The sequence below is a fragment of the Rana temporaria genome, chromosome 3 (assembly GCF_905171775.1).
Source record: "Rana temporaria chromosome 3, aRanTem1.1, whole genome shotgun sequence".
NCBI classification, from domain to species: Eukaryota; Metazoa; Chordata; class Amphibia; order Anura; family Ranidae; genus Rana; species Rana temporaria.
Window position 1 is genome coordinate 87,253,112 of NC_053491.1, and position 72,089 is coordinate 87,325,200.

At 43.9% G+C, this 72,089-nt stretch overlaps 1 protein-coding gene across 1 annotated transcript; it reads left to right on the forward strand.

The window, feature by feature from the left end:
* The first annotated feature begins 10,600 nt into the window (after window positions 1–10,600).
* Window positions 10,601–40,480, forward strand: LOC120931434 (ervatamin-C-like). The gene is made up of 8 exons (XM_040342862.1): window positions 10,601–10,693; window positions 14,339–14,442; window positions 20,369–20,511; window positions 23,089–23,280; window positions 25,117–25,299; window positions 30,640–30,799; window positions 35,635–35,752; window positions 40,167–40,480. Exons 1-8 carry the CDS (start codon window positions 10,659–10,661, stop codon window positions 40,264–40,266), a joined length of 1,035 nt encoding a protein of 344 aa, XP_040198796.1. The 5' UTR covers window positions 10,601–10,658; the 3' UTR covers window positions 40,267–40,480.
* Window positions 40,481–72,089: the final 31,609 nt, after the last annotated feature.

The window sequence follows — 72,089 nt, forward strand, 5'->3', positions numbered from 1 at the left end:
AAAGTGTATTTTTTGTGCGTGTACTCAAGAGAGGAGCCGGACTGCAGGAGTTGGGAGTAGGCAGGCCTCCCCCAGAGGCAATCTGCCACCTTTCTCCATGCCCCGGGTGGCAATGGCGGGTGTGTGAGGGGGTCCTCCCACACAGCCTGCCCTACCTGCTCAACGGGGCAGAGGGACTCCCTATATAAGGGAGTGAGAGGATTTGCCCGCTCAACCAGCCCCGTTAGTCCTTCGCCTCTCTTTTTTAGAGACCGCGTGGTCAAAGTGCGTGCATGTTAACCCAATTTCGAGTGCGTGTAAGTGTGGTGGTTTTTGTGGGAGGGGGGTGGGCGTACTAAGCGCAGGCTTACCTCGCATAGCACACCCACCGGGAGCCGGGCTGAGACCACCAAACTCAATTCACATGTAGCCGAGACCGGGATCCAAACCCCTAGCTGCAGAGGTGAATGGCTTGTCAGCGCAGTGCCAATCGCGTTGAGCCACCGCAGCTCCCCTTTTGAAGCTTTTAAAGTACCATTCAGCTCCAGTTTGTAAATGTTGAACACAGATCCTTCTGGGAGTATCGATCGCCATTTTAAGCAAGCTTCAGCAGGCTTTCAACAAGCGTCAAGAAGAAGTGCTGAAGCTTGTTAGCAGCTTGTTTAAAGTGGCAATCACCACTCCTATTAGGATATGTGTTCAACATTGACAAACTGGAGTTGAATGGTACTTTAAGGCCGGATTCACACCTATGCGAATTGAGTGCGGCTTAAACCGCATCCAATACGCAGAACATTTCTAAATACATTGTTTTCAATGAGGCTGGTTCACATATGTGCGATGCATTCGCACTGCGCATTGCAGAAAAAACGTGTGCGTATTTTAGGCATTGCGGTGCGGCTCAGGTGCAAATTCAGGCCCATTATCTTCTATGGGTATGCAGCTGATTCGCAGATGTGTTCATTTCTCTTCAGAATTTGTCTCATTCAGCTCAATACACTTCCCCCCTCCCCTCCCCCTCCCCTCTCCCAGGTCTCCAAATTCACAGCTAATCTGCAGCTAAAACACAATGGATCTGCTGAACAGTTCTCTTATCTCTCTGCAGAGATAAGAGAGCTGAAATTTGCACCACACTAGTGTTATTCCGGCCTGAAGGCTTTAACCAAGTCAGCTGAAAGCTCTGCAAATACTTTATTGTGTTCTTATACGAGCGGAAACCAATGTGAAACAGGCCTGTCAGTATACATCATGTATATACAGGACCTACCCTATCGCCCTGAAGGCTGGTTGTGAACAAGCACGAGTTATCCATGTAAAAATCAGTCTATCAATGTTCCCGTAACGTCCCGTCTACGTCCTGCGGCACTTTGACAATAAAGTAACCATTCTACAGAAGTTCTTCCTTCCATGGTGTGCGACCAATCTTCTTTTTCCTCAATTACTATTGACGGTGGTGAGATGGGGGACAGCACCCATGAGGAAATCTTTATCCACAGTCTGAGCAGTGTTACACTCTTCCTGTCATCAAGGCCCTGAGAAATACCTGGTACTTGGGAATGTGGAAAAGGTACATAAAGGATGCTTATTGGGATTGCTACAAAACAATGGTACAAATGATACAAAAATCATAATAATAAGGCCTCATTTGCACAGGCGTACTATAGCGTAAGTCTGTGCTAGGGCTGTGTTTTCCCGCATGGGGATTTGGGCTGCCAATCAAATTGGAAGCAGTGACTGTGTCTGGGCAACCACTGCATCCCAATTAACATGAGTAGAGCTGCCTGCACAGCAATGCATGGAACACGTGATCCTACGGGCAACGCGGCCCTTGCACGGGTGTACACTATAGTATGCCTGTGTGAACGAGTCCTAACTGTCCATCACCAGTACATCCCTTGTTCATCTAACAAGTATTACAAATATTATCCTCACACTTAAAGCTGAACTGTAGTACAGTATATCTCCCTGCTATCAGATGCAGGTGGAATAGCATTTTTTTCCCGATGCATATCATTACCGTGTACAATTTTAACCTTTTAACAGTTTCTGTTCAATAATTGTCTCCTGCTAGGCTGTCTAGTGGTGGATAGGAAATGGCTGTGTTTGTTGGCTACACTATTCTATCTCATAAGAGTTTTTGTACATATGGGCCACAGACATTCCCTTTGACCACCACATTCCTTCCTAATCACAGACTTTCCTTCCTAATCACAGACTTTCCTTCCTAATCACAGACTTACCTCCTGGTGACAGACTTACCTCCTGGTCACAGACATTCCACACTGCTCTGCATGGACTGTCAGGCCTCGTACACACAACCGTATTCCTCGACAGAATCCATCAAGAAACTTGGTGGCAGAGCTTTTTTGCCGAGGAAAACGGTCATGTGTATGTTTTTCATCGAGAAAACTGTAGAGGAACTCGACAGGAAAAAACAAAACAAGTTCTCTCTTTCCTCTTTTTCCTCGTCGGGAGTCTCAATTTCCTCGTCGTGTTCCTCGTCGGGCTGGTTTTCAACGAGAAACATGTTTGTGTGTATGCTTAGAAACCCACGCATGCTTAGAATAAAGTATGAGACGGGAGCGCACCTTTGGTAAAAGTAGCGTTTGTAATGGAGATAGAACATTTGTCACGCTGTAACAGACTGAAAAGTGCAAATAGTCTCCTACCAAACTTTTACCTAACACGCAGCAGTAACATGAGATTAGCAAAAGCAGCCCCAAGGGTTGTGCCAGTGGAATCGAACTTCCCCTGCCGTCGTATGTGTTGTACGTCACTGCGTTTGAGAACGTGGAGATTTGGTCTTGACAGTGTGTACGCAAAGAAAGCTTGTCAAGTTTCTCCACAAGCCTAACAAGGAACTCGTTGAGGAAAATGATGTTTCATTTACGACGAGTTCCTCGGTCGTGTGTACGAGGCCTCAGTATTAAAAAATTTGAATTTATTTCAGATAGAAAGCTTTGGAATTTGCAGGTGTAGTTACATACAGTCTGGTTAAATAAAGAAACAAGTCTATCCAGTTCAACCAATACAGTAAATACATTTACAACATAACTGGACATCAGAAATATAAATATAATCTATAGGTGTGGCTACAAATCAGATCTTAAGAGCATGTCAAGCCCAAACTTTCTTCTAGTTTCCAGTGGGGAGAAATTAGAACTCCTGTTGTGTTTTTTTTACCAGACAAAAAGTGAAACAAACATCTGAAATGGATTCTATGCTCTACTAAAGAAAATTAATTGTATACCTGTCTGTGTTGCTGCTACAGAACAGAAAAGGACATGAGAGTAAATGTTTCTGATGGAACACTAGAGATAGTAGTAAAAACCTGACCCGTCTACACAAACCTAGCAGAAAAAGTTTTGACTTGATATGCATGTCAATTTGTTTAGTCCACTCAATGGAAAATGTCTAAAATGAGGCGTAACAAAATACAAATCGCAACTCTTTCCCTAAAAAGAAAAAAACGACATCCCATTTGGTTAATTTGTATCAGCTAAATGGCTAATCAGAATCTATGTATGAGATATAAAGAGGACCAGGTTCTGGACAATATGGCCAATCTCTATCTTTTTGAAAACGTCATGATCAGTGGCAGAATAAGGGCATATATTTATAAAAAAAGAAAAAATTACAAATGTCCAAAGAAACCAAATTTGTTATAAGAGAAGTATGAGTTATATATTTTTTTTTTATATTCATACTTACCTCGGGGGATGCAACTGTCCCCCAGCATCTCTGCATTGAGAACCGAGCCACCGAAAACCGCCGATGGCTCAGTTCTCACTCCTCCCCGAGCAGAGCAATGCTGACTGTTAGTCAGCAAAGCTTCTACTCTACTTCTCAGCGCTCATTGGATGGCTGAGCAGTGGAGGGGCAGGGAGTAGCCATCTCAGCAGCTCGCTGAGACTACAAAAAATTTGATAGCCCTTCCTAAAATTAAGCACTCATAGAAGTGGGATCAGGTGAAAATAAATGTACAGAGGGTGGGGCTACAATACACCTCCCTCCTACAACTGGTGCTAATGACACCTAGAGCTGCTACCTTCTCCTATCAACAGACAGGTAAAACATATTTAACCACAAAATATATCATAAATATAATATACTAAATATACTAGGCAGCGCTCCACAAAATATATTGGTATACTGCAAAGTGCAAAGTACTATATAACATATAAAAGTCCAAAAAAAGTCTTTATGAAGAGAATCCAGAAAATAGTCTGTGATCAGAGCAAAGAGGAAAATCTCAGCAAATTACAGCGATTCCTATCCCTCTGCCACCAACACCTCCACTTGTGTAGTAAACAGGGGGGTATAGAGCCACCCCTGTTGGAATAACTCTTACCAGATGGAGCCTTGAATGATCACAAACACTGGTTCTTGTCTCTCAAGCACTAAGGAAAACATCTCTTCAAGCAGGTACTCACATGCAGGAGAAAAGGAATAATGGCCAATAGCGTAATTCCGTATGTATGACTATTTATTGTTAAAACACCAAAAATCTATTGGCATTGCCCTTACAATATTGCACAAATAGAAAGATATACCGTATTTATCGGCGTATATCGCGCACTTTTTTCCCCTTAAAATAAGGGGAAAATCGTGGGTGCGCGATATACGCCGATAGCCGCTTCCCGCGCTCAGTTTGAATTCCTGCGTCGACATATACCGAGTGCAGTACACTCGGGTACATTCGGCTAGGCTCGGCTTCGCTCGTGCTCACGCATAAATGTCACAGAGCGTGAGCGCGAGCGAAGCCAAGCCTTGCCGAATGTACCCGAGTGTACTGCACTCGGTATATGTCGGCGGAGGCGTTTGAACTGAGCGCGGGAAGCGGGGACTCAACTTGAGGCGCGCGCGCTGGAGAAGCTGGGAGGACACCACCGAGGCCGCAGACGGACGCCGGACCGGACGATGGACGCTGGGAAGACACCAAAATTGTAAGTAATAAAATCATATAACATTTTTTTTACAGGAATTTCGGGGGCAACTTTAGGGGTGCGCGATATACGCGGGAGCGCGATATACTGCGATAAATACGGTACATCACATATGTTGATTTATCACGTCCGGTGATCCTAGGTTATCCACTCGCCTGCGTTTGCTTGTAAGTCCCGGCTCACTAGCGCATTCTAGTGACGATCAACGTGATAACATCACTTGATCGGCAGTCATTCTATCCAACCCAGACGTGTTTCGTCATTCATTCGACATCATCTGTGGGTGTGGATTAACGATTGTCCATGCTGTGTTCATGTACAGCTCCGCTTACAGCTGATTTGCCAAATACGAGACAGGATCACTAGACATCCACACTGGTAACTTCTCATTTATTAACATATAGCCAAATCATTGTTTAAATACTCGTTCTTAGCCCCCTATCGGAGCTTACAAGAACTACATTCTGCACGTAAAAAAAAGAAAACTAATAATGTTTAAAATGTTTAAAGGTCTCACCTTTATAATATACTCACATTAAGCAATATCATTCAAGAGTCTAAGCATGGCTAAATAAAAATGGTAATATACCAAAAAAATGAAATAGCTAAAATATTCTAACAAACACATATTAAAAACAAATGACCCCTTACAGGTGGTCACATGAAAACTAACCTCATATGCTACATATCAACCAATGGATGAATCAAATAATTAATTAAACCAGCTAAAAATAAATCTATATAAAATAGATAAAAGTCATAACGGCTATACCATCAATATAAGCACATCATCATTAATAGGGAGAATTACTATTAGGCACGACCGAGTTTCTCGGCAGAATTCAGCCAGAAACTCGGTTCAGAGCTGAATTCTGCCGAGAAACCCGGCCGTGTGTACACTTTCGGCCGAGGAAGCCGACGAGGACCTCGGCGAGGAAATAGAGAACATGTTCTCTATTTCCTCGTTGTTCAATGGCAAAAGTCGGCCCGCCGAGTTCCTCGGCGGCTTCCACACTGAACTCGACGAGGAATTTGATGTGTTTGGCACTTCGAGTTCCTCGGTCGTGTGTACGGGGCCTTAGATTATTAATAATCACTAATAAAGCAATTCACGTCTAACTCGACCTTCATAGCCCTAGGTGTGAGTGTATCCATATACAATATCCACTGTGTTTCTCTCTTTGATATTTCACGTACCAAGTTAGATCCCCTCGCTGAGACTACCATCAATCAGGGCAGCTGGCGGATCCCGACTTGGAAGTCGCGATGACGTGCTGCCCCGACTGATGGTAGTGACGTCAGCGTAGAGTGGACTTCAGACCGCTCTCTGCTGAAAGCATTTCACAGGAGTGCAAAATGAATTGCACTCCTGTGACCCATAGGAGAAGCCCAGCCTATAAAGTTCAGGCTGGACTTCACCTTTAAGGACTTTCCTCCAGAATTTCATCACTGGAATTGGAAGGATAGTCTGAGCCTCTATGTGGAGGAATATGGTGAGAATGACCACAAGAACATAGAGCAAAATCCTATTTTTGTATGAGGAAAGTTCAAGTCAAACTTTTGAGTTTATATAATAAAAGGGGTCCAAACAGGTGGAAATCACTCGAAGCGAGGTACGGGCTGTAAGGGCGCAAACACATGATCGGTTAAACCGATGAGAGCGGTCAGATGTACCATTTTCATCGGTCCAAACTGATCGTGTGTGGTCTCCATCGGTTATTTATCCATTGGTTAAAAAAAAGCCAACTTGTTTTAAATTGAACCGATGGATTCCTAACCGATAGAAAAAAAAGATTTTTAGTAGGCACAACCATCGGTTAAAAATCCATGCATGCTCAGAATCAAGTCGACGCATTCTTGGAAGCATTGAACTTCGTTTTTTTCAGCACGTCGTTGTGTTTTACATCACCACGTTCTGACACAATAGTTTTTTTAACCGATGGTGTGTAGGCATGACTGACCATCAGTCAGCGTCATCGGTTAACCGATGAAAACGGTCCATCAGACCGTTCTCATCGGATGGACCGATCGTGTGTACAGGGCTTAAGGGGGATGTGGCAATACCTCCCAGCCGAGTTGCTGTAATGTGCGTTTTTTTTTTTATCCCTTCGTTCACAAGAAACTTCTTCACCACACGCTGTTCTAAGCCTTCTTCTACAATCCCCTCGAGTTCTTTTTTAAATTTGAGAGTGGGGTTTCCCTTTAAGGGTACATAAGTTCTTTTATCTGGCAGAAGTCTTAACATTTCTGCATTATATGCCTCTTTATCCAAGATAACAATCCCCCCCCCCTTTGTCCGCAGGGCGAATTATAATATCATCCCTATCTTTGAGTTTCTCAAGTCCCTTCTTGTTTATATACATTCTTCCTAGCTTTTTATTTAGCCCCAGAGACAGAGGTTATGTTTACTTCCGCCGTTTGGAACATATACTTTGTTCTAGTTCTTGCCCTGATGGGATGATGTGTTTCTCTGTGTAATGATGATAATTTCCGCCTGTTGGAACGCATCCCACTTCCGGGTTTGAGTTCACTTACGGTTTTGAGTTCACTTCCGGTTTTCAGTTTACTTCCGGTTTTCAGTTCACTTTTGCTTCCTATATAAACAGCAATGCTATGCGTCTTAGCCATGCCCCCGATGACACACGTTGGTGGAGAAACGTCGGGCCAGTGGAGGAAGGCCAACGCTATTTTGCTATTGGAGGGCGCCATCTTACTGGTAGGAAGCGCAGGTTGCTTTCATAACTACATGCCTGCTTTTTATATTTTACATGTGAGTGCATCCTTACACCATTTAAAATAAACCTTTGTTTAATGGGATGTCTGCGCAATGAGGTGTGTTTTTGTTTTCATTTCCTACACATGTGTTCATGCTATTGGAGCCTATTTGGGTTATATGCCTTGCTGATCTCCAAGCTCACTTTGAAATTACAAGTCTATAGAAGGAGGAGTGGTGGATGTTTTTTCTTTGAATGATTTATTATTCTGTGAATCAAGAGTTCCATCTGTTCCTGGGGTTGGAATATCCTACATGTGCATTTTATATGTACTGACGGTAAGGGTCAGTGTGTTTGGGTGTTGGTGGAGGCTCGGCTATTATCCTTGCACTTGATTCCTCCTCTCTTCTGGATTTCTTTTGGATTGGATCCATTTTCCTCCCTACCATTAAAAAATCCATCATGACATGTATTTGGATATAAAAAAGACAGCACTCCAACTGAACTTCCAGGATGACTGTTTACTGTACATCCCTGTAATTTTGAAAAAGAGGGTTAGCGTACCCTCGACCCTTATGCCGAGTACACACGGTCGGAATTTCAACTAACAAATGTTCGATGTGAGTTTGTTGTCGGAAAATCCGACCGTGTGTAAACTCCATCGGACATTTGCTGTCAGAATTTCCGACAACAAAAACTTGAGAGCTGGTTCTCAATTTTTCCAACAACAAAAGATTCTGTCGGGAATTCCGACCGTGTGTACACAATTCAATGCACAAAAATCCTACGCATGCACGGAATCAAATCGATGCAAGCTCGGAATCATTGAACTTCATTCTTTTCAGCTCGTTGTAGTGTTGTATGTCACCGCATTCTTGACATTGGGAATTTCCAACAACATTTGTGTGACCGTGTGTATGCAAGACAAATTTGAGTGAACATCCGTCAAAAAAAAAATAGACAGTTTTGTTGTCGGAATGTCCGTTAGTGTGTACGCGGCATTACAGTCATCTTAGAAGCTCAGTTGAAGTGCTGTCTTTTTTTCTATATTTTCTATATTGTATTTGAATGGTGTCACAGTTTAGCCAACCACCTCTAAAGGGGGGTTATATAAGGTTTTTATGGTATGGTTTATTATTTCACAAGTTCGTTTGGATTTGGGGCTGGAGGAGAGGTGAAGAAATTCAGTTACTGCCTATAATTTATTAAGAAGCCCTTAAAAGAGAAGTATGGACTTTCCACCCTCCCCAATCATACTTACCTAGGTCGATGCTGCATCTTTCCTCCGCCAGCTCTAACACTGAAAACTGAGCGATCAAACACCGCTGATCGCTCAGTTCTCACAGCTCCCTGAGCAGAGAACTGGCGACTGTCAGTTAGCAGCTCTCTGCCCTGCCCCCCACGCTCACTGGAGTGCTGGGCTGTGGAGGGGGGGAGAGCAGCTGGCTCAGGCTCTCAGTGGCTTTCTTAGAGGCTGAGCCAGGTGCCAGTCCAGACACGTGGGTGAATCCCGACTCCATTGTCGAGATCTTGCCTGAGCCTGGACTGGCTCTGTGATGTCAGCAGACAGCAGACTTCAGCCTGCTGCCTGCTGAAAACGGGTCACAGGAGTGCAAAACAAACTGTACTCCTGTGATCCACAGGAGAAGTACAGCCAAACGATCTTAGGCTGTACTTCTCCTTTAAGAGGGTATAAGGCATTTAAAATACACACAGATTTGTTGAGTTGAAGAACTGATGATTGTAAAACAGAATTAGCTATATGAGATGGTAAATGCTGGCCCATTACTTGAGTAGAATGAGAGCAAGTCTGTTCCAAAAAAGAAAGCATTTTGTCAAAATCTTTATTAAATACCTTCATCAATAGGTTCATCTGCCACCACAAATGTCATGAATATGGTCTTTTCTGCAGGACAAATGGTGGAAATGATCTATTCTGTGAGACCTCTCATTAACCTTTGTTTTTTTCAGTGGTCTTGGTTTGTTATCACTGGCACTACACTTGTTGAGAGTAGGTGGTACACAGCTGCATTCAGAATTGACATGCAGGATAGTCTTCTGGACAAATATGCCCAGTCTAATATGAGTTGTTCATTAGGCCAACATACTGCATTCTATTAGCGTCCATTTTTATGCCATGATGATTCTAAATAACTATTGTTAGGTGGTAGGATCTTCAAATGGCCATGTACCATCTTTGGGTACCTGCAGACAAATCTAAGGCCGCGTACACATGCGTGGTCCGTTTTCATCGGTCCAAACCGATCGTGTGTGGGCCCCATCGGTCAGTTAACCTTCGGTCAAAAAAATTAGAACTTGCTTTAAAATTTAACCGATGGACGCCTAACCGATAGGTCAAAACCGATCGTTAGTATGCAAAAGCATTGGTTAAAAACCCGCGCATGCTCAGAATCAAGTCGACGCATTCTTGGAAGCATTGAACTTCGTTTTTTTCAGCACGTCGTTGTGTTTTACGTCACCGCGTTCTGACACGATCGGTTATTTAACCTATGGTGTGTAGGCACATCAGACCATCAGTCAGCTTCATCGGTTAACCGATGACAACGGTCCTTCAGGCCGTTCTCATCGGATGGACTGATCATGTGTACGCGGCCTTTCAGTTACAAATCAGATATTTTTTTCATCTCTTCTGTATTTTCCAAAACTTTTCACCTACTCAGCACTTCCTAATAAAGTCTTACTTGATATACTGGGAGTCTTAACGTTAACCCTTTCTACAATGTAGAAAGCCTATTTAAGTTACCTATTTCTAAATACCATTTTGACATCTCATTTTATTTATAGTAATGATTATCTTAACACACATTATTTTGTGTTGTGGCAGTTTTTTCTCTTTCCTGCTATGTGCTAAAATATCTTATGAAGATTATCTATCCAACTGTTTCCACTTATCAGATTCTTCCGTGGACCGTTGCAAGATTGGTTGAGTGATAATGATGATAACACTACAATGGAGAATCTAAAGTATATATATATAGATATGGGTTATCCATAGCACATGTCACAGCTCATCGCTTCACACAAGTCATTTAGGTAAGCAGCATATTCAAATGAAATTTTATTTAAAATGTGTAACTAATGCATATACTGTATATAATGCATACAGCCAGAGCAAAAAGATAACTTTTTGTATAATTATCAAGAAGCTTATCTAGATTAGTATTTACTATGCTAGTAAATAAAGGGTAATACCATTATGGAGAATATTCACTACTTATCGTTTAGTGTATAATATCTCTCTCTCTCTCTCTCTCTCTCTCTCTCTCTCTCTCTCTCTCTCTCTCTCTCTCTCTCTCTCTCTCTCTCTCTCTCTCTCTCTCTCTCTCTCTCTCTCTCTCTCTCTCTCTCTCTCTCTCTCTCTCTCTCTCTCTCTCTCTCTCTCCAGAGAGAGAGAGAGATGATCGATGAGAGAAAGAGAGAGAGAGAGAGAGATGATAGATGTGAGTTTAATCCGGGTATTCCGGTTTTCTCCCACACTCCAATGACATGCTGGTAGGTTAATTGGATCCTGTCCAAATTGGCCCAGTATATATGTATATATGTGTGTCCCAAGCGTGTCGAGATCCTACGGGGTAAATGACCGAACCAGCCAGGAAGACACCGGCTGCAAAAAGCGCATAGAAGCAATTCATGTGTAGCCCTATACAAGTCATTCATTCATTCATTCTTTACAGGGCTAGATAGATTGGTTTTAGAATGTGGCTGCGAGTAAATTTAGAGTTAGTTATGTTTTGGGTGAACTTCCACTTTAACTGACTAAGTTAATTATAAGTAATGGACTTTTTAATTTATTTTTGTCTAAATGAGTTAACTACAAAAGGCATGTGATACGTGAAAGTTTACAGCTACTGTGCGCCAAACAAAAGAGCCTTAAATGGAACATTTGTATTGTATAGAAACAGCTGTGTATTTTCTAAAATGTAGGATATTATGTTGTATTGCCATTGTAGAAACAATTATCAAGTATTGGAGCAAAAGTGTTTTTGCCAAAACCTTTTTTTGTTTTTTCTTTTGGATAAAGTATGAAGTGGTTAGGATCCATGTCATTTTTCTAACTTGCTTGCTATATCCCTTGGTAGCTCCATTAAAGTGGTAATAAACTCAAAAATAAAATATAATATTGCAGTGTACCAAACCTTATGGGCCGTACACACGACCGAACATGTCTGCTGAAACTGGTCCGCGGACCAGTTTCAGCAGACATGTTCGGTCGTGTGTAGGCCCGAGCGGACAGGATTCCAGCAAACATTTGCCCGCCGGGCCTTTTTCCAGCGGGCAAATATTTCTGGACTTGTTTTAAAACAGCCCGCTGAAATCCTGCCCGCTCGGACATGTTCGGTCGTCTGTACAGACCTACCGTACATGTCCGAGCACCCGCCATTCCTCGCATGCGTCGAATGACTTTGACGCATGCGTGGAAGCATTGAACTGGCAGGGCCGCCCACGTGCCGCGTCATCGTTGTGGCGACGGCACGGACACGCCCCGCGTATTGTTTACGCGCGGATTTCTGTATGATGGTGAGTACAGCCACCATACAGAAATCCCCGGGCAGACATGTACGGTGAAAACGGTCCGGCGGATGTGATAGATGCATTGGTTTTCTTTTTTTTAGGCTTTTTTCCTTCATTTCACCTGGTGATCCTGCCAGTAACACACTTCCGGCCTTAAGCCTCGTATACACGACCGAGGAACTCGACGGGCGAAACACATCGTTTTCTTCGTCGAGTTCCTTGTTAGGCTGTCAAGGAACTCGACAAGCCAATTTTCTCTATTCTTGTCAAGGAAATAGAGAACATGCTCTCTTTTTGGCTCGTCAAGTTTCTCGATAGTTTCCTCGACAAAAATGTACACACGACCGGTTTCCTCGGCAAAAAAATATCTCCCAGCAAGTTTCTTGCTGTTTTTTGCCGAGAAACTCGGTCGTGTGTACGAGGCCTTATGCCCCGTACACACCATCACTTTATGTGATGAAAAAAAAAGAAGTTTTTAAAAACGTCACTTTAAATGACCGTGTGTGGGGGAAAACGTCGTTTTATGTCTTGTAAAAAACGACCCAAAAAAATTGAAGCATGCTTCAATTTTATGTGTCGTTTTTCAAAACGTTGTTTTTTACTTCACAGAAATTGACCATGTGTAGCAAAAAACGTTGTTTAAAAAGACGTTTTTACACCCGCGCATGCCCAGAAGCTAGTTATGAAGCGAGCTTCAATGGAAAAACATGGTGAACGTAACCTCGCTTTGCTAGAGCATTGTGAAAAAACGATGGTGTGTAGGCAACTTCGTCTTTGAAAATTGAAGTTTCAAAAATGTCCTTTTTTACTTCACAGAAAATTTTGTTTTTTTTCATCACATAAAGTGATGGTGTGTATGCGGCATTAGGGTGTCTGAATTTCAGATACGGTTGTAAAGCGTCTAGACACCTTTGGACAGCAGCATTGTTTGTCTGGAGAGAGTGTAGTGTCAGCAGATTTAGATGGGTTTGAAAAACAAATTATAGTGATAATTATTATTATTATTATTATTATACCGGATTTATAAACCCAAAAGCAAACATGTATTATATTACAGCATGCCAATTCTTCGATGTGATGGCTGCGTTAGTTTTCTTCTTTTTTTTTTAAGCTTTCTTTCTTCTATTTTCATCTGGTAATCCTGCCAGTAAATCTGTTGTTTTTCAACAGAGGCAGGTATCCTGCAGATGTAGCAGTTAAGGGGGTTGAGACAAACCATTTACCACTGACAGGGGTGCTTACATTAATTAGATACCAAGATACCAAAGTCAGATACAGCCAGGCAACTAGCATTTTCAGAAGGAGACCTGCAATGGCAGCACCGATGCTGCTTTACTGTAATGAAAAAGTCACTTTACATTAAATTTGATCAATCAAGTTAGCTGTAGGTGGGGGAACTTTCTGAATAGTTTGTTTCTTTCTAAGTACACCTATAGTTTGTTAGGAATGACTACATGCCTCTATATTTGACCCCATACATAGGGGATTTTGGCCAAAGATTAGTGAATGGGGTGAAATGTCACTTTGGATCAATACCCAATCACGTGAACGTGATTGGATGATGGAAGTCAGCAGAACTTTGCGTAATTTACTAATCCAAGGGACATTTCCTTTGAAAAGTGAACAGTCTATCTGTCTTTAGTAAATCAACCCAGTTCAACTGATCTCCACACTAGCTAGTATGAGGACCTACCTGACAAAACTGAATGGTTTTTTTGGAAGGCCGCACACTACATAGCTTTAGTAAATCTAAAGGAGATTCTACAGAGATTGTATATTCAGACTGCAATGTGTGTGAATAAAGCGGTAGTTAACCGCTGCAATATAATAAAAAAACTTTAACCTGCAAAATAATACCATAATGCGCTAGTATCCATCGCTACTACTAGCACATTATGAAATACCTACCTTAAAACAAAGCCCTCTAGCAGCACGCTGTCACCGCTGAGAGTGCGTTCAACGCAACCGTTTGAAGCTGCTGTTCTATTGTGTTCTGACAGGGGTATGTCCCCGCCCCCGCCAGAACACTCCTGACAGTGCTCTTTGCCTGCTAAATGCCTGCTCTTTTTTTTTTTCATGTTCAAATACTGGTAAATACATTAAACTGAACAAGAAAACACCATATATGAGGAATGTTGATTCTAATTTTTAACATTTTACATTTAGGATGAATTTGGATAAGTACCTCTTGGTTTTGTCCGCTGTCGTAATTAGCGTCTCTTGTTCACAATTCCTGGACCAAGAGTGGGAAGCCTGGAAAACCAAACACGGTAAAAAATCTAAAATATAAGCAGCATTATTATTTTGGATATACATGTATTATAATAAGAGCTGTAGCGTTAGTTGGAAAATCCTAAGTATTTTGAATCAACATAATGAATAGTGTGAGCAGAATTATTTACTAAGTGATGATAACTCAAAGTTTTATTTTTATTTTGGATCAGTAACGAAATTTCCCTTCACTCCCTGTCCCGGATTTGCAACTGGAAGTTAATGGAAATCTCTCAAAGCCCTGGTTCACACTGGGCTGCGGGAGTGAAGCCGTGCGAGTTCAGCTGAACTCGCACGATTTCACTCCCGCTGGCAGTCCCGATTTCGGCCGCGATTTAAGAGGCATCTGTGCAGGTTTCTGCACAGATGTCTATGTAAATTGCGGTCCTAAATCGCAAAAAGTAGTACTTGAAATCGGTGCAGCGCCGCAGATGCGGCGTCGCACCGATTAGGACAGTGTCATTGCCGACAATTGCCGGCAAATCCTGCCGATTTGAGATGCGATTTCACAAGTGAAATCGCATCTCAAATCGAAGCAAATCGTACCCAGTGTGAACCTGGGCAAAGGGAAATTCCCCAGAACAGTACCCATTCAGGAGATTTTCCCTCACTCTTTGTTGTAGTGACTTTAAAATGTTGGATTTCTCCTCACCAGCAGCAATAAAAAAAATCCACAGAAATTCTAACCCTTCCCCATTCTATCAAAAAGTAAAAAAAAATTGCATAGAGATACACTTAAAAAAAAAACATTTTTGTTCTTAGTTTTGGGTAAATTAGGAAACGTCTAAAGTTAGATTAGCTTGGTAACCCTCTACGTTTTCTTCTTTTTTTTTTTTTTTTGTCCTGTTGTGCATATTTCTCCTTAACCTGCCATACACCAGTAGAATTTTATTTTATCTTTGTAAGTTCATCCAATAGTACCATTATGGAATTTTTTATGAAAACACAGAAATATTGTTTTTGATTGCCTTGATTTGAATTCTACATTTGCTCTTGGGATGTACATTACAATGCATATACGATTTTTCATGAATGAAAACCATATTCTCATTTAGAATTGTGTTTGTTCCAGAAAAAAATTCCATCCTTCTCCTTCCATTTTTCTGGTCACTACAATCCTAGTCCTGATTTCCTGGACAAAAACATTTGCTGAATTGACCCCGTCGTTTTTATAAAAATGGATCTAAAGTTCCAAAATCAACATTTTCTGAACCAAATTCTACCAGGGATCATATTGTTCCCAACTCTTTCTAGATAAAAAATGTTTTGGCCTGAGATACATATTTTTTTTTTTCTTTAGGGTATTATTTGGAAAGGGTATGGAGGTAAAACAGAAAAAAAGATAACTCACATTGAATTAATGAGTTGTTCAGGAAGTAATGCACTGTACACAGTTAGAGGGAAATATTAAGGATAGTATAAAAAGACATTGTAAGGCCTCGTACACACGATAGGTTAAACAGAGGACAACGGTCTGAAGGACCGTTTTCATCGGTCAAAACCGATCGTGTGTGGGCCCCATAGGTTATTTAACCATCGGTTAAAAAAAAGCCAACTTGCTTTAAATTTAACCAATGGATTCCTAACCGATAGGTCAAAAACGATCGTTAGTACGCACAACCATCGGTTAAAAATCCACGCATGCTCAGAATCAAGTCGACACATGCTTGGAAGCATTGAACTTCGTTTTTTTCAGCACCTCGTTGTGTTTTGCGTCACCGCGTTCTGACACAATCGTTTTTTTAACCAATGGTGTATAGGCGCGACGGATTATTAGTCAGCTTCATCGGTTAACCGATGAAAACGGTCCATCGGTCCGTTCTCATCAGATTGATTGATCGTGTGTATGAGGCATAAGACTGCGATCAGGCCCGGATTTACTCCCTTTGCTGCCCCAAGGCCGGGTACTTCAATGCCGCCCCCCCCCCCCCACACACACACACACACACACAAACACACCATCACATAGGGGGCCTGGCCTTGGTGGCCTTGTCTGGAATCTGTCTCTGCTAATACACAGTGTAACACATGCCTGCTGGTGCTACTACTTCCAACGTCATTTCTCCTATAAATAAATGAGGAGTCTGCTGGGAGTACAATAGGATTCGGATGAAAAGTCCAGCATGATGCAATCACCTGTAAACCTAATCCCCCCCTCCTTCCACATATACAGAGAGTCCAGGCCAGCAGAAATGAGGGATGTGTTTTGTAGTTCACCATAAACACAGTACCTGTACCTCAATGACTGAACTCTCTGCACTACAGTCATGTTGGACACTTTCTCCAGTAACCTTCCTCCTGTCACATTCTGCTTCTTCTTCACCTGGTCCTTATTGGCTAGGGCTCTGTAGGTACAGTAACAAAGCCCAGCACCCACAGCCAGCCCTAGGAGGCCCCTGGTCACACTCCCAGCCACTAACACTCTGCGTTCCATCTCTCCTCTACAACTTCCGGAATACGGGGTACAGCATGCGACCGGGGTGGGTGTGCCCATAAAGCACAGACTGGGTGTGGGAGGGGCTGCTGAAGAGGAGGTGGAGACATCTGATGTGCATACATCTAGAAGTGGGTGTGTCAGTGCTGGGACAGAAATCGTGTGGGAGGGGCTGCTGAAGAGGAGGCGGAGACTTGTGGTGGGCATGTTTCTAGAGGTGGGCGTAGTCGTACGAGCACAGACTGGGTATGGGAGGAGCTGCTGAGGAGGAGGTGGAGACATTTGGTCGGCAGACCGGCCGGGACGACAGGATTTTTTCACTCCCCTGTTCCCACGTCGCTGCCCCTGCACCCAGTGCCGCCCCAAGGTTTGGCCTCGGTGGCCTTGTCTAGAATCCGGCCCTGACTGTGATGAATTGTAATGTGAATTCTATGAAAAATAAAGAATTTATGAAAAAAAATGTACAGATACATCTTGATGCCCAATTGTAGTTTTATACAAAACTGTTTACACAAACATAGGGTGCAAAAAAAAATGCAACTTTTTGTCTTTTCATTTTTTTCAGCTCTAGTACCAGGACAAAATCCAGCTTATCAGCAGCAGATAATGATCACTAAGCTCTGTGTATAGGAGCAATCTATTTGCAGTAGTCCAGCGATCCCCTGCTAAGACAAATCTAAAGCATGCCATAGATGATGAGATTTGCAAATCGCTCAATTTAACCAATTAATCTCAATAGTTAATGATCCCTCTTGCATCGCTGTTGTGCACTGGCCGCCGGCAGTAATCAAATGCAAAAAATCCAACAGGCTGGTTGTACTGAAGTCAGTTGATGGATCAACTTCAGTACAACCAGCCTACCCATAGGATTGAATCTTGGCTGGTTTCGGAAAAAAATAACTAATAATAACTATTACTAACTATTAAATTATAGGTACAGTAAAACCTTGGATTACGAGCATAATTCGTCCCAGAAACATACTTGTAATCCAAAGCACTTGTATATCAAAGCAAATTTCCCCATAAGAAATAATGGAAACTCCAATGATTTGTTCCACAACCATTGATGGTTAGTTCATATAAAAGATTATAGCAATGTGACCAGGTAGCGTAACCATAAAATGTCCATCCACAAATGGAAGCCTCCACAAGGGGATTAGAAGCAAAATCGAGCAGGAGCTACAGAGTATAAAAGAGAAGAGAGGCGCCTCTAAGGCCCCGTACACACGACCGGATCGATCCGCTGAAACTGGTCCGCCGAACCAGTTCCAGCGGACAGATCCGGTCGTGTGTAGGCCCGAGCGGACAATTGTCCCGCGTATCGGTCAGTTTCCAGCGGATAAAAATTTCTTAGCATGCTAAGAAATCTGTCCTCTGGAAACCTGTCCGTTGGACGTATTCGGTCATCTGTACAGACTCACCGTACACGTCCGACCGCCCGCCATCCCTCGCATGCGTCGTACTGATTCGACGCATGCGTGGAAGCTTTGAACTTCCAGGGCCGCCCACATTGCCGCGTCATCGTCGCGGCGACGGCGCGGCCACGCCCCGCGTATTGTTTACGCGCGGATTTCTGTCTGATGGTGTGTACAACCATCAGACAGAAATCCAGCAGCGGTCGCAGCGGATCTATCCACTGAAAACGGTCCGGCACATCTAAGTATGCAGGCATCCGGGGTAAAGCTGTCCACATAGGCCGTCCCCGCACCGCCGGCTCTTACCGCTGTCATCAGTCTGCATTCGTGACCAGGACGACTACCCTGCAGAAGAGCGATCTAAAAGCGAGGCTTGAACCGCCCGTGGAGTGTAGTGTGGAAGGGATGACATCGATGTCGGTGAGGAGAATGGTCTATGTGGACAGCTTTACCCCGGATGCCTGCATACTTAGATGTGCCTGTTTTACTTATCAACCATGTGAGTTGATAAATGTTGTACCTTCATTAAATGTAACCATATTGCTACACTTAGGCCCCGTACACACGACCGAACATGTCTGCTGAAACTGGTCCGCGGACTAGTTTCAGCAGACATGTTCGGTCGTCTGTATACCCGAGCGGACAGGATTCCAGCGTACATTTGCCCGCCGGGCCTTTTTTCCAGCGGGCAAATATTTCCAAACTTGTTTAGAAACAGCCTGCTGGAATCCTGTCCGTCGGACATGTTTGGTCGTCTGTACAGACCTACCGTACATGTCCGAGCGGCCGCCATCCCTCGCATGCGACTTTGACGCATGCGTGGAAGCATTGACCTTCCTGCGTCAAGCACGTCGCCGCGTCATCGTCGCGGCGACGGCACAGGCACGTCACCGCGCTGTCTGTCCACGCGGATTGTCTCTCATTTCTGTCTGATGGTGTGTACAACCATCAGACAGAAATCTCCGACCGGACATGTCCGATGAAAACGGTCCGGCGGACCGTTTTCAGCGGACTGTCCGGTCGTGTGTACAAGGCTTCTCTTTTATACTCAGTTGTGACATGACACTACTCTTATATCAAAACATCGCTTGTATATCAAGACAAAATTAATTAAAAAATGTTGCTTGTCTTGCAAAACGCTCTCAAACCAAGTTACATCTAAACAAAGGTTTTTCTGTATTGGACTTTCCTTTCAAATTTGTCAGTTAGTGAACGTAACGAATACAAATTAATCCGAAGTTACGAATTATCCAAAATAACAAATGCCCCATCTAAGCGAATGGAATGTAACCAATTATTAATAATAATAATAACGGGGGTGCCTGGAGGAGTAAGATGGTGCTTCGGGTCATGCAAATGCCATTCGAATCTATGTCATTGCTTATGTAGACAATTATATTATCTAAGACCTTTGGTGTCAACACGTGATGTTTGTGTTAACTCATATACTGTAATGTTCACCTTTTTTCTGTATTGACAAAACTGAATAAAAATTATTGATAAGAATAATAATAATAATGAAAAAAAGTTTTATTAAGATTATTTATTATTATTAATTCGTTATGTTCCGTTTGTTTAGATGCAGCATTCGTTATTTTGGATAATTTGTAACTTCGGATAAACTTGTATTTGTTACGTTCACTAACAACCAAATTTGAAAGGAAATTACATTACCTATAATTTAATAGTTAGTTATTATTAGTTAGTTATTAGTTAGAATTTTGTGCATTTTCTCAAATTTTCTGATTTTTGTTCTTTCTTATTTTCAGATTTCCGAATTTTCAGATTTTCTGATTTCCGAATTTCTGGATTTTCAGATTTCGAATTTCAGAATTTTTGAATTTCTGAATTTCCAAATTTATTCAAAATAATGAATTTCGATCATAACGAATGACCCGAAAAATGTAAAAACAAAAACAAAAAAACTAGCAATTTTTTGGGCATTTTCGCAGTTCACATGTCTAATAGTCATTATGATGGTGAGGAGAACAACTGTAGTTTTCTAGTGCTCTACAGAATATCCAGTTATGTTGCTCTCAAGTGGTACTCTGGAATCCTGAGCTTTCCTTTTTGCAGGAAAGGGATATGTCACTTCACATGATGCAACATTTCGCAGAAAGGCCTGGGAAGCAACATGGCATAAAGTGCAGACTCACAATCAAAAGTATGAACAGGGTCTCACAAAGTACAGAATGGAGATGAACAAGTTTGCAGATATGGTAAGATTAAACATTACTGCTACTACATGATAAACATAAATGCAAAGAACTAGTTAATACCCTGGGCTGGTAATATAAAAATCAGAAAATCGATTAAGGGGCTAGCAAACTGGCATTTTAGCAATAAACAAAACATGAGTTACCAAAATATTATTCATGGGTTGTTCACCAAATCTCAATCAGATGTACATTAGTAAATCTACTTGTTACTTAGTCAATAGTAGATGTAGGTTGTTTCTGCCATTTGTTAGACAAATGTGGTTATTATATATTTAAGTTGTACAAGAAGTCCTTAGCTTAGCCCCATGACTTAGGTTTGGCAGTTCTCTAAAAAATGGGGGTCCTTACAGTGCAGCGGTACCCTGACTTTAATGATGCAAGAAGGAGCACCAAATACTTGTTTTGAGCCCAAAAGTATTTATTTGCTTCCACAAGTAACCAAAAGGAAGACAAAGCAAATGTGTTTTGGAGGTCCAAACAATCCCCCCTTATCAAAGCTTTAGTGGTTAATCCAGTATCTAATGGGCTCTAAGGCCCCTTTCAGACAGATGTTCCAATCAGGTTTGCCTGTCAGTTTTTAAGGAGGACCTCATCTGAAGGTCTGCTTATTCCTATGGACAGGTGGGTGTAAATGGACTTGTGTCAATTTTCACGTACCTACCTCCAGGTCCGATCGGGTCTGCTACAAAAAAAGGGAGAAGACTCTCTTCTCTGCCATTTACCCAGACTGAATTGGAGGCAGCCAGGTATAAATTGACAGCGGAGTCTGTCTGTATCTGCTCAGAATTAACTGAGCGGACATCGATGTGCCATCCGCCTGCTCCTCTCTGATCATCAGGGGATCAGCTTACAGATCCCCTGCTGATCATATTGGATTTGGCCTTGTGCGAAAAGGGCCTAAGTGTTACCTACCTGGTGGAAATCGAGCTAAAGAGAAGGCTTCTATTGTATTTCTTGTATAATACCACTGGTAGTAGTGACAGGTAATGTGGTGACAAAAAGCGGCAGAGGGCCAATGTTGCAAACAGCACCAGCTCCCAGGTGTAAGGAACAGATGACAGTAGTCCACTGGGTAAGAACTAGATGTAGGAACAAGGTAGCACCCAATCAGCAGACAAGAATGAAGCCAGGAAACAAGGTCGTTACCAGCTAAGCAGCAAGATACTGAATCAGAAGGCAGGAACAGCATCAGGATACATGCCAAGGTCAGCAACAGCTAGACAGGAAGGTATAGGAGCATAAGGCAGAGGCAGTGTCAGGATACAGGCTGAGGTCAGTTAACAGGTGGTCAGCAAGGTACCAAATCAGAAGGCAGGAAACATAAGCCGATGTCACAATGGACAGACAAGAATCAAGAGACAGGATAAAGGCATACTTTGTTGCAAACAGAAATCAAAGTACCATGTCAGGTCACAGGTATGTCAGAAACTAGCTGAAGATCACTTAGCATTCTGTTTATTTTATACTCCAGCTTTTTTGGGGCCAGTGCAGAGCCTACATACGCGCTGCTACATGCTAATCTATTAGTGACCTTAGCTTGTTTGCCAATCAGCAGACCTTTTTCGGTCATGCCCTTTCGGCCCGGATGAAGATAAAATAAAACCTTGAGCCCTTAGAAGCACTTTAATTTTGTGTAGAACCTTTATGCCAAAATGAACCAAACTGTTGCTATAACTGTTAGCTGGAGTTTGGCATTCATTTGTTGGTCAAGTCCATCTAAATCTGCTAGTGTCTTTGCCATTGGCTGAGAGCGCTGATTGGGTATCAGTCGGTAGCTGGTTTTCCAGCATGCACGTCCGACAGAAGCCAACCAAACGGCCGGCTTCTGTCGGACAGACCGACATGCACATGGGCCAAATGTCAGCCGTTTGTTTTTTAACCGGCAAATGTCTCCCGACATTCGGCCCATGTGTTACCCAGCTTAAAGCGGTTCTCCACCCTAAAGTGAAGTCGCGCTGATCGGCACCCTCCCCCCCTCCGATGTCACATTTGACACCTTTCAGGGGGGTGCAGATACCTGTCTAAAGACAGGATGGAGGGGGGAGCAGCAGGATCGCTTGTCCTCTGCTGCGGACGCCGCTGGACTCCAGGACAGGTAAGTGTCCTAATATTAAAAGTCAGCAGCTGCAGTATTTGTAGCTGCTGGCTTTTAATATTTTTTTTTGGCGGAACATCCGCTTTAAGACAATAGGTGTGTTACTGGCTGGATCGCAAGGTCAAAATAGAGGAAACAAAGCTGAAAAAAATGAATTGCAGGCACCACATTTAAGGACTGGTAAACTGCAATATAAATGAAATTGTTGTTTTTGGGTCTAATACTGCTAAGATTATTTTAAAAACATCATTGCTAGCTGCAGATTAAAATGAAACTGTAAAAATGTATTTTTCTATGCTGGAAAAACTAATTACATGATTACTTACAATTACTTAAAATATGTGCTCAGTCATGCATTATATATAGTTTTATTCATACATTTTAACACTGTATTAAAAGTAAATGTATGCTATATTTGTAGTTAATAAACTAATTATCATACTTGGGTTATAAAATTGACTAATAAATATTTTTTCCTCCAGACATCAGAGGAACGTGGCTCCAGGAGCTGCCTTTCTTCAAAAAAGAAAAGAGGCACCATGAGGACAAACTTTCCTGTGCGGACCTATTCAAAAAACTTAAATATACCAGAATCAGTTGACTGGAGAGACTCAAAGTGTGTTACCCGTGTTAAAAATCAAGGCCTTTGTGGATCCTGCTGGGCATTTGCAACGGTAATCAAAATACTTCTGAAACTTTAATGCAGCATTATGTAGAAGTCACATATACAGTCTGTGCACACAGGTGGTCATAGGCGTGCGCACAGGGTGTGCCGGGTGTGCCCAGGCACACCCTAATCACCACATGTGCATTAGTGTTATTGCTCTGTGTAGCCGCAGTGGCATGGGAAAGATCTCCCTCTTACTGGCTCTGCCTAAGAGAAGTGTTTATGCTCTTCTCTTTCACTGTGCCGTCAGGGAGATCAATGTGCTGGGGGTCATATATATATAGACACACACACATGTGTTTGAGCTTAACCCCCCTGGCGGTATTCCCGAGTCTGGCTCGGCGTAAGATTTCTTTACCAAAACGGTATCCCCGAGCCAAACTCGGGCTCACCTCGCAGCAGCCACAGACAAAGTTCCTTACCTTGTCCCTGGATCCTGCGATGCCTTCCCGCTGTGTGAGCGAGACGCGTCCTTGCATGATTCACACAGTGTCTCTGTGTGCCGCCGATCTCCGTTCCCTGCGACGTTACGACGCACGGGGGCGAAGAACGGCGCCAAATTCAAAAAAGTAAATAAACACATTACATACAGTATACTGTAATCTTATAGATTACAGTACTGTATGTAAAAAATACAACCCCCCCCCTTGTCCCTAGTGGTCTGCCCAGTGCCCTGCATGTACTTTTATATAATAAAAACTGTTCTTTCTGCCTGCAAACTGTAGATTGTCCATAGCAACCCCCTTTATGTCAAAAGTGGTTTTAGAGTAGCTAGAAAACAGCGATAAAAAAATAGAATCACTTGCAGAATTGAGCGATAGCGATTTGTGGGGAAATTTGTCAATTCTGCAACTGAGCAAATTTCCGTGTTTTTGATTTGATTACGTTATTGAATAATTTTTATTATAATTATATTATTATTTGTTTTAATTATTTATTTATTATATTATAATTTATGGTTTTGTTTTTCCAACTTTATCATACCCGGGATGTCTACTGGACTCTTGTTTGGACAGATTTAAGTGAGTTATTCCTAAGAATTACAGGCCTACAATATTAAACGCCAAATTTCCATGCAAAATAATGGTACCGCTTTCAGAACCTAAAATCTGACATAATCATACCGCCAGAGTGGTTAAATGCCATTTTCATTATTTCCTTTTATTTGGCCATGTATGAACAACCTAAATATACAACCTTAAAGGGTCACTATAGGAATAATTTTTTTCTCTTTAAAATAACAAACATATTATACTTACCTCCACTGTGCAGTTCGTTTTGCACAGAGTGGCCCCGATCCACGTCTTCTGGGGTCCCTCGGCGGCTGTCTCTGGTTCTCCCCGCAAGAACTCAACACATTCATGCGAGAGAGCTCGCATGGTGGTGAGTCCTTGCGGGCGCGCTCCCGTGTTACAGCGAGCGGCCGCGTCACTGGATGTGATTGACAGCAGTGCCAGCCAATGGCTGCGCTGCTCTCAATCCATCCCATCCGCTCTAGCCAATCAGCGGCCAGGCTGAGCGGTGAAGAGGATCTCGGGACCGAGCGCGGGACTTTCGAGGGGTCGGGTAAGTAAAACGGGGGCTCGGGGGGGGGGGGGGGCTGGCAATATCAGATGTTTTTTCACCTTAATGCATAGATTGCATTAAGGTGAACATTTTTTTTCCTTTACAACTCCTTTAAAACATTTTATAAATAATAACTGACATGACATTTATGATACCATTGGCTTGTTGACTCCTTGTTCTTTTTCCGCAGTTCCTGACAATTATTTTCTCCAATTGCTGTGAAGAAACTGTTCTAACAAAGTAGCTTACCATTATATGTATTATTGTATAATTTCAGGTGGGTGTAGTTGAGGCTCGTAACTGCATTAAGACGGATGAGCTTATTGAACTAAGTGAGCAGCAGATTGTGGACTGTGACAATGAGAATGACGGATGCTGTGGTGGAGATCCAGCACATGCTATGAACTATGTTGTGCACAATGGTATCATGAAGGCTCAAGACTATGAATACTCAGAACGGGTAGGCTCCTTTAAAGTGATTGTTTCTCTGTAGATTTTATTTTGCATATGTAGCGCCCCCTTACTTTCAGTATGGGCACTACGCTAAAGTTAGTGGGGAATGGGAGAGTTAGTTTGCTCCCATTCACAATTTACTAAATTGGGACTTTCTGACATTCCAGAAATGTCCACTGGGTCAGCCTGTACTCCAGGGATGCGTTGCCATCCCTGGCCAGCAGTTGACACCAGAGGGGTTCTGGCAGAGCAAGTTTTCCCCAGCAGCCAATTAGAGGAGTTTTCCCTCGCGGGGCATGCTGGGGGAGAGTATATCTGTGACAGGTGTGATGTGTTAAACAGTCTTCGCGTGGTCCCAGTTCCAGGTGCGGCATCCACCTTCAGGGTGCGCGCATCCATGGACCACGCCGGCGCGGTCCACCTGGCCAAAATTGCAGGCTACGCGGAACCTCATTCGGAGGTAAAAGGGGACTCCAGTGACTTACTGGGTGCCCGGTTCTGTTGAGAGGATCCCAGGCTGGGTGCCGTACGATTGGGGGGACGGCTTGAGGGAAACCCGGAGGCAGGTTGTCCAACAGGGCTTGAACGAACCAATCGGGGATCTGGTGACCGGAATGCTGACAGGTACGCTTTGCTGTCATCCGGTGACCTATTCTAAAGACCTACTGGGAGGATTTGATCCATTCATCCATTTAGCTCACTTAAAGTGATAGGCCTGTGGCAGAGGCCCTAGAGCCAGGTCTGTGAGAGAGATCTGTTCCTCCCAGCAATCCAAAGTGACACCTCGGCTGCCAGGCTTGTGAGAGGGTCTGTCCGTGGGCACTTCACCCACTCAGAAAGAGTGGCGACGAATCACAATTTGATACTACTGAGAGCAGGACTGCTTGGTTCATATCTAGGCCTGATACCGCAAGGTTCTCCCTTTTCTCTTCATCACCCTTTTCTTCCCAATTTGATGTTGGTGTTGGCCGTGTTGGCCTGGAAATAAAGCATTGGAAAAACCTTTATTCACTGTCTGGACCTTTGCTCACTGCTTTGATTCTACAACTGCACCCCTAGGCCACATCAAGGTAACTTAATATGCCGATCCCAGCAACAAATCAGCAGCTCCTTCGGAGGTAGCGCTACACATCATTAAAGGCTAAAGCTGTCCATACAAGTAAACACTTCACTTGTTCAGCTCAGTTGGCTGAATGAGAGAAACCCATAGATTCCTCCATCCACGCTGTACAGTGCCGGTGGATGAATTTCCGGCTGCCGATTATTGTATCATGACAGCTGACAACCACAGACGTCAGAATACAGAAAAAACAGTGACTGCATGCTAACTGGCTGCAGTCACTTGGCTTTGTCAGCAGGGTCACTAATGGCTCAAATTTCAGTACATTCACACAAATGGGCATAAATTTGAGTAGTGTCTGTCCAGTTTAAAGTGTAAGGCCTCGTACACACGACCGAGTTTCTCGGCAAAAACCAGCAAGAAACTTGCTGTTTTGGTTTTTATTGCCGAGGAAACCGGTCATGTGTACATTTTTCGACGAGGAAACTGTCGACGAGCCAAAAAGAGAGCATGTTCTCTTTTTCCTCGACGGGAATGGAGAAAATTGGTACGTCGAGATCCTCGACAGCCTAACAAGGAACTCGACAAGCAAAACTATGTGTTTCGCCCTTCGAGATCCTCGGTCGTGTGTACGGGGCCTAACTTTTCCCAAGGTCCTTTGCTCTGCCTTCCCACTTCCCACTACACATTAGTAAAAAAAACTTGCTAATTCCTGACCTAGGTCAGGGTAATGTTATGACTTCCTACGGGCGCAGACAAGCCACAGGTTTCTGCCATTTCTCTAGCAGAGACCCCATAGCGTGTGTGAGCGTGTGCAGCTAACTGCTTCTGGGATAGCTATGTCACACATCCTGGAAGCCGCTTGTGAGATGTTGTGCATGCACATACACCATGGGGTGGATTTACTAAGACTGGAGCGTGCAAAATCTGGTGCAGCTCTGCACAGAAACCCATCAACTTACAGATTACTTTTGCCAAAGTTTAGTTGAACAAGCTGAAGTTGGAAGCTGATTGGCTACCACGCTTCACCAGATTTTGCACACTCCAGTTTTAGTAAATCAACCCCTATGTGGTGCCTGCCAGAGAACTAGCAGAGACCCGCGTGTGTATGTGCATGTGGGGGGATCTGGTGCATGTGCAGAGATGCCCACGGGGTTCTTTTCCAGGTCTATGAGATTCATGGCTTGTCTGAACATGTATTGGATCTCCATTTAAAGCGGTCGTATACCCGTTGAACGATTTTTTTTTTTTAAGGGGTTAGAAAGGTAAAAAATAAAATTCCCCAAATAGCCTCCTTTACCTTAGTGCAGTCCTCCTTCACTTACCTCATCCTTCCATTTTGCTTTTACATGTCCTTATTTCTTCTGAGAAATCCTCACTTCCTGTTCTTCTGTCTGTAACTACACACAGTAATGCAAGGCTTTCTCCCTGGTGTGGAGTGTCGTGCTCGCCCCCTCCCTTGGAATACAGGAGAGTCAGGACGCTCTCTACGTTGCAGATAGAGAAAGGAGCTCTGTGTTAGTGGGCGTCCTGACTCTCCTGTAGTCCAAGGGAGGGGGCGAGCACGACACTCCACACCAGGGAGAAAGCCTTGCATTACTGTGTGTAGTTACAGACAGAAGAACAGGAAGTGAGGATTTCTCAGAAGAAATAAGGACATTTAAAAGCAAAATCGAAGGATGAGGTAAGTGAAGGAGGACTGCACTAAGGTAAAGGAAACTATTTAGGAAAAAAAATGTTTACCTTTACAACCCCTTTACCCCTTTAAAGCAAAAGGCATAATGAGCTAGTATGCACCGCATACTAGCTCATTATAAAATACTTACCTTAGAACGAGGGGTTGGTAACTTACCTGGTCCATGCCGAGGTAGCCGACATGTTGCTTCGACTTGTCTTCCGGGTATCGCGGCTCCGGCGCTGTGAGTGGCTGGAGCCGTGATGTCGTCACTCCTGCGCATGCGCGTGTCTCATTGCGAGGGGAATATCTCCTAAACCGTAAAGGTTTAGGAGATATTTTTTTTACCTACAGGTAAGCCTTATTATAGGCTTATCTGTAGGTAAACGTTAAAAAATTCCCTATACAACCACTTTAAGATTGCAACTCTGTAGAAGAGGGGCAAAGGGAGAACGTTTGCTTCAAGCAAGACGACGCTGGACTCCATGGATAGTAAGTATTTTTCTTTTCTTTTTTTTTAATACAGGGACAAGTGTTAAGGATTTTATTTTTTATTTTTGGGGGAGTTAGGCAATGTGAAATTTCTATTTTACTTGTATTTTTTTTAGTTTTGTATATATTAGGGAAGATTTGCAATTGCTGTTAAGTTTTTATTTATTTTAATGATCCTGTTGAGATTTTCATTCACTTCCTGTTCTGATGTGTGTATAAGAAATGGGGATTACCGTCGTTGTCACCAATACAGGAGAGCGTTGATAAAAATGACAACATTGCTACAGTTCCAATTATTTTGTACTTTAATAAAAATGTCTGTGTGCCAGCGGGAGGGATTTTTCATGTCTTGATCTCTCCAGTAGGGGCAGAGGTGGCAATATAAATCAGACAGGCTCTGGCACGTGTTCCCGCACCAGCATGCAGCTGCACAAAAAGTGTGCTGCTTTTAAGAAAATATTTAATATAATGGGGTAGATTCTAGTAGGGGAGCGCACTACTACGGCGGCGCAGCATACCGTTTTTACGCTACGCTTCCGTAAATTACTTGAGCTACGCTTCATTCACGAAGCATTTGCTCCGTAATTTGCGGCGGCGTTTCGCAAAAGTGGCCGGCGTAAGCGCGCGTAATTTAAATGATCCCGTAGGGGGCGTGGATCATTTAAATTAGGCGCGTTCCCACGCCGAACGTACTGCGCATGCTCCGTCCGGAAAATTTCCAGACGTGCATTGCGGTAAATGACGTCGCAAGGACGTCATTTGCTTCGACGTGAACGTAAATGGCGTCCAGCGCCATTCCCGATTCACTTACGCAAACTACGTAAATTTCGAAAATCGCGACGCGGGAACGACGTGTATACTTACCATTGGCTGCGCCTCCTAATAGCAGGAGCAGCCGTAAGCAGAAAGCGCCGTATGCAAACGACATAAAACTCGAACGCCGGGCGCGCGTACGTTTGTGAATCGGCGTGAGTATGCAATTTGCATACTCTACGCTGACCACTACGGGAACGCCACCTAGCGGCCAGCGTAAGAATGCAGCCTAAGATACGACGGCATAAGAGCCTTATGCCAGTCATATCTTAGGCTACAGTCTGCGTATCTAGCTTTCTGAATAGAGAAAGTCGATACGCCGGCGCTACTTAGCAATTACGCTGCGTATCTATGGATACGCTGGCATAATTGCTTGCTGAATCCACCCCAAAATTTATATATAATTAATAGCACCCCCACGCACTGAAAAATGAGGTGTGGTTTCCCGCATGCTGGAACACATAGTGCCAAAAGTTTGGGAACCTTTTTTCTGCAGGGAACACAAGTAGAGCAGCCCAATGAAAGGACCCGCGAGAACTGCGCAGAGCAGAACTGTGAATATCTGAATCTAGCCTAAAGGTGATCTCCATTATACCGGTAAGATGAAGTATTATTTTTTCCGTTACAGTGGAACCTTGGATTACGAGCATAATCCGTTCCAGGAGAAAGCTTGTAATCCAAAGCACTTGCATATCAAAGCGAGTTTCCCCATAGAAGTCAATAGAAACTAAGATAATTTGTTCCGCATTGACTTCTATTGCATGCAATACTGCATGTGGCCAGAGGTGGGGGGTGTCGGAGAGACTTGAAAATACTCAGAGACAGCTCGGCTGAACTCGTAAAGGCTCTGAAACACTCAGGAATGGAGTATTTCTGAGTGATTCAGAGTATTTCCAAACTGCTCCAAACGGCGTTGAACGGCTCAGGGGGTCAGTGGTGCCCCAGCGCCCCTGGCCAAATGCGGTATTGCACATCGCAGAGGCTTGAATCCTGCTCAAGAGACAACACTTGCATACCGAATCAGGATTTTAAAAAAAGTTGCTCGTCTTTCAAAACGCTCGTAAACCATGTTACTCGTAAACCAAGTTTCCACTGTACTGGTAGTCAATATTCATTTGCCCTGTGAAGAATCTCATGACACGCAGTCATTCATGCACTGAGCTGCATGGAAAGCTAAAAGGTATTTAGCATAGATACTTTACAACAGAACATAGCAGGAGGGTAGAGGGCAATAAAACATATTATTCAGAAAATGCCAAAAGTTAAAGTTATGGTTGCTTAATTTATTTTTATATGTTCTCTCTTAGCAAGCAGCATGCGCCTACAAACCTGAAAAGTCATTAATATTTAATGTGACCAAATACTACAACCTGTTTGAAGAAGCCAACATGGCATCGTCTGTGGCAATAGATGGCCCTATTGCTGTGGCACTTGATGCGAGTGATGACTTTGGTTTGTACAAAGATGGTAAGTTCCAACAGGAAAAAGTAAAGTATGTACTATAGAACCTAATACATTGAGGTGGATTTACTAAAGGAGTAGTGGCTGTTCACTTACCAAAGTGAATATTAAAGTATAACTAGAGTTAGAGAGGGATTAGAATACTTGTCGGGTTTTTATTGCTGTCTATGCCCTTGTTCGGAAGATTCACCCTCTCTCTTTGTTCTGTTTACTGTTATCACCAAGGGTGAATGTAAAAGAAAATCCCAAATCTTGAGTTATTACCAGAACAGGAATAGAGGGTAAACATTCCAGTTGAGACACTAGTTCTAGTCATTAACCACTTGCTTACTGGGCACATATACCCCCTTCCTGCCCAGGCCAAATTTCAGCTTTCAGCACTGCGTCAATTTTAAATTTAAATTGCATGGTCGTGCAACGTGCCTCCCAAACAAAATTTACATCCTTTTTTCCCCACAAATAGAGCTTTTTTTGTGGTATTTGATCACCTCTGCAGTTTTTATTTTTTGCGCTATAAACAAAAAAATTGCGACAATTTTGAAAAAAAACACAATAATTTTTACTTTTTGCTATAATAAATATCCCTTTTTTTAAAAAAAATTATATTTTTTTCTCAGTTTAGGCCGATACGTATTCTACATATTTTTGGTAAAAAAAAAAAAATCGCAATAAACGTATAGTGATTGGTTTGCGCAAAAGTTATAGTGGCTACAAAATAGGGGATAGAATTCTGAATTTTTTATTTTTTTTATTTTTTTTACTAGTAATACAGCGATCTGCGAATTTTGTCAGGACTGCAATATTGCGGCGGACACATCGGACACTTTTGACACATTTTTGGGACGATTCACATTAATACAGCGAACGGTGCTATAAAAATGCATTGATTACTGTATAAATGTGACGGGTAGGGAAGGGGTTAACACTAGGGGGCAAGGAAGGGGTTAAATGTGTATCCTGGGAGTGATTCTTACTGTGGGGGGAGGGGACTGCCTGGGGGAGGTGACCACCAGGCACGCGCATCGGCATCTCGGGGACGCGCCGGGTGCGCGCGCATGCCCCCCAGTGGCCGGAGGACGCGAGGCCGTCAAAAGACGCTCTCCCGGATTTATAGAGCCACCTGGAGGCCGTCTTTTGACTATGGCCCGGGTCTAAAGTAGTTAAAGTAAACACAGCTTCGCCCTATTCGCTAAGTCAAGTGAACATGCTCAATACCAAGCCTATTGTGTGTTTTGCATGAAGATGTCACAGGTCCAATTACAATAAATTGAACCAATTACAATAAGTATATGAAATTACTGAATATCTGTGAGTCTAGTTCTATATGATATTTCCATAAACAGCATGGCTGTCTGTTCATGAGAGAAGAATCATGCCGCATACACACAACCATTTTTAATATTCTAGAAAAAACAACGTTTTTTTCAACCCGATTATTGTTAAACCGGCCTTGCCTACACACGATCGTAAAAAAAAATAATGCTCTAGCAAAGCGACGGCACTATAAAGGGGAAGTTCCATTCGAATGGCGCCAACCTTAGGGGCTGCTTTTGCTGATTTTGTGTTAGTAAAAGACGATTTGCGCTTTTCAGTCTGTTACAGCGTGAGGAATGTGCTATCTATATTACGTACGCTAGTTTTACCAGAATGAGCGTCTCATAACCTGCTTCTGAGCATGCGCGATTTTTTCACGTCGTTAAAGCCCACACACGACCATTTTTTATAACGTTAAAAACGACATCGTTAAAAACGACGTGAAAATTTAGAGCATGTTCTAAATTTTTAATGGCCATTTTTTACGTCGTGAAAAATGCTCTGGAGCCCACACACGATCGTTTTTAATGACATTAAAAAAAATGTAATTTTTTACATCCCGAAAAACGGTTGTGTGTACGCGGCATCAGATTTGTTTTTGACCAATCATTATAGCTTTCTCTTGAGATAAACTCGTACTGTGGATAGATATCATTCTACACTACTTCTTCCCTCTTCCACTGATATAAAAATGTACACATCAGTCATCCAAACATTTTTTTATACAAGAAATATTTTGTAGCTTTAGGTTGGATCCATCATGGCTTTATACCTGACAGAGCCTTAGTTACACCTTGGTTTACACAACATTATTGGTCTGAGGAACACAAGTTTTGCATAATGCATAGACAGTACATACCTTTTTGAGAAGCCATTCTCAACCAGGACTCTAATGCCACGTACACACGATCGGTTCATCCGATGAAAACGGACCGATGGATTTTTTCATCAGATATCTGATGAAGCTGACTTTCATCAGTCTTGCCTACACACCATCAGTTAAAAATCCGATCGTGTCCAAACGCGGTGACGTAAAACACTACGACGTGCCGAGAAAAATTAAGTTCAATGCTTCCGAGCATGCGTCGACTTGATTCTGAGCATGCGTGGATTTTTGACCGATGGATTTCCCCACAGACGATCGTTTTTTTCGATCGTTTTTTTAACCATCAGAAAATTTTAAAACAGGTTCAATTTTTTTTTCTCCAATGGGAAAAAAAAACTATGGGGCCGACACACGACCGGTTCGTCTGATGAAAACGGTCCATCGGACCGTTTTCATCAGACGAACCGATCGTGTGTACATGGTTCTATGGAACCTTAGGGTCCTTCCAGGGGTTGATAGGGGTTCTTTAAGCTGTGGCTGGTTGACCTTCTAGTGGGCCAACACCACTTAGTAGAGCCAGCTGCTTAACACCAATTATATTGTTAGGAGAATTTATCCCACTTACTGCCAGTGGTTTTAGCAAGGGTTCCTCGAGACCTAAAAATAATTGTAACCCTCCTGGCGGTATTTCCGAGTGTGGCTCGGGGTTAAATTTCAGTACCATTAGCGGTAACCCCGAGCCACACTCGGGATTGCATTGCAGAATCCTGGTACAGCATACCTTGTCACCAGTATCCTGCGATGTCCCCCCCCCCCCCGATGTGTCCTCCGCCGGATCATCCGCCCGATGCTCAAGCGTTGCGATGCATGCATGGGGGCAGAAAATTCAAAAAGTAAAAAATACATAACAGATATAGTACACTGTAATCTTACAGATTACATTACTGTATGAAATAATTTCACATTCCTTTTGTCCCTAGTGCTTTGTCCAGTGCCCTGCATGCACTTTTATATTATATATACTGTTCTTTCTGCCTGGAAACTTGAGATTGTCCATGGCAACCAAAAAGTGTCCCTTTACGTCAAAAGCGGTTTTAGACCAGCTAGAAAACAACGATAGTAAATTAAAACACTTGCAGAATTGAGCGATAGTGAATCGTGGGGAAATTTATTTTAATATTATATTATTATTTTTTTATCATTATTTATAGTTATTTATTATATTATAATTTATGATTTTGTGTTTCAAACGTTATCATACCCGGGATGTCTACTAGACTCTTGTTTGGACAGATTTAAGTGTGTTATTACTAAGAATTACAGGCCTACAATATAAAACGCCAAATTTCTGTGCAAGACAATGTTCTGCTTTGAGATTCAAAAATCTGACATAATCATACCGCCGGGGAGGCTATGGGTTTCTTTGGAGCAAAAGGGCAGAGAAAGTCTGTCTTAAGCCCTGTACACACACTCAGTTTTCTTGTCGGTAAAAAGTCAGAGGGGAAAGCCGAGAAACCGGCAGGAAAACTGCCATGGAGCTTTGGCCGGGAATCCCGGCCATGTGTATGCTCCATCGGCACTGCCTCGCAGTGTTTCCCATAGGTAAATAGTAGATCTGGCAGAAAAAAAAAACGCCGGGAATCCCGACGGGAAAATAGAGAGCAGGCTCTCTATTTTCCCGCCGGGATTCCCGGCTGTTTTCCTGATGGGAAAACTGCGAGGAAACATACACACGTCCGGTTTTCCCGGACAAAAGCTCTCCTAAGCAGTTTTCCTCCCAGGAAAACCGATTGTGTGTATGAGGCTTTATGCCGCGTACATACGATCATTTTTCAGCATGAAAAAAATGTTGTTTTTCAAAAACGTCATTTAAAATGATCGTGTGTGGGCTACACATCGTTTTTCAGGTTCTGAAAAACGACAACAAATTTGAACATGCTGCATTTTTTAACATCGTTTTAAACTATTACATTTTTCGGGTTGTAAAAAATGATCGCGTGTGGGCTAAAACGACGTAAAAAACCTGCGCATGCTTAAAAGCAAGTTATGAGACGGGAGCGCTCATTCTGGAAAAACTACCGTTCATAATGGAGTAAGCACATTCATCACGCTGTAACAGACAGAAAAGCGCGAATCGTCTTTTACTAACACAGAATCAGCTAAAGCAGCCAAAAGGCGAATGGAACTTCCCCTTCAGAGTGCCGTCGTACCTGTTGTACGTCACCGCGCTTTGCTAGATCATTTTTTAAAAACGATGGTGTGTGGGCAATGTCGTTTTAATGATGAAGTTGGGAAAACTTTGTTTTTTGGACATGCTGAAAAACGTTTTTTTTCATGCTGAAAAATGATCGTGTGTACGCGGCATGAGTGTCTGACTATAACTGGGGTTTGGGAACTGCCACATTCATCATTACAGAGCAGATCATGGGACTATAAGCCCTACAGAGATGTCCACCACACAAATTTGGGATTTGTAGATCTATGTGCTATGGTGGTGCTAACCTGTCTCATAAAAAGTTCTAACTGTAGCATGTACATTTTGATGTCAAATTTCTCCGTAACTAGTAGTGTCAGTTAACAATAGAATGATAACAGAAAATATTATTTGCTATCTCAGTAAGGTTGCCTATACATGAACATAAAGTAGGCACCTGAGCTGAAGTAAGTGAATTTCTCTCTCATTCTTTTTATTTTTTATCAGGTATCTTCACTGGAGAATGTAGTGAAGAGCTGAATCATGCAGTAATTGTAGTAGGATATGGCTCAGAATATGACGAAGAAGAGAAAGAGAATATAGATTACTGGATAGTAAGGAACAGGTATGTATCATAATGGTCAAACATTTTCATTTCATTTTGTCTAAAAATTGGGATGAATAAATGCTACAGAAAGATGACTGATTTTATCTATTTATAGGACAGTTTGCCTATAACCAAAAGCATCTGGCATTCATTTTTCTTTAATGTAGGGCTAAAAAAAACATTAGGACAGTGTAACAGGAGTCACTTTAGGGGCACAGGGTGAATGAGAACCCCACTATGGTCTGTGCTAGTCACATTTAATGCGGTATATATTGTATATATATTGTGTGTTGGCTGATGTGTACTATTAAGCTTGTTGTGATGAAAGGGGTGGGGTGTGATTGCATCCTATTGTCTATTGTGGTAATTAAGTCTGCTACTGTGGTGATGTGGATTGGAGCTTGGCAGATAGTCTGGCTACCTATTATGGGATGTTTAAGTGTCTTGCTGTGAGGAAAGGGGGGGGATCACTCCAGCAACCCCCCCTGCTAAGACTGTTTACTGAAGGAGAAGTTTGAACACACCTGACCTGTATCACCATTGTCATTGGACAATTTAACCCACCCTGTTTCCCAAGGGTGGGAGGGATGTATTTTGAAGAGAAATGTGTTACCATGTGCTTGCAATAAAGATTAATTCCCTGTTTTGAACCTCAAACAGAGCTGTGTGTCTCGTTTCTGGGGGAATTCTTATGGGTCGTGTTCGTTTGCCAGATTGTGGAGTGTCGATAAGCTGTCTTGGGTGGAATGGAATATCGTAAACGGATTTAACCCCTGTCCCATTTGGGGTTCCGTTACAGACAGAAACACCAAGATGCAAGCCTAAGGCCTCGTACACACGACCGCTTTCCTCGACAGAATCCATCAAGAAACTTGGTGGCAGAGCTTTTTTGCCAAGGAAAACGGTCGTGTGTATGTTTTTCATTGAGAAAACTGTCGAGAAACTCGAAGAGGAAAAAAGAGAACAAGTTCTCTTTTTCCTCGACGGGAGTCTCAATTTCCTCGTCGTGTTCCTCGTCGGGCTGGTTTTCACTGAGAAACACGATCGTGTGTATGCTAAGAAACCCGCGCATGGTCAGAATAAAGTATGAGACGGGAGCGCACCTTCGGTAAAAGTAGCGTTTGTAATGGAGATAGCACATTCGTCACGCTGTAACAGTCTGAAAAGTGCAAATCGTCTCTTACCAAACTTTTACTTAACACGCAATAACATGAGATTAGCAAAAGCAGCCCCAAGGGTTGTGCCAGTGGAATCAAACTTCCCCTGCCATTGTATGTGTTGTACGTCACCGCGTTTGAGAACGAGGAGATTTGGTCTTGACCGTGTGTACGCAAAGCAAGCTTGTCGGGTTCCTCGATAACCCTAACAAGGAACTCGTAGAGGAAAACAATGTGTCTTTTCCGACGAGTTCCTCGGTCGTGTGTACAAGGCCTGATAATTTAAAATCTTTGCAAATTTTTGGCTTCCGATTTTAAAGTAAAGTCTAGTTTTTATGGACCCAAGCTTCTTTATTTTGTACTTCTGTTGGCATTTACAAGTACATTGAGGGACATTTATCAAAACTGGAGCAGCCAGAATCTAGAGCAGCTGTGCATGGCAACCAATCAGCTTCTATCTTTTATGCCATGCACAGCTCCTCCAGATTTTGTCTGCTTCAGTTTTGATAAATCCCCTCCCATTGTGTACAAGTGTACACCAAAAGGACATATGTTCTGTGTAACTGAACGCCAGCAGTCAGCAAAAATTTGAAGAAGCAGCTTACTCTTTTTCTTAAAAATGGAACACAAGTATGCATCTCTGCATTAAAGAGAACAGCCTCCACGATGGACAGTTATACCCACCTTTCTGAAAATGCTAACTTCTCCATAGCCCAAAGGGCAATGCCAAAGAGAAATCGTTCAGAGCACAAATTCTAAAATTGTTCAACTTAATATACAGTGCCTTGAAAAAGTATTCATACCCCTTGAGATTTTCCACAATTTCTCATGTTACAACCAAAAACGTAAATGTATTTTATTGGGATTTTATGTGATAGACCAACACAAAGCTGCGCATAATTGTGAAGTTCAAGGAAAATTATAAATGGTTTTCAGATCTTTTTACAAATAAATATCTGAAAAGTGTGGCATGCATTTGTATTTAGCCCCCTTTACTCTGATAACCCTAACTAAAATCAAGTGGAACCCAATTGCCTTCATAAGTCACCTAATTAGTAAATAGAGTCCACCTGTGGGTAATTTAATCTCAGTATAAATACAGCTGTTCTGTGAAGTTCTCAGAGGTTTGTTAGAGAACCGTAGTGAACAAACAGCATCATGAAGGTCAAAGAACACACCAGATAGATCTGGAATAAAGTTATGAAGAAGTTTACCACTTAAGACCCGGACCAATATGCAGGTAAAGGACCTTTTTGCGATTCGGCACTGTGTCGCTTTAATTGACAATTGCGCGGGCGTGCAACGTGGCTCCCAAATAAAATTGGCGTCCTTTTTTTCCCACAAATAGAGCTTTCTTTTGGTGGTATTTGATCACTTCTGCGGTTTTTATTTTTTGCGCTATAAACAAAAATAGAGCGACATTTTTGAAAAAAATGCAAGATTTTTTACTTTTTGCCATAATAAATATCCCCAAAAAAGATATAAAATAACTTTTTTTTCCTCAGTATAGGCCGGTACATATTCTTCTACCTATTTTTGGTAAAAAAAAAATTGCAATAAGCGTTTAACGATTGGTTTGTGCAAAATGTATAGCGTTTACAAAATAGGGGATAGTTTTATAGAATTTTTATTAATAATTCTTTTTTTACTACTAATGGCGGCGATCAGTGATTTTTTTTCGAGACTGCGACATTATGGCGGACACATCGGAGAATTTTGACAGATTTTTGGGATCATTGGCCCAGATTCAGGTAGGACTTGCGCTTTATTTGCGGAGGCACAGGGCAACGATTTTGCCCTGCGCCCACGCAAATAATTTGCGCTGCCCTCGATTCACGGAGCAGTAGCTCCGTAAATTGCGAGGGCGCGCCGGCAAAATTGCCCGGTGTAAGCGCGCGCAATGTAAATGACCCCGCCGGGGGCGTTCTCGCGCCGATCGTAAAGCGCATGCTCCGTCTGGAAACTTTCCCGACGTGCATTGCGGCAAATGACGTCGCAAGGACGTAATTTGCTTCAAAGTTAACGTGAATGGCGTCCAGCGCCATTCACGATTCACTTACGCAAACAACGTAAAATTCTAACGTCGCGACGCGGGAACGCCGGGTATTCTTTAGCATTGGCTGCCCCTGCTTTTAGCATGGGCAGCCTTACACTAAAGACGCCGTACGCAACCGACGTAACTTGCGTACGCAGGGCCCGCGCAACATTGTGAATCGGCGTAAGTATGCAATTTGCATACTATACGCTGACCACAATGGGAGCGCCCCCTAGCGGTCAACGCAAGAATGCAGCCTAAAATCTGAGTGGCATAAGAGCCTTATGCCACGCAGATTTTAGGCTGCAGTCGGCGTAACGAGTTCTCTGAATCAGGAGAACTCATTACGCCGGCGCAAGTCAGCAATTGCGCTGCGTAACTATGGTTACGCAGGCGCAATTGCTACCTGAATCTGGGCCAGTGTAATTTTCACAGCAAAAAGTGCTATAAAAATGCATTGATTACTGTAAAAATGACGGTTGCAGTTTAGGATTTAACCACTAGGGGGTGCTGTAGGGGTTAAGTGTGACCTCATGTGTGTTTCTAACGGTAGGGGGCGGGGCTGGACTTGTGACGTCACTAAGGGCTCTTTCACACGGAGCGGACCGTTTCTGGGTCCGCTCCGTGTGTCCGCCAAAGCTCAGCGGGGATTCCCGCTCAGCTGTCGGCGGATAGGGTGGTCCCCGCACACAGCGCAGGGACCGCCCTGTCTCTGCTCCGCTGTCCCCTATGGGGGACCGGATGCAGACGGACCGTCTGTCCGTCTGCATCAGTTCCGCTCCGTCGAACGGAAGAAAAATAGGGTTTCTTCCGTTCGGAAAAGCGGATCCCGACTGACACGGAAGCTAGCGGATGCTCCATCCGCTAACGGACGCGTTCCCATAGGGATTCATTACAAGTCCGTTAACGGACTTGTAATGAGCGGACGAACGGTCCGCTAGTGTGAAAGGACCCTAATAGTCTTTCCCTATATCAGGGAACAGACGATCAGTGACACTGCCACAGTGAAGAACAGTATGGGAATGCAAAGTGGATTTGCCTTTTGTAAATAACCCCCATTGTCACACTAAAGGTAGAGTCATGTAACCGTGTGAGATGATTGAGCAGATGATTACATGTTGACCTGGAAGGATAACTACTTCTACTTCTATACCCATTTTCATTTAATTGCCTGCCAGTTCAGTTAATAAAATGGCAACCGTTTCACAAACGCTTATTCTTTTTTATTTTATTTTCATAGCTGGGGAGATGACTGGGGAGAGAATGGTTATATCAAGATGCAGCGTAATGCCAACCTGTGTGGTATCGCCCAAGAAGGAGCGGCTATGGACTTGATCTAGTAATTGCTCAGACTCATCTACTGAAGACTTGACAGAAGTGTGTATTCCAGGGTCTAACTATAAATCATTAATATCGTTTTAGCAATGTCCATGGAGCTCATAATGTATCTGTTATTCTGTACTGCTTTCCATAATAAATATGCTCAAATGTTTTTTTTTTTTTGTATCCTAAATGGTTTGCTGACTTGTTTTAAAATAAAAAAAATGAAAGAAACTGTCCAGTTTTTGAATTCTACTCATTCATTTGTGTTGCTAGCTGTCTGCTAGCTAGCTACATACAGGTGAAACTCCAAAAATTTGAATATCGTGCAAAAGTTCATTTATTTCACTAATGGAACTTAAAAGGTGAAACTAATATATGAGAGAGACTCATTACATGCAAAGCAAGATAGTTCAAGCCGTGATTTGTCATAATTGTGATGATTATAGCTTACAGCTCATGAAAACCCCAAATCCACAATCTCAGAAAATTAGAATATTGTGAAAAGGTGCAATATTCTAGGCTCAAATAGGTAGATTCACAAAGAGTTAGGCCGGCTTATCTACAGATAAGCCGACCTAACTCTGAAGCCTCGTACACACGGCCGAGGAACTCGACGTGCCAAACACATCGAGTTCCTCGGCCAGTTCAGCACTGAAGCCGCCGAGGAGCTCGGCGGGACGAGAGCTCCCATAGAACAACGAGGAAATAGAGAACATGTTCTCTATTTCCTCGCCGAGCTCCTCGTCGGCTTCCTCGGCCGAAAGTGTACACACGGCCGGGTTTCTCGGCAGAATTCAGCCAGAAACTCGGTCGGAAGCTGAATTCTGCCGAGGAAACTGGTCGTGTGTACGGGGCCTGAATCTAAGCCGGCCTATGTTTAAGTGTATTCTCTAACAGAGATACACTTAAACATACCTAAGATAGGCTGTTGCGCCATTCTATCTTAGGCTGCAATGTTTCTTTTGCCCGCTAAATGGCGCTGCCATTGCGGCCGGCCTAGATTATGTAAATGAGGGGCTACACCGATTCCCGACTATTTACGAGCGTACGCCGGGGCTACACCGTCGATTTACGTTGTTTTCCGTACGCGATAGGCCACCTAAAGTTATTCCACCTATGAGGTGGAATAACAATGTTAAGTATGGCCGCCGTTCCCGCCGCGAGGTTCGAATTTTTTACGTCGTTTGCGCAAGTCGTCCGCGAATCGGGATTTACGTCGTTTATGTACGCGTCAAAATCAATAGGCCCGTACGGCCTACTTAGCCGCAATGCGCACTGGGAAATGTAGTCACCCGGCGCATGCGCAGTGTCAAAAAACGGCAAAAAACGTGAGGTCAAGCCTCATTTCCATACAACACGCCCCCCTCCAAGTCATTTGAATTAGGCGCGCCTACGCCCGCTTGTTTTAGGCTACGCCGCCGAAAATTAGCAGGTAAGTGGTTTGAGAATCACTAATAGCCTAACTAATTTACGGCGGTGTAGCCTAAAAAGAGTAGGCTAGGCCATCCTAAAGTTAGGCGCCCCTACGTGAATCTACCCAAAAGTGTCCCACTCTAATCAGCTAATTAAGCCATAACACCTCCAAAGGGTTCCTGAGCCTTTAAATGGTCTTTTAGTCTGGTTCAGTAGGAATCACAATCATGGGAAAGACTGCTGACCTGACAGTTGTGCAGAAAACCAGGGAAAGCCTCAAAAGGAAATTGCAAAAGAAGTTGGATGTTCCCAAAGTGCCGTATCAAAGCACATTAATGGAAAGTTATGTGGAAGGGAAAGGTGCACAAGCAGCAGGGATGACCGCAGCCTGGAGAGGATTGTCAGGAAAAGGCCATTCAAAGGTGTTGGGGACTTTCACAAGGAGTGGACTGAGGCTGGAGTCAGTGCATCAAGAGCCACCACACACAGACTGATCCTGGACATGGACTTCAAATGTTGTATTCCTCTTCTCAAGCCACTCCTGAACAACAAACAACGTCAGAAGCATCTTATCTGGGCTAAAGAAAAACAGACCTGTAGGTGGATTCAGAAAGACTTAGGCTGGCATATCAGTAGATACGCCAGCCTAAGTCTGAATGTGCGCCGGCGCTAATTTAAGCGAATTCTGGTAACCAGATACGCTTAAATTAGGCTCAGATACGAGCGGCGTAAGTGTCTTACACCGTCGTATCCTAAAGTGTAATTTTTAGGCTGACCGCTAGGTGGCGCTTCCATTGCGGTCGGCGTAGAATATGTAAATCACTAGATACGCCTATTCACGAACGTACGCCCGGCCGACGCAGTACAGATACACCGTTTACGTAACGCATTATCAGGCCTAAAGTTATTCCATCAAATAGCTGGAATAGTAATGTTAAGTATGGCCGTCGTTCCCACGTCGAAATTCGAAAATTTTACGTCGTTTGCGTAAGTCGTCCGTGAATAGGGATTTACGTCATTTACGTCCACGTCGAAACCAATAGGACCGTGCGGCGTACTTTGCCGCAATGCACACTGGGATATCGTAAAATACGTCAATCACGTAAGGTCACCCCCCATTAGCATAAAACACGCCCCATCAGCTGAATTTGAATTATGCGCGCTTACGCCCGCCCGATTTACGCTACGCCGCCATAACTTAGCAGGCAAGTACTTTGTGAATCATGTACTTGCCTCGCTAACTTACGGCGGCGTAGTGTAAATGCCATACGCTATGCCGCCGCAACTATGCGCCCGCCTACCTGAATCCACCTACTGGTCTGTTGCTTAGTGGTCCAAAGAATGGAGAGGCACACACTGCAAGATGCTTAAAGTCCAGTGTGAAGTTTCCACAGTCTGTGTTGATTTGGGGAGCCATATCACCTGCTGGTGTTGGTCCACTGTGCTTCATTAAGTCCAGGGTCGCCGCAGCCGTCTACCGGGAGATTTTGGAGCACTTCATGCTTCCTTTCCGCAGATGAGCTCTATGGGGATGCTGACTTCATTTTCCAGCAGGACTTGGCACCTGCCAATACTGCCAAAAGCACCAAAACCTGGTTCAATGACCGTGGGATTACTGTGCTTGATTGGCCAGCAAACTCGCCTGACCTGAACCCCATAGAGAATCTATGGAGCATTGCCAAGAGAAAGATGAGAGACATGAAACGGAACAATGCAGAAGAGCTGAAGGCTGCTATTGAAGCATCCTGGTCTTCCAAAACACCTCAGCAGTGCCACAGGCTGATCGCTTCCATGCCACGCCGCATTGAGGCAGTAATTGCTGCAAAAGGGGCCCAAACCAAGAACTGAGTACATATGCATGCTTATACTTTTCAGAGGTCCAATATTGTTCTATGTACAATCCTTGTTTTATTGATTGCATGTAATATTCTAATTTTCTGAGATTGTGGATTTGGGGTTTTCATGAGCTGTAAGCCAAAATCATCACAATTATGACAAATCACGGCTTGAACTATCTTGCTTTGCATGTAATGAGTCTCTCTCATATATTAGTTTCACCTTTTAAGTTGCATCAGTGAAATAAATGAACTTTTGCATGATATTCTAATTTTTCGAGTTTCACCTGTATGTAACAATCTTTGTTGATGGAGGTTTAATACATTGTTACCAGACCCGGCATGCAGAAGGTATCTGAAAGTGGCTGCAAAGCTTGAATTGTTTTTATTAAAATAATAAAGACGTCATACCTACCTGCTCTGTGCAATATTTTGCACAGAGCAGCCCCCATCCTCCACTTCTGGGGTCCCCCCTGGCACTACTGGCTCCTTCTCTTCGGCGAGTGCCCCCCATAGAAAGCCACTTTCTATGGGGGCACTGCGTCTATTGACACAAACAGTTAGGCTTGGCCCCACCTCCAGTCACAGGATTTGATTGACAGCAGCGGGAACCAATGGCCCCTGCTGCTATCAATCTACCCAGTGAGGGAAAGAAAGCAGAGACAGCTTAAAAGGTTTTAAATTATTTATTTTCCTTTTAGAAACGTCATTTTGCTGTGGCAATGATATAAATATGGGAAAGATGCGCTACTTTACAGGCATATTTCATTATTAGTGTTTCACATTAAGCATTATTAAAATCACTGCTCCCGAAAAAACTTTTGATTTTAAAACTTTTTTTTGCATTGATACATGTCCCCTGGGGCAGGACCTGGGTCCCCAAACACTTTTTATAGCAATAACTTGCATATAAGCCTTTAAAATTAGCAATTTTTGATTTTTCACGTTTGTGTCCCGTAGGCATTAACGGTGTTCGCGTGTTCTAACAATTTTTTTGCCTGTTTGCATGTTCTGTTGCAAACCGAACTAGGGGGGTGTTCGGCTCATCCCTAATGGACACTCATAGGCTACACTGGTGGGTACTGGTGAGGTGGCACTGATGGACACTGATGAGGCTGCACTGGTGAGCACTGATGAGGTGGTACTGATGGGCACTGATAAGCTGCTATGATGGGCACTGGTGTGTGGCACTGATGGACACTGATAGGCTGCACTGATAGGCTGCACCAGTGGGCACTGATGGGATGGATTGATGAGGTGGCACTGATTGGCTGCACTGATGGGCATTGATAAGCTTCACTAATGGGCACTGATGAGGTGGCACTGATGGACACTGATAGGTTGCACTGATCGGCACTGGTGTGTGTCACTGATATACACTGATAGGCTGCACTGATGGGCACTGATAGGCTGCACTGTGGGCACTGATGGGATGGATTGATGTGGTGGCACTGATAGGCTGCACTGATGGGCATAGATAAGCTGCACTAATAGGAACTGATTGGGTGGCACTGACGGATAGTCTTTTTTTCTTTTTCACCAAGCTATTTTGATAACATTTAGAGATTGGTTGGTAGCCATGTAGCCGATTTGTTTGTATGGGGTTAATTCATGTGAGGTTGAAGTGATCAGGTAACTGGGATAACACCTGTGGGGTTAGGATAAAGGTATGATGGTTTGTGACAGAATGTTACACACAGCCTGATGAACAGCAGAGACGCTCGTAACTCTACAGTAGCGTATTGGCACTGCATGTTTGTATTTCTCAAGATTTACCAGTAAATGAATTGCATCGGAGAACATATCCCGTCTTTTTCCCTTGACTGAATATTGGTGGATAATTGGGAGCCCACCCTGACATTCAGGGCCAATCCTAGGGTCACAGGCGCCTGGGTGCAGAAATATTTCTGGCGCCCCCACATGGGCGTAATTATCTTACCAACTCCTCCCCTTTAAAAATGTTTCTATGGCAATGACTCAAACACAGAGATGCTCCCCTAAGGAGTCTTTGTTACCCTAGGATCCTCCCATGATTTTTTAACAATAAAGAAAATACTGGAAGAGCGTACACTAATGAGCCCAGATCTGTATTTTGGCAATGACTCCATTCCTTTCTCCGGCAGGGATGGCACTAGGCTGTGTGGCTTTACCTCTGGTGGCGCAGGGCAGCGGGGTTCTCTCTCTGATGGTGTTCTCTCAGCACTGTCCTCTCCCTCGAACCATATGTGCCACAATCCCCTTCTCTGCTCATTTTTCTATTCTATTTCTTCCTTGGCCAATATGAAGGCGGGGGAAAAAACATAAAGGGCGGCTGTGCTGGCAAGCGCCGCTCACTAGTACAGCATTGCACACAAAGAGGAGGAGGAGAGGGAGTGGGAGGAGGAATGAAGAGCCCGCAGCTGCAGTGGCGTCACTAGGGTTGTATTTACCCGGTGCGGTAAAACATGGTGTCACCCCCCTTCCACCACCTATAGTTGCCCCTCAGTACAGACCCCCTCCACTAAGTATAGACCCCCTCCGTCAGTGCAGACTCCTTACTAAGTATAAACCCCTCCCTCAGTACAGACCCGGAGTGCCACTCAAAGTTCACTGGGAGGAACAGGCCTCTGCCACAGGCTTGACAATTTGAGATTTGTGAAATTAGATTTAGTGAGTCCTCCCAGTCAGTTCAGATAGTGTCACCCACTGACAGCTTGAGCATACCTGTCATGCAGTGTGGTGACTGGATCCCCGATGGTTCGTCTAGGCCTCCTGGACAACCTCTGATTCTAGGTTCTCCCGAGCCAATCCCCCATCGCACAGCTCCCAGCTTAGGATCCTCTCAGCAGAAGGTTGGGACCCAGCCAGTCGCTAGGGCCCCTCTCTTGGTTAGGATGAGGCTCCGCATGGTGCATGACCCCAGTGAAGCAGGCCAGAACGGCCAAAAAGGCGGTTGCCCAGATATATCCCCCTCCCAGCATGCCCAACGAGGGAAGACCTCCTCTGATTGGCTGCTAGGAGAAGGTGGGTCTGCCAGAACCCCTCTAGCGCCAGCTGCCGGCTTTGTTCACACTTTGGTCTCTGAAGAGTAATCGGCATTTGGATTGCTTTTCAGACATGCAATGAAGAGGTGTTTTATCGCCTCTTCACCACTTTAACCACTTCAGCCCTGCACTAGCATGTTGCAACCATGTGTGTAGCACATAGGTGTGGGGCACTTTTAGAGCAACGCATTTCACATGAATAAGTCACATTGAACAGAGTGTGAAGCAAAGCATTGTGGACGCAGTATGTTCACACCCCCAGGTGCTGCCTCTGTAGCTAAAGGGGTTCGTGGTAGAGGCGCACAGGGGATGCCAGATTGCCCCCTCCCAGCCATCACAATTTAACCACACCCACTTTAAAAAAAAAAACTTTTCGCCACAGGTCAATCTCCCCCTAAATGTCCCACACTTCAAAAGTTGGGAGGCGCGATATCCACTGTGTTCGAAAAGTATTATCCACCTTGTTACATCAAATTATAAAATGTCCTTGTATGACCAATCTGATAACTTTAAAGCGGAGTTCCAACCACAATTAGCATTTTTTAAATGTATGTCCTTTCATCCTGCGTTTTTATAATATAAATCTGGTCACTTACTATTTTACAATCCGCCGCCGACTTGCATAGATATTCAAAAAAGATAGTTTATATAACTATGTCTACACTGTTGTCATTTTGCTTGTGGGCATTGTGAAGCCTACAAGCACTTACTTCCTGGAAGTTTTGGATGGGGAGTGATAATTGGACAGCGCACTGCATCCTGGGAAATGATGACACACATTTCCCAGGAGCATTAGAGGGATATGATGTCAGAATCCTAGGTGGTTTCAAAGGCAGATTTCGTGGGACCGCATAGCAACAGGCATTTCCAGATGAGTAAAAAAAAAAAAAAATTTTTTTTTTTTCTTTTTTAGTCGTAAGCTACAGTTTAAAGCAAAATTGTTTTTTTGATGGAACCTCCACTTTAACTTCTCTTATATGTGTGATGTGATTATATGGTAGTTGTGACAACATCTCTTGTGGATCACTGATCATTTCCTTCCTATGGTGATACTATCACAACCATAATCTATGCAAAACTGCCAAAAGGCTTGAATGTGCTATTTGGTTTGAAGCATTAGGTTCCATTCACATCTAGGCGGACGAAATCGCGGCGTTTTGTCGCCGCAAATCGCGGTACAAATAGCGGCGTTTTGTACCACGATTTGCGGCGACAAAACGCCGGTGATGTCCGCCCAGATGTGCCCCAGAATGACCCCCTCTATGGAGATGCTTCCCATCTCCTAGCCGAAACGCCGAAAGACGCCTGAAAAAAAGGTCCGGGACCTTTTTTCAGGCGATAGGCGTCAGGCGTCCGGCGTGGAGATGTGAACCATCTCCATAGAGGGACATGTATTTCCAGCCCTCTGGCGGCAGCGGCGTAGCGCTACAGGCGTAAAAACGCCTAGATGTGAATGCGGTCTAACTGATATGCTTTATCTCACAAAAGTTTCTGATTCTTTATCATGTAATGGCCGTTACCATGTAATTCTCATGCTAAATTGTTTTTCTTTTTTGTGAACATCCATTGGAACTTGCAGCTTAAAGGTTTTGTTATTTTGAGGGGACAACAAATTTACACTGTTATACAAGCTGTACACTCACTACTTTACATTGTAGCAAAGTGTCATTTCTTCAGTGTTGTCACATGAAAATAAAAATATTTACAAAAATGTGAAGGGTGTACTTACTTTTGTGAGATACTGTATATATAGAAAATTTGTATGTAGCGGCCTGCTACTTTCATAGCTGGCGCTGTCTTAAATTTAGAGTGTAGTCAGAGATTTAAAGCGGGAGTTCACCCATTTATAAAAAAAAAAAATTTCTTCCCCTAGATTCCTGCTCGTTCGGTCTAGGGCAGTGGTCTCAAAGTACCGGCCCGCGGGCCATTTGCGGCCCGCGGACCAGTTATAAATGGCCCCCAGGCAGGGTGGAAGTGAGGAGAGCAAAAAAAAAAAAAATTTTTTTTTTTTTTTTTTTTGAGCTGGCCCCATCTGGTGGTGAGCCGTTGGTATTACAAGTTATTACCACCAGATGTGAGCTGGCGCCATCTGGTGGTGGCCGTTGGTATTACAAGTTAAGCATTACAAGTTAAACAGCAATTCTAATGTCATTTTACACTATTTTCACTGCCATATTCTTCCCTCTAATTCGAACCCCCAAACATTATATATATTTTTTATCCTAACACCCTAGAGAATAAAATAGCGATCGTTGCAATACTTTCTGTTTCGCCGTATTTGCACAGCGGTCTTACAATCGCACTTTTTTGGGAAAAAAATACACTTTTTTTAATTAAAAAAATAAGACAACAGTAAAGTTATCCCCATTTTTTTTAACATTATGAAAGATAATGTTACGCCGAGTAAATTCATACCCAACATGTCACGCTTCAAAATTGTGTCCGCTTGTGGAATGCCGACAAACTTTTACCCTTTAAAATCTTCATAGGCAACGTTTAAAAAAATCTACAGGTTGCATGTTTTAAGTTACAGAGGAGGTCTAGTGCTATAATTATTGCTCTCGCTCTACCAATCGCAGCGATACCTCACATGTGTGGTTTGAACACCGTTTACATATGCGGGCGCTGCTCACGTATGTGTTCGCTTCTGCGCGCAAGCTCGTCGGGACAGGGTGCGTTTTCTGGCTCCTAACTTTTTTAGCTGGCTCCGAGATTCCAAGCAAATTTGTCAAACCCTGACTTACACCAGTGCTGGTGGTAATAATGCGCTCGCTGACACCAGTTCTGGTGGTAATAATGCGCTCGCTGACACCAGTGCTGGGGGTTAATAATGTGTTCGCTGACACCAGTACTGTTGTTTTTGAAGTTTGAAAGTTTGCATGCGGCCCCTCATGGGATATGAAAACTTGTCTTGTGGCCCTCAGGTAATTTGAGTTTGAGACCCCTGGTCTAGGGGAATCGGCTATTTGTATTAAAATATGAGCAGTACTTACCCGTTTTCGAGCTGCATCTTCTTCCGTCGCTTCCGGGTATGGGTCTTCGGGAGCGGGCGTTCCTTCTTGATTGACAGGCTTCCGAGAGGCTTCCGACGGTCGCATCCATCGCGTAAGGCCCCGTACACACGACCAGTTTCCTCGGCAGAATTCAGCTTCCGACCGAGTTTCTGGCTGAATTCTGCCGAGGAAACTGGTCGTGTGTACACTTTCGGCCGAGGAAGCCGACGAGGACCTCGGCGAGGAAATAGAGAAAATGTTCTCTATTTCCTCGTTGTTCTATGGGAGCTCTCGGCCCGCCGAGGTCCTCGGCGGCTTCAGGGCTGAACTGGCCGAGGAACTCGATGTGTTTGGCACGTCGAGTTCCTCGGCCGTGTGTACGGGGCCTCACTCGTAGCCGAAAGAAACCGAACGTCGGTGCGGCTCTATACTGCGCCTGCGCACCGACGTTCGGCTTCTTTCGGAAAATCGTGACGCGATGGATGCGACCGTCGGAAGCCTCTCGGAAGCCTGTCAATCAAGAAGGAACGCCCATTCCCGCAGCCCATACCCGGAAGCGACGGAGAGGATGCATCTCGTAAACGGGTAAGTACTGCACATATTTTAAAACAAATAGCCGATTCCCCTAGAGAAAACGAGCAGGAATCTAAGGGGAAAAAGTGCCCTCTAAGGGTGAACCCCCGCTTTAACTACCTCTGACTGTATTGTTTTACCAAATTTGGGCCTCTGTTCCAGCCGTGGCTGTACTGTGAGTGACCACCATTGTTGTCTGGGGTGTTGGTACCACCCCAGGCCAAGTGTGGCAGCAGTCGAGTCAGGGTGCATTGGATGCTTTTCCTTGGCAGCCAATCAGTGGGGGTTGATCGCTTCGCTGTGCATGCTGGGGGAGAGTACTTAAGGGACAGATGACACTAGTTCGGGGTCGTCGCCGTTCGTTGCCGATCCTGGCTGTCGTCCCACCACCCCCGCGTGTCGCCCTCATGGCCGGGGGTGCGTGTTCAAGTGTTCCTGGCTCCGGGACCACGTTGGTCCGGGGTTGTGATCTACTATGTAGGCCTGGTAGTCAGACAGGGTGTACGTTCACAGAGTGGTCCTGCGTTGTCCATCCTGAGGGAGGAAGCCACGCAACGGAGAACCTGTCTTGGAGAGCACCGAGCACGAGGCTGGTATCTCAGGAGAGGCCTTGAACTTCGTCGAAGGACGCACGATTAATGAGAAGCTAAATGATGGTCGCCTGTCAGCACTGAGTTCACAAGAGTTTATTCAAGAGAGATCCGGTTGCTTAATCCTGTATTGAGAAGGATTCTGGACCGAGTACATCTCCACCTTTGGGAAGGTCTGTGTCAGAGACTTTGCTAAAGTTTCCGTGTGACACCCTGGCTGCTAGGCTAGTGAGAGAGGCCTATCCAGGTGCACAATACCCACTCTAGCTAGAATGGCGACGAAAGCTACATTGCTGGAAGCAGGATTGTTTCCGAACAAAATTATACACCTGAACCTATTACCCTTTCCACCTCTTCAACTACTACTTTTATCCTTTTACCCCGTTGCGTAATAAAGCAAAGAAAAATAAACCTAAAGTGTGGACATTGAAGTTTTTCTCAACTCTCACCGTATACCCTAGACGGCGAAGGAATAGAGGTAACATGCCACCCAAAACAAACCAGCAGCTCCTTTGGGGGTAGTGCTACATTATATATATATATATATATATATATATATATATATATATTTATAGGTAATTATATTTCTAACAATGCTATTGGCATGAAATCTTCAGCACATGTTGGTAACAACCCATACAATTTAAACATACAAAGGTGACGTAGCAAGTGACGATCCGCAAGGTGTGGCAGGTGACGTGGCAATTTGCCATGCATACAAAGAAACTAAAAAAAAAGTTAAGAAATTAAAAAGTTTTGTGAAATAAAATGGAATGACACAGGGGAAAAGTACTAACCACATGAAAAAAGGAAGGTGCAAAAAGGCATGGAAAGCCAATACACCAGCTGAAATCTATCAGTAATTACAAAGCAATTCTTCCCCTTTTGGAACAGCGAACAGCTGAACAGCGAACAATTTGGGGTGTTCACGGTAAATTCGAAAAGCCACGGAACACCCTGTAAAAGTCTATGGGAGAAATCTAAAGTGCTAATTTTAAAGGTTAATATGCAAGTCATTGTCATAAAAAGTGTTTGGGGACCTGGGTCCTGCCGCAGGGGACATGTATCAATGCAATTTTTTTTTTTAAAAATGGCCGTTTTTTCGGGAGCAGTGATTTTTATAATACTTAAAGTGAAACAATAAAAGTAAAATATATTCCTTTAAATTTCGTACCTGGGGGGTGTCTATAGTATGCCTGTAAAGTAGCACATGTTTCCCGTGTTTATAATAGTCTCTGCACAAAATGAAATTGCTAAAGGAAAAAAAGTAGTTTAAAACTACTCGCGGCTATAATAAATTGTCGGGTCCCAGCAATATAGATAAAAGTCATTAACCACTTGACCACTAGGCACGTAAACCCCCTTAATAACCAGACCAATTTTCAGCTTTCGGTGCTCTCACAATTTGAATGACAATTACTCAGTCATACAACACTGTACCCAAATGAAATTTTCGTCCTTTTTTTCACACAAATAGAGCTTTCTTTTGGTGGTATTTAATCACCGTTGGGTTTTTTATTTTTTGCGCTATAAAAGAAAAAAGACTGAAAATTCTGTAAAAAAAAATAATTTTTCTTTGTTTCGGTTATAAAATTTGGCAAATTTAGTATTTTTTCTTCATTCTTTTGCATAAATGTGAAAGATGAAGTTACGCCGAGTAAATAGATACCCAACATGTCACCCTTCAAAATTGCACACGCTCGTGGAATGGCGCCAAACTTCGCTACTTAAAAATCCCCATAGACGACGTTGCAGGGGGTATTGCAGAGTATTTTGGAGTATTGCACAGTGTGGGGGCATTGCAGAGTGTGGGGGCATTGCAGAGTGTGGGGGCATTGCAGAGTATTTTGGGGCATTGCACAGTGTGGGGGCATTGCAGAGTGTGGGGGCATTGCAGAGTGTGGGGGCATTGCAGAGTATGGGGGCATTGCAGAGTATGGCTGGTACTGCAGAGTATTGCACAGGGAGGGATCGATGGCTGGATCTGTGACTGCATGTGTCACAGATCCAGCCCGCAGCGGCAGCAGCAGCTGCTGCTGCTTCCGCTCTCTCCCCTCTCCTCTCTCACACTGTACCGTTCGGTACAGAGAGGAGAGGGAGGAACCGGCGTCATCACATGACGCCAGTTTGTTTACTAGTGATCGCTCAGTCATTGGACGGAGCGATCACGTGGTAAACCGCCGCTATCAGCGGCGATTTACCGTGATCCGTGATCAGCCGGGTCCAGAGGACCCGGCGGTCACGGAGACTCCCGTGTGCGCGCCCCACAGGGCGCGCGGGAGCGCGATTCTAGGAGGACGTACATTGACGCCCTCCTAGAGTTAAGCAACCGCCTTGTAGACGTATTTCGTCTATAGGGCGGTTGCTAACTGGTTAAAAGTCATTGAAAAAAAATGTGTGAACCCCACGCCATTTTTTAAAAAAAAATTTAGTGCGGGGTTCCCCTTAAAATCCATACCAGAACTGAAGGGTCTGGTATGAATTTTTGGGGGGAACCCCACGCCATTTTTCTTTATTTGGCGCAGGGTTCCTCTTAATATCCATACCAGACCTGAAAGTCCTGAAAGTCAATGACTTTCAATGACTTTTATCTGTATTGCTGGGACCCGACAATTCATTATAGCCGCAAGTTTTAAATTACTTTTTTCCTTTAGAAATGTAATTTTGTGCAGAGACTGTTATAAACACGGGAAACATTCGCAACTTTACAGGCATACTATAGACAACCCCCAGGTACGAAATTTAAAGGAATATTTTACTTTTATTGTTTCACTAAACATTATTGAAATCACTACTCCCATAGTTTTAAAACTTTTTTTGCATTGATACATGTCCCCTGGGGCAGGACCCAGGTCCCCAAACACTTTTTATGACAATGACTTGCATATTAACCTTTAAAATTAGCACTTTAGATTTTTCATGTTCGTGTCCCATAGACTTTATCGGTGTTCGCGTGTTCGAACAAATTTTTTGCCTGTTAGCATGTTCTGCTGCGAACCGAACCGCAAAATAATATCATCTGGTTCAGTCTCAACTGAAGGCCTGTAAAAAGGTGTCTCATTACCAGGGTGTCACACAAGAAATATCCCATGATGGGTAAAAGCGAAGAGCTCTTTCAAGACCTTTGCAACCTTATTGTTGCAAAACAAGTTCCAGTGAGCACTGTTGGGGCCATAATCCAGAAGTGAAAAGAACATAATTTCACCATTAACCGGCCACAACCATGTGCTCCTCACAAGATTTCTGAGTGAAAGGAATTATCAAAAGAGTCGTCCATGATCCAAGGGTCACTTGTAGAGAATTTCAGAAAGACCTGAAATTAGCAGGTACAATTGTTTTAAAGAAAACAATAAGTAATGCGTTCAACGGCCATGGCCTGTATGCACACTCACCACGCAAGACTCCATTGCTGAAGAAAAAGCATATTGACGCTCGCTTAACCACTTCAGCTTCAGAAAGTTTATCCCGCTACTGTCAATCAAAGTCAGTTAGCGAATCAGGAGAGAGAGTGGGCGGTGGCCGAATTGGGGCTCTGTGTCTGAATGAACACACAGAGCTGTGACTTGGCTCGACTTGGCTCAAGCTTGCTTGCTGTGGGGGCACTCGACAGGAGGGTGGGGCCAGAAGAGCCGAAGAGGGACCCAAGAAGTGAAGGATCAAGGCTGCTCTGTGCAAAACCACTTTTACTTGTTATTTTTAGAAAAAAACATATCGAGACTTGAAATCACTTTAACTGTATTCCTAGCTTGGGCCGTGACAAATCTACTTTATGGGGAGATCTGGGGTCTATTAGACCCCAGATCTCTCCTCTGGCCTCTAATGCAGCCAATCAGCCACAGATTAGTCTGATTGGCTGCTTTACTTTAACATGGAATCAAAACCGTAAGTCACTAAATCCTTGTTTCTGTTTCTCTCACTGTGTGCCCAGAACTGAATGCCACCGGTTGCACCCTGACCAGGCTCCCCAAACGCATGGGAGAGCCCAACAAATACGGCAGCAGCGGTGGGAGGGGGGGTTGGTCGGGGGGCTAAGGACCCCTTTTCGTTGCTTTTAAAAGTAATCCAGTAGCTCGTTAGTCACTAGGGTTACCTTTAATTTGTAGGGATTCGCCGGTCCTAAATGATGCATCATTGCACTGCAAGGCACCACACATCACACTAGCACTGTGGTATGATTGGGGCTTATATAAAACAATTGTGTTTGATGTGTCCTAGCAATGACCTGCATTTATCCAGTGCAGAAAAATGCAGGTCACCCCCATTGTGTGATTGAACCCTAAGACATATGAATCAAAGATGAACTATGTAAGCACCCCTGGCATTGTTCTATGGTTTGTTACAATTATAACTGCCGTTTTTTCTGGACAACTTGGTCTGGTAAAGGAAGTGAAAAAAAAAAACATGCTTCATGACAACAAAGCAATGTATGACTGTGTCAGGAAGGGCATGCCAACGTCCAGCAGGGTGGCCGTAGAAGACGGTCTGTGACCTCTGTTCCTGTTAGAGCACCTCTGGTGCACATGCGCGCGCCCGTGTGCACCTGTGCGCGCCGTGGCGTGCCCCCCCTATGACAGTCTGGGCGCCAGACAGGTCATTTAAACTGGGTCAGTACCCAGACTCAGGTGCTGTCCGTTCTACAGCGTGTGTGTATCCTGACCTTAGTATCCGATTCCTGTTATCCGACCCTGCTTGTCCCTGACGCTCCTGCTTTCCACCTGCACCTGATCCGGCTTGTTTGACCTTGCACCTGCCTGCTTCTCCAGTTACCTCGCTGCCAGCCCAATACTGACCAGGCCTGTACTTTGACTCCGCTCCAGCCTACGCTTCTGTTCCTGACAGTGTATGACCCGGCCTGCCTGCACCTGCTATCTGTCCAGCCCTTCTGAGTCCTGTTGAGCATCTTTCCAAACCGCAGTGTCATCTGTTCTCCTGTCTGTGGTGTTTCTGCATCAAGCCAGTTTCTGCTATCCGCTGACAGTCACTCCTGGTCTTCTCCTGTACCAGTGTTCCTCCGCAGTCTCTTCAGGGGTTCCAGTCCAGCGACATTATCAGCGATCCTGCCAGGCACTCGTGCGACTCTGCACTCTCACGCCTCCTGTCTGCTCTACCAGGGGCCTGAAGTCAGAGCTGTAAGAGAGGTCGTCCTCTGCATATCAGGCTCTAGCGCCAGGTACATGACAGACTGGCATCATGTTTTTCTAGTAATTATTTTCTGAACTAGAGACACATAAGACTTAAGCCTCATACACACGATACGATTATTCGCCAACTGAGCATCTGATTTTTGTCAAAAGGGCGTGTGCCAGGATATTGTCTTGCATACTAACATTACACAATTGTCATGCCACAAACACGAACGTAGTGACGTACTACGAGAAATTTAAGCTCTTGAGCACCACCCTTTGGGCCCATTCTGGTAATTTTGTGTTTGGTGAGCAATGATTCCGCGCATCCGTGTTGGAACTTTCGACTTTTGTGTGACAGATTTGTGTACTGACCATACGAAATCAGACATGGAGCCGTTGTCTCCTGAAAATTTACTAGCCTGTCATCCAACATTTGTTGGCCGAAAGTTGGACAACAATTGTCAAAAGGAGTGTACTAACGGTAAGATTTTAGGACAACAGTCTGTCAACAGACAATCCGCTGCCAAAAATCGTACCGTGTGTACGAGGCTTAAGACTGGGGAAACACAGCACAATTTTTAGAAACAATGCCTTTGACAATCTGACACTTCAGGGGTTAATGCCTGAGCAGTATGAAGATTTATAAGAGTCAGACGTGCTCCTCATCACTGACAGATCTGGCGTGAGGTGCAGACATGGGTGGACATGTTTTTCATCATCCATGATTCTCTGGGGAGATCCATCTGTCCATGGCCACACAACAATACATGATTAATATCCTACATCTGTACACTTCCAGTAGACACACCACCTTCCCTACCTGATTTATTAGGAAACTGACCAGATGGCGTATGCATGTTACGTCTTTAATCTACTTAGTTAGTCAACTGCATTCCCTAACTTTTAATAGTATGCCATATTAAAGAAGTCATTGCATTTCCATCTGCTTGAGCCTAGTTGTTGTTAATAAAATCCTCTGCAAGCAGAACCACTGATAAGAAGGTAGAGTAGGGTTGCCACCTCATCCCTTTAAAACCAAACCCATAATAATTGTGGCTGATTAAGGTGGTAATAAAACTTATTTGGTGCCTTATCTGCAATAAATTACAAATTAACCTCAGAACCTGTGTAATTCATATGTGTTCAGGTTTAAAGGAATGAGGTGGCAACCCTAGGGTAGAGCTGGCCCTTCTGTACAGGGCCTGGGCCCCATCTATTCAGCAGTTGCCCCACAGGTGGAGAGGGGACTCTTTAAAGTGTTACTAAACCCAGGACCCTGCATTCAGATATAAAGTTTATATTAAATATAAATAGTATATATAGTTTATCAGTGCCGGCCCAAGACATTGTGCTGCCTGGGACCAAGAATGAAATGCTGCCCCTCCCCCCCCCAAAAAAAATCACGTCATGGCTCTATACATGTATAAAGAGGACCTGTCATGGCTCTATTCATGTGATAAAGACAAAATTGCTTAAGGAAAGCAACCAATGATCGGACTTTGTAGGCAACACAGACAGGAATAGCAAAAAATATATAATTTTATTACAAAGTAGTTACATAAAACAACATTAAAAAGAAAACAATACAAGATATCAGGTATGTATGTTGCCTATAAATGTCCCCTGTGTGTCTACGCGTTTCGCTATGAGGCTTCTTCAGGACAGACAAGAGAGGAAAATAGTCAAAGTCATCCGAACCACATAGGCATAGGCATAGATATATCCTGTACACAGGCTGTCTCCCGGGGGCAAACACTGCTATCCAATCTGCCATAATGAGTAATAACATTGTACCGGGGACACGCACGGGGACGGGGCGGTATTAGGATCATAAGAATTTGTGGGTAGAGTAGGAGGGAGTGGCAATGCCTAGGGCTGGAGAGGCGGAGTTCCGATCGGAGCCGAGAGCTAGGGGGAACAGATTCCGACAGGCAACCATTCTCGGCACAACAGGTTCCTCAGAGGGAGCGGCGCCTGCCTTTCTCACTCGCAGACTGCTCCCCTCCGGCTGTGAGTGTCCTCACAGGCAGCGGAGTGGGCTGTCTCGCAGAATGCTGCTCCCCTAAAAGTGCTGCCTGGTACCCATGGTACCACCCGGTCCCATCATAGGGCCGGCCCTGTAGTTTATATTAAATATAAACTGCTAAATACCTTTTCTCATCAGCAGTATACAGTATAGCAGTCTTGTCAGATCTATCAGTGTCCAGCAGAGCACAAGGTAAAGCTTGCAGGAGAATTTTTCATTCTCCCCTGATTGTCTGAATTCCTCTTTTTATCTTTATGTATTATTACTGTTATGTGCTGTTAAAATCCTGTGACAAAATGTCATATCTAATCACTAAAAAATGTCCAGTGGATAATGTTCTTGTACAGTTGCTAGTTATCAGATTCTTCAGTAAGCCATCGTTAAGTCCTAACGATAAGAATATTACCATGGAAAGTGTAAATCACATTTTTGGAGGGTGTGCACATGTCCATGAAGTATCAAATCACTTTAGAGCCTTTACTATTCTGCAACTGTGCATCACAACTTTTGCAGAATAGTGACTGAGAAGAAGAATAAATTCAATACCTTTTCCATCTCCCCATCCTTTGTAACCAGATGTCCTTCCTCATTCTTTATGGGGCCAATATGGTCTGTCCTCCCTTTTTTTTTTTTTTCATATTTAATTATTTTCTTTATTTTAAATAATCAAGGTTACAGAAAATTTCACATAACATATATCTTATATGCATTAACATATTACTATCAATCATACAGTCTGAAGGAGACCATCAGGCAAGCAGGCCGGAAAAAATAAAGAAGAGAGGGAGAACTCGGATTTATACCGTCCCGGTTCCCCTCCCCTATTTTCCTATTAGCCAACTTCCTATCCGAAGCCTGTTTTCCCATCTCCTCCAGGCCACTGTATTACTTATTACATACTCTGTTCCCTTAACCTTCCTTATTCCCTACCTAACACCCCTTTAGTCTAATAAACAAAGCAAACCTCCCAGGAAAAAAAAAAAACCCTCCCCCTTCCCCTCTCCTCCCCCCCCCCTCCCCGCCGGAGATGGATATATCCTCTCTTGTTTCTCCTCTTCAACTCCTCTCAGTCTACTCCCGTCCTGACAGATTCTGCTCTTTCTCTATTCCTCTAACATCCTCTTCCCTTCTTCCGTTTTCATGTACTGATTCCACCCTGTCCATGTTTCTACGTATTGTTCCTTTTTATTCCTAGCTGAGAATATTAAGTCTTCTATAGCTCCGGTCTCTCTCACTCTGTTAAGCCATCTCGCAATAGATGGTGGTGTGCTATCTCTCCACTGTAATGTTATCCCTTGCTTGGCCGTATTTATCAGGTGACATATCACCGATTTTTTATATTCTCGCATTGGGATTTGTGAGCAATGGAGCAGGAAAAAGGCCGGATCATCCGGAATCTGGTGTTCCGTAAATTTTTGAACGATTCTCTGGACTTCTTTCCAGTAATCTCTTACTTTTACACATGACCAGAAAATGTGTAGTAAAGTTCCCTGCTCCAGCCCACATCTCCAACAACGCTCAGAATTTTCCTTGCTAAATCTGTGCAGCTTTTCTGGTGTATAGTACCATTGGGTCAGTAGTTTGTAGTTGGATTCCTGTATACGTGTGGATATTGAGGATTGTAATGCTAAATGTATTATGTGTTTACGCTGGGTCTGTGAAAAATTTCTCCCCAGATCTCTCTCCCATTTTCCCAATCCCAGCAACTCAAAGTCTTCTTGAGGGGAGTTCAATATTCTATACATCTTTGAACTTACTCTTTGTATTGGTTCCTCCTCATCACAATATTGTTCAAACTTAGTTAGTTGTCGCCGAAAATTAGATGGTTGTCCCAAGGATCTTAAGAAGTAACTTAATTGAAGTGCTTGCCAAGCGCTTAACTCATAGTTCCCCCCTCTCCTCGTCAAATCCTCTATTGATGGCCATACTACACCGGCTGTGTTTATTTGTAAAAAGTGCGATACCTGCACCTTGCCCCTTTCTTTTAATTTGTTGAAAACTATTCCTCCTGTGCCTGGTGAAAATCCTGGGTTCCCCAATATGGGAAATAGGGGGGAGCATTTTGTAGAAAATTTTGGATTTTTGCATATTTTAGCTGCAATTAACAGCGTTGGACCAATTGTGGGATGTTTCTTCATCTTACTTGGTAGTGTTTTATAACACCAAGGGGCCCTACTTAGTGCCATTGAGCAAGACTGCTGTTCAACTTCTACCCACCTTTTATAGTATCCGTTTCTACACCAGTCTATTAATCTCGTCAGGTGTGCCGCCTGGTAATATTTGGCGATATCTGGAACTGCCATCCCACCAAAGCACCTGGGTACCCTCATCACCTCTTTTTTTATCCTTGCCTTTTTCCCCGCCCAAATAAATCTCATCAAAAGAGACTCCATTTGTCGGAGAAAGGCCTGCGGTATATTCGTTGGCAGAGTTTGAAACAAATATGTAATTTTTGGCAGGATATTCATTTTAATTATGTTGTTTCTACCGAACCATGAGTGAAATCCGTGTTGCCACTTCTCAAGTAATGTTCTTACTGAGTTATAAAGCGGTGGAAAATGTATTTTAAAAACTTCTTTTAAGTTTGCTGGGATCAGGGTACCCAAGTATTTAAGTGCGGTCCTCCATTTAAAGCCAAAATTTTGTTGTATAATCTCCCGTTTCTGAGATGTCATCGACACGCTCATTGCTTCCGATTTTGCTTGGTTTATTTTTAAGTTAGAGAACTCTCCAAATTTGGTTATTTCTTTGACGAGATTGGGAAGAGAGACATGTGGGTTTGATACTGTGAACAGCATGTCGTCTGCAAAAGCTATTACTTTATGACTCCCCTCCCCTATCTGGATACCCTGTATATCTGGGTTTTGGCGTATTTTGCTTAATAAGGGCTCCAGAGATAGCACAAATAGTAGCGGCGACAGGGGGCATCCCTGGCGCGTTCCATTTGTAATTTGAAAATTTTTGGAAAATATCCCGTTTACTCTCACTGCCGCACGTATGTCTGTGTATACGCTCCCAATCCAGCTTAACATATTTTCCCCCATCCCAACATGTCTCAGCACTGAAAACAGGAACTTCCAACTCACTCTATCGAAGGCCTTCTCGGCGTCAGTATTTAGGAACACGCAAGGGATATCCCCGTCAACCGCCCCATGCACCAAGTTGAGGACCCTTATTGTGCCATCTCTTGCCTCCCTTGTGGGAACAAACCCTACTTGATCCCTATCAACTAGCTTGGGTAACCATACCTGAATTCGTCTTGCTAATACTTTCGTGAAAAGTTTTAAATCGGAGTTTAGTAGCGAGATCGGCCTATAGCTACTACACTCCGCCGGGTCCTTCCCCTCTTTATGGATAACTATAATATGGGCCAATAATGAGTCCGGCGGGAAAGTAGCCGTCTGGCCCACTTCATTAAAGAGTTTTGTTAACTGCCCTCCCAATAATGTTCCAAATTCTTTATAGTATCTTATTGTGTAGCCATCTGGGCCCGGGGCTTTCCCGTCCGCCATAGTTTTTAGTGCGGCCTCTAATTCTTCTGTCGAAATCGGGGTTTCTAAACTGTCTCGGGCAATTGGTGACAGCCTAGCTAGTTCAGTTACTGAGAGATATTCTTCTATTTTTGATGGCTCTACTGATGGCTGTTTCAGATTATATAGAGAGGAGTAATATCTACCAAACTCTTCCACTATGTCTTTTGGTTTCCGTTTTAATTGACCCTCCTTCCCCTTGATTTGTGGGACATATGTCTGTTGGCTCTTCTCTTTCAGTTTCCCAGCTAGCAATTTACTGCACTTATCTCCGAATTCATAATTTATTTTCCTTCCTCTTTGTATGCTTGCTTTGGCTTTATAACGTAAGATATCTGTAATCTGTCTTCTCAGGTGGCTCAGTTCTTTGCCTATCTGGGGGGGGGTGTGATTTTTTATGTTGGAGTTCCAGTTCCTGAATTTCTGCTAGTATATTTTTAACCTGTTGTTCTCGCTTCCTTTTTAAATTTGTTCCATGTCTAATCAAGACCCCTCTAATCACCGCCTTATGCGCTTCCCATACCATCCCTGGATTGCTCCCGGGGGTATCATTTATTTGGAAATATTCTGTAATTTCCCGAGCGACGTCTTCCCTCACTTCCTTGTTCTGCAGAAGGCTTTCATTTAGTCGCCACCTTCTCTCCTGGGTGGGCCCTGTATTAAACAGTATGATACGTAAACTGACCGGAGCATGGTCCGACCATGTTATACTACCAATAGATACCTCTACCACAGAGGAGATCAGATAGTGGGGGATCATGAACAGATCTATTCTAGAATACACCTGGTGTGGGTTGGAGTAAAAAGTGTAATCCCTTTCCTCTCCGTTCATCGTCCTCCATGCGTCCACCAATTGAGCTTCGTAAAAACTGCGCAAGACCCCCCGTCTGACCCCCTCTGTGGCAGATGAGGTTCCCTTCGAGGTGTCCATTTTTGGGTTCAGGGGGATATTAAAATCTCCCCCCAAGATTAACTTCCCTTCTGAAAATTCCATCAGCTCTTTCAAGATTTTCCTCATAAAGGTGTCTTGATGCACATTAGGTAGATAGACCGTAGCTAGGGTTACTTTAATTCCTCCTATCGTCCCTTTCAGGAAGAGGTATCTTCCTTTTGGGTCTTGGTGTCTATCTTCCAAAGTCCATGGGATTCTATTTGATATCAATATAGAGACCCCTTTGGATTTTGCGTCCTGGTTTCCTGCGTGATAAGCTAATGGGAAGAACCTGTTTTGCAATAGGGGATACCCCTCCGTTCTAAAATGCGTCTCCTGAATATAGGCTATGTCTGTCCCTGCTATCCGTAGGTCATTCATCAACATCCTGCATTTTTCAGGGACATTAAGTCCCTTAACGTTCATGGAGGTTATTTTTAATCCCTCCATCTCCGGCGTTGAAGGAAGGAGGAGGGGAAAGGAAGGACCAAAAAAAAAAAAGAAAAAAGGATCCCCGCCCCTTAACCCCACCCTCCTACTCTACTTTTCCTTTCCCACCCGTTCCCCCCTCCCCTCTTCTAATTCCCCCCTAGGGAAGTTGCCCACTTTAAACCTCCCCCTCGATAGTTCGGTGGGCAATAACCTAATCTGGGGACTGGTCCAATTGGGTGGCTCGGCACAAAAAAAAACACAAAAAAAAAACAAAAAAAAAGACCACTTAAACATACAACATAAAGAAAAGAAGAATAAAAAAAAATATATAAGACACCCCAGTCTGCTCCTCTCCCTCCCCCCACCCCCGACCATCTTTGTTACCCTACAGTCTTCTTTTCTGCCCACTTTGAAGGATTTCCGCTTTTTCTCTTACTCCTTCCTTACTCCTTCCTTCCTTCCCCTTACATTAACTCTCATGTGCTACATTGTCCCTGAATTTTCTGAATTTTCTTTTTCTTTCCCTACCTGCTAACTCCTCCCCTCCTCCTCGTCATCCTCCATCCCCCCGACCCTCACTTCCCCTCCCCTCCCCCCAGCCCCCCCCCCAACCCTCACCCAGCCATCTTCCAGCCCCATCCCTATAAATATATTCTGTGCTCCTTAATCAGCCGGGGGTCATGGGGGGGGGGAGGAATCTCCCCTCCCCCAACCCCAGGCCTAGTGCATAGTGTATCTAGATATATTTCAACGCATTATATTGTATCACTTTGTGCATAGTGCTACTTCTTATGGTATCACGGTTTAATCTCACCATGATCCAATAACAAACAAAAAAAGAATGATAGTGAAAAGTGATAACCACTCAAAAAAAAAAAAAAAAGACCCAGAAAAAAGGCAAAAGCCAAAGAAAAAAAGAAAAACACCATATGTCCTCATAGACACATTCTGAGGTACCTTATCTGTACCCCTACATTCTAGTGTATATATGTTCAAACTTAACATCTACATCCGTGTAGTGTCCCTCAATCATGGGGGACTTATGGATTCTCCTCCGAGATAAAAGGGAGAATTTTAAAACCTAAACCCTCCAAACCCACCCCTCCTCCTAAGGAGAACAGTGGTTCAAAAAACCAAAAAACCAACAAAAGAAATCAGTTTCCCCCAAAAAAATTAATAATTAATTAAGTGGATGGGCCCCCCTCATATGGTCTGGGCACGAGGGCATGACAGGACATGGGAGGAGTACCCTCTTCATACTCATCTATATAAAGGAAGGGGGGAGGGGGGAGCGAAAACATATATATATATATATATATATATATATATACATATATATATATATATATATAAAAAAAATAGAACGTGGGGCTGGAGATAAAAAAAAAAACCGGGGGGTGCTCCTTCCACAGGGAGTCATATTATCTAGGGATCAATGAAGCACGTTCACCAAAAAAAAAAAAAAAGGGGGAAAAAGGCAAAAATAGAATATACAACTTGTCCATAGACTCTATATATAGGGGGACTGCTGCCCCCATTTTTAGCCGATCTCTGGTCTTCTTCTTTAATGGGGTACTATATCACTCTCCTTTCTCCACTCTGGCCTCCTCTGTCCTATAGGCTTGGCTATACCTCTCGAGATCCCTGGTAAGTGTTGTAGCCAATTTGGTACCTCTATCGCCTCTATGTCCATAAACTTAAACATCTCTGGGAGTTCTAGGGGTTGTTGTAAATGGAATGTCTGTGAGTTCCTTTTTATTATAACCGCAATTGGGTACCCCCATCTATAAGTCCCTCCTGCTTGCTTAACTCTGTCCAGTACTGTACGTAGCATTGCCCTTCTCTGTAGGGTGGCGCGGGAGAGATCTGGCAGTATCTGTATCCGGGACCCCTCAAATATAATCTCTCCTGCAGCCCAGGCCTTCCGGCTTATAAGTTCCTTATGTGAGAAAAAATGAAAACAACAAATTACATCTCTTGGCCTGTTTAAATTTTCTGATGGAGGCCCCAAGGCTCTATGCAGCCTCTCAAACTCAAGGGGCTGAGAGATAGGGGGGTTCATCAGTTGGTGACATATTGCTTCAATTGTTTGCTGTAAAACTTCTTTCCCGATTGACTCGGGTACCCCCCTAAACCTCAAATTCTTTCTCCTACTGCGGTCCTCGATTTCCTCAATTTTGAGCTGTAGGGAATCTACTTGCTGAGCCTGTGATCTCTGTACCTGTTCTAGGCTTGCCACCCGCCTCTCCAACAGCCCCCCCACAACTTCTACATTGGCCAACTTATCTGTCAGTTGCTGTACGTCTTCCTGTACAGTTTCCAGCTCCTTTCTGTAAGACTCCTCCATCCGCAGTACTAAAGCCTCCATCTCTGCTCTTGTGGGCAGAGCGAGTATGTCCGCACGTGTAGGGAGGGTGAGTAGCATTGCTTTCAGGTCTCTGAGCTCCGGCTCTTGTATTATCTCTCTGGCTTCCACCTCGTGGTGCTGCTGAGCCGTCTCTTCCTGGTCTGACCGCATCCCCCTCCGCATTGCCCCTTCTCTCTCCTCTCTCGTGGCTGTCACTGGGGATAGTTTCCGATGTATCGCCGTATCACTTTTCCCTGACACGCTGGGTATGTGTATGTCCGCGCTTGTAGTGTCACGTGGTACCGCGGATCGATTCCGGCTTGCAGCTGCTCTGGTCTGCGGGAAATATTGCTGAATCTCAGCCTGGACGCGGACTTTGGATAGCACCTCCTCCTTCTTCATCCCAGGTATGCACCGCTCGTAGCCAGCAACACCCGCCCAGGCTGCTCACGCTGCAGACGCCGTTTTTAGGTTAAGGCTGTGGGTATTCACTCGGCTTCCAATATTGGTCGGGAGGCGGACGGAGGGAAGAGGAGCTCTGGAGTTAGTGTGCCTCTACTCCACCGCCATTAGGCCACTCCCCCCGCATCCCCTGTCCTCCCTTTTTAACCGTTTATATTATTAAAGAATTTCTTGGGATATATTTTTGCTCTCTTCCGCTATGTGTCTTTCATGTTCTATCTTAGCCGCCCTAATTGAACCCTTACATTTCTTGTTGCATTCCTTACAGTGGCGGTGCGTCCATAGAGGGCGCAGGAGCGCCGCCCCCTCTTGCTCGTGCACCACCACTGAAAACAATACATAGATTCATGCATTGCGCCGGCCATCTGAATAACGGCAGCTGGTTGGCTGTTGAAGTGTCTATTAGAGCCAGCAGCTCTGATAAGCTTTCCGATTACAGCCTAAGGGCTGTAATCGGCTTCCAAATAGTTAACCAGGGGACGCACGGGGTGTGCGTTCCTTGGTTAACACTGACACGCATCTCAGCCAATCAGGTTCACCGGATCTGGTTACCGGTAACCTGATTGGCTGAAGCGACATCGAGGGCGGGACTACATCGAGGGATCGTGGAGGAGGATCCGAGGATGGCTAACCGAGAAAGGTACGTGCCAGGCGGGGGGGCAATGTGGCGCCATTTTAGGGGCAAACTGGCGGAAATTGATGGGCACAGTGGCGACAATGGCATGGCACAGTGGCTGCGTTTGGCATGGCACAGTGGCGACAATTGATGGGCACAGTGGCAACAATGGCATGGCAGGGTGGCTGTGTTTGGCATGGCACAGTGGCAACAATTGATGGGCACAGTGGCAGCAATGGCATGGCACAGTGGCAACAATTGATGGGCACAGTGGCGACAATGGCATGGCACAGTGGCGACAATTGATGGCACAGTGGCTGCGTTTGATGGCATGGCACAGTGGCAACAATTGATGGGTACAGTGGCTGCGTTTGATGGCATGGCACAGTGGCTGCGTTTGATGGCATGGCACAGTGGCACCATTTTTATTGCACAGTGGCGACAATTTTATGGCACAGTGGCTGCGTTTGATGGGCACAGTGGCGGCAATTGATGGGCACAGTGAGGCTGCAATTTCTTTTTTTTTTTGTTTGCGCCCCCCCCCCCCAACATTCTTGAGCATTAGGTGCCACCGATTCCTTATAAAGTCTGAATGCTGATGATGATCCCTTAACCTTGTATTTTTGAAGGCCTTTTCCTTTGCTTTTATATGCATTTTTACATTGGAGTTAAGCCATCCTGGACTTTTGTTCGCTCTTTTAAATTTATTACCCAATTGGGTGCATTGGCTAATGCCCTTATTTAAAATTCTCTTAAAGCAAACCCATCTCTCCTCCTTGTTCTTTGTTCCTAAGATTTTTTCCCAATTCATGCCTTCTAGCAAGGTTCGTAGTTTAGGGAAGTTGGCTCTTTTCAAATTCAGTAGACATTCCCCTTATGTTTCCTATTTGTGTGATTTATACTGAAGAATTCCCTTCCACAGGCAGTGGTCTCAGCGGGGGGGCATCGATGGTGTAAAAAACTATTAGATAAGCCCCTGAACGACCACAACATACAGGCATATACTATGTAATAAAGACATAAAATCACACACATAGGTTGGACTTGATAGACTTGTGTCTTTTTTCAACCTCACCTACTATGTAACTATGTAACATAGACAATTGGGTTGATTCAATAAAGTTATAGAGCATGTGCACTATGTAAAGTATATGTTCACTTAGATTAGTGAACGAGGACAAGCTATGTTAGCCAATCAAGTTCAAGAAAAATGTCCCGGAGCCAGGATTTACAACCCGCACCCCTGGCCAGGCGGGCCACGAGGCGTGGATGGACGAACAGCCCCACACCAATGGCGTCTGTCCCTTAAGTGCCCCTCCCCAGCATGCACAGCGGGGCGACCACTCCCACTGATTCGCTGCTGAGGGGGACACTCAAAACACCATGACCTGGCTGCTGCCACCCTTGGCCTGGGGTGGTAACAACACCCCCAGGCAATCAATGGTGGATACTCCCACCACAGCCATGGCTAGAACAGAGGTTAGGCTTGAAGTGAATTATGAATTATTTTACAGAGCTACTGCTTTTACATTGAAGTTGGGAATCTGAGCTTCTTATATTAAGGTTATCTGTAGAAAGAGATATTAAAATTCTGACATCCCCACTGAGAAAAACATTTGTAGAGGTAGCCACGGGAGATCTGCAGTAGCCACGAGTGAGGCTGATCCCCATGTGATGAGATGTAATATTAGTCTGGAGTGACCTCATTGTAAACAAGCTTCCTAGAATAAATATACATATAGATTTTTCACTGACATAAGAGCAAAGTTTACCATGTACTTTCCTTATGCAAGCAATCTTAAAACTGTAAAGCCTGGTACACACGATCGGATTTTCTGCGGACAAAGCGTAGGACTCTTGTCCGAAGGGCATTGGTCAGGAACTTGTATTGCATACAAACGGCAAAGAATTGTCGGCCAACAAACACAAATGTAGTTACGTCCTACGTTTTTCAGCTCTTTAGCGCCACCGTTTGGACACCTTCTGATAATGTTGTGTTTGGTGAGCATTACTTCTGAGCATGCGTGTTCGTACTTTGGACTTCCCTCGTAAAATCAAATCGCGGGTATGAGGCTTTAATAAAAGTGGCTACATCCACAAATAAAATAATATTTTTCCCACCAAAAAGACTCAGGGGTCAATTCACCAAGAGTTACGACAAATAAAATGCGGTAAAATAAAGCATACGATAAATCAGTTGTGGAAGTTCAGTTCACTAAGGCCCAGATTCTCGTAGATGGGCATAAAACTCCGCGGGCGTAACGTATCTCATTTACGTTACGCCGCCGCAAGTTTTACAGGCAAGTGCTTTATTCGCAAAGAACTTGCCTGTAAAGTTGCGACGACGTAGCGTAAATCACCCGGCGCAAGCCCGCCTAATTCAAATTAGCCGGGTAGGGGGCGTGGGGCATTTAAATTAAGCGCGTTCCCGCGCCGAACGTACTGCGCATGCGCCGTCCGGAAAATATCCCAGGGTGCATTGCTCCAAATGACGTCGCAAGGACATCATTGGTTTCGACGTGAATGTAAATGGCGTCCAGCCCCATTCACGGACGACTTACGCAAACAACGTAAATTTATAAATTTTGATGCGGGAACGACGGCCATACTTAACATTGGTTGCCCCTCATATAGCAGGGACAACTTTACGCCGCGCAAACCTAATGTAAACGTCGTAACTTCACTGCGCCGACCGCGCATACGTTCGGGAATTCGCGTATCTAGCTAATTTGCATACTCGACGGGGAAAACGACGGAGGCGACACCTAGCGGCAAAAAAAAAATTGCATTTAAGATCCGACAGCGTAAGAGCCTTACGCCTGTCGGATCTAATGGATATCTATGCGTAACTGATTCTAAGAATCAGTCGCATAGATACGACAGCCCAGATTAGGACTTACGACGGCGTACATGGCGTTACGCCGTCGTAAGCCCTTTGAGAATCTGGGCCTAAGATTTTAGTGTTGGATAACAAATGTAGCATTTTTTCGATTGTTCGGTAACTATAGCATTTTCTCATGCTGTGTTTTTTCGATTGTTTGGCAACTACTGTACTGCATTTTCTCATGCGGTAATTTATCGCACGTGTCAGTGGCTAAGGGCTGTTTAAGGTAATTTCCTTATAATATTTTACTTTTTAACATGTTTGTTATTTTTCTTTTGCAAAAAAACATTTTTTAATCTAACATTTTTTACAGTAATCTGAATTTGAAGGCAGAACTACCTTCTCAAATGTATGTCTCCTGATGCTTGGCAATCCAAGCTCCTTTACTAAATCCACCATGTCATGCATTCATATTTTTTTGTAAATGTATGGCCTCCTAGAGTTTTTGGCCCAATTCTATGCTGCTGCCTATATTTATAGTATATGGTGGAAACTAAAGAAAACTGAACTATATTTTTTATATTATTTTTTTTAAACATTTTAATTTGGCGTAATGGTGTAAAGGGGTCCAGAGGTGCAGGGTGCTGTGTAATGTAAAGGGGTCCAGAGGTGCAGGGTGCTGTGTAATGTAAAGGGGTCCAGAGGTGCAGGGTGCTGTGTAATGTAAAGGGACCCAGAGGTGCAGGTTGCTGTGTAATGTAAAGGGGCCCAGAGGTGCAGGGTGCTGTGTAATGTAAAGGGGCCCAGAGGTGCAGGGTGCTGTGTAATGTAAAAGGATCCAGAGGTGCGCTGCTATGTAATGTAAAGGGGTCCAGGGTGCTGTGTAATGTAAAGGGGCCCAGAGGTGCAGGGTGCTGTGTAATGTAAAGGGGCCCAGAGGTGCAGGGTGCTGTGTAATGTAAAGGGGCCCAGAGGTGCACGGTGCTGTGTAATGTAAAGGGGCCCAGAGGTGCAGGGTGCTGTGTAATGTAAAAGGATCCAGAGGTGCGCTGCTATGTAATGTAAAGGGGTCCAGGGTGTTGTGTAATGTAAAGGGGCCCAGAGGTGCAGGGTGCTGTGTAATGTAAAGGGGTCCAGAGGTGCAGGGTGCTGTGTAATGTAAAGGGGTCCAGAGGTACAAGGTGCTGGAACCCCACATCCCATCATTAACTGCCGCCGCTGTGCCCCCCCCCCCCCCCTTCCGGCTGCTCAGTCTAAAATGTCCGGCCTATTTTTTGTCCCAGTCCAGGCCTGGAGAACAGTATACTTTCTCATACCAGTACATGGTACAGCAGACACATATCAGGAATATGAAATGTTGGGGTAACAAACACTTTAATTCTACGATCAGATCCCATTAGAGAGGGTTTGTTTTACTGCCATTAAAACCTTTACAACAAGTGCAAGCCAGCTATAGAAATACCAGAGATTAATGCAGGTGAATGATGAATGAGGGATACCAATATAGAAATTGTGGCAAGTTCTTATATACAGACTCTACGTTAAGAAGAAAATAAATAAATATATATACACATCAGCAGTATGTAGGATTTAGAGTGGTATGGCTCCCCCTTGTGTTCATTGCTTGGAAAGGAAATTAAGCGATCGATATTACAAGTTGTAAGCACATATTAAAAGCCCTGCTAGAATTCTCAATATGGTACTGACTATGGCCCAGATTCACAAAGGACTTACGATGGCGTATCTCAAAGTACGCCGTCGTAAGTCTGAATGTGTAACGTCGTATCTTTGCGACTGATTCATAGAATCAGATACGCCTCACTGTTGCCAAGATACGAGCGGCGTAAGTCTCCTACGCCGTCGTATCTTGGGGTGCATATTTCCGCTGGCCGCTAGGGGCGCTTCCGTATATTCCGTAAGGCGTACGACCGACGTAACTTTACACCTCATAAAGCAGGGGTAAGTCATGTTAAGGTATGGACGTCGGAACAGCATTGTATTTTACGTTGTTTGCGTAAGTCGTACGTGAATGGGGATGGGCGTCGGTTACGTTCACGTCGACTAAGCATTGAGCCGGCGTAATTTACGGAGAAAATTCGACGTGATACTGAGCATGCGCGTGCATGCGCCATTCGTTAGGCGCGTCATTTACGTGGGGTCACGATTCATTTCCATACAACACGCCCCCTACCAGCCTACTTTGAATTACGCGGGCTTACGCTGGCCCATTTACGCTACGCCGCCGCAACTTACGGAGCAAGTGCTTTGTGAATACTGCACTTGCCTGTCTAAGTTGCGGCGGCGTAGCGTAAATAGGATACGCTAAGCCTAACTAAAGATACACCATTGTATCTGAATCTGACCCTATATTCTTTCTCTCAAACAGGCCTCATTTTCATTTTAGTTAATATGTGGGACACTGGCATGGGATTACAATATTCTATGCAGCCAAATTGTCTTCATTCCCATCTCTTACCTATCCCACTATCATAGAAAAAATAGGGTAGCATTTGAACTCCATTATTCATTTTGACATCAAATTTGGATTTAGTTTTAGTTATAGTTTTTTTACTAAAATTCCATTTTAGTTTTAGTCGTATTTTAGTCATCTAAATTGTTTTAGTTTTAGTCATATTTTAGTCTTCTAAAATGCAAGGGGGTTAGTTAACCCCTTCCATACAGGGCATTTTCACCCCCCTTCCTGCCCAGACCAATTTTTAGTTTTCAGCGCTGTTGCACTTTGAATGACAATTGTGTGGTCATGCAACACTGTACCCAAACTAAATCTTTATGTTTCCCCCCCCCCCACAAATAGAGCTTTCGTTTGGTGGTATTTGATCATCTCTGCGGTTTTTATTTTTTGTGCTATTAACAAAAGAACAGCGACAATTTTTTTTAAAAACACAATATTTTTTACTTTTTTGTTTAATAAATATCACAATCTTTTAAAAAAAAACATATTTTTTTCCTCAGTTTAGGCCGATACATATTCTTCTACATATTTTTGGTAAAAAAAAAAAAAAACGCAATAATAGTATATTGATTGGTTTGCGCAAAAGTTATAGCGTCTACAAAATAGGTGATAGATTTATGGCATTTTTATTTTATAATTTTTTTTA

Bases quoted from the DNA above. Each gene is read 5' to 3' on its own strand.
- LOC120931434 (XM_040342862.1), top strand. From the start codon at position 10,659: ATGTCACAGCTCATCGCTTCACACAAGTCATTTAG. The intron at 14,443-20,368 runs GTAAAAAATCTA...TCCTTTTTGCAG, and splicing joins AGCCTGGAAAACCAAACACG to GAAAGGGATATGTCACTTCA. The intron at 30,800-35,634 runs GTAAGTTCCAAC...ATTTTTTATCAG, and splicing joins CTTTGGTTTGTACAAAGATG to GTATCTTCACTGGAGAATGT.